Source organism: Myxocyprinus asiaticus, chromosome 10 (assembly GCF_019703515.2).
Source record: "Myxocyprinus asiaticus isolate MX2 ecotype Aquarium Trade chromosome 10, UBuf_Myxa_2, whole genome shotgun sequence".
NCBI classification, from domain to species: Eukaryota; Metazoa; Chordata; class Actinopteri; order Cypriniformes; family Catostomidae; genus Myxocyprinus; species Myxocyprinus asiaticus.
Window position 1 is genome coordinate 1076701 of NC_059353.1, and position 56273 is coordinate 1132973.

The window sequence follows — 56273 nt, forward strand, 5'->3', positions numbered from 1 at the left end:
GACTAAGCTAAAATAATTAATTCACCCAAAAATGAAAATTCAGTCATTGTTTACTCACCCCTGTGTTGTTATAACACATATGACTTTCTTTCTTTTTCTTAACACAAAGGAAGAAATAGTGGAAAAAAAAAATGTTTATGGGGACCACCTCTTCATGCTTCTAAAGTATAATTCAGAAGTCTAATAAATTATTCCATGAGACTCATGATTGTTATGAAAGCATATGATAAGTTCTGGTGAGAAACAAACTGAAAACTCAGTACATGAGACACCGGGCAATGTACTACTACAAGAATGCCCAGTCTTATTTTTTTTAAATATACCTTTTATCACGTGTCATTTGCCGTTAGGTATGGGACATGGTGTGACTGTACTGCCCTTTGCCTCCTCTATGTTTCTGTTTGATTTCTGAGTACTCCGTTCAAAAAAATAAGGCTGAGCATAGAAATGCATCAATTCTTAGACTACAAACTCTTCAGACATGTTTAGTAAGTTCTGTTCTCTGTTTTGTGTGCAGCTATGTTGTGTTCTGTTGTCACTATCGCTGTAGTGGACCTGTTTTTAGAGAAACAAAATGAGTTTTCGCTTGTACGCCCCATTGTCACGAGGGGGCTGTGTGAACTGTTGCTCTCGTGCCCTATCATGAATGCGCACAGATCAACAGTCAGTGAACATTTTCACCAAATAATACATTAGATTTCAGTTTGTTTCTCACTAAACCTTATTATATGCTTTCATAACAATCATGAGTCTCATGGAATAATTTATTAGACTTCTAAATTATACTTTTGTGTTTTTTTGAAGCTTCAAGTGGTAGTCACCATAAACTGCCATTGTATGACATCACTGAGCACAACTTTTTTTTTCTTTTTTTTTTTCTCAATTTCTCCCTTTGTGTTAAGAAAAAGAAAGAAAGTCATATAGAGTTATAACAACATAGGGGTGAGTAAACAATGTCTGAATTTTCATTTTTGGGTAAACTGTCATAGTAAATATAATTAACATAGGCTATTAAGATATTATTAGCCTATATCTTAAAGTGTAACCCTTCTTATCGGTACGTTCAAAGTGAATGTTCTTTGTTGAATGTTAATTGTTCTACAATAAAATTGTTGATTATAGTAGACGCGCTCTAGTTTTGTGGACGCTTTGGGAAATGATGCGCTAATGTGAGTGCGCGTGCTCCTCCTACTGCAGGCCTGTCCCACGCACGCACGCACGCACGCACGCACACCGCTCGTAAAACACACGAAAGCAGGAAGGATCCAACACGACTCCGCGTCGAGCGTAAACATTGTATGAAGTTGATGAACTTTCTGGATGTAGACGGAGAATGTGCGCTGATCGCGACGCTGCAGCACTGAGATCAGAGACGTGTTCATCATATCTCTCAGCTCCTCTCAACGCGTTATTGTGAAGGTAAGATTTGTACGCGCCTGCGTTGCGATTATTGAAGAATCGCTTATCTGCTTTGCATGTTTACATGAAATCTAATCTGATACTGAACTTTCAAAATGACGTGAACACTGTAATGGGTTTACTTTACTACAGTTCTTGTGTTTGAAGTGTAGCCTACACAAGTACGGTCGTGTGATCGGTGTTTATGTGTAACTAGAGAGTAAAAGGCATCTTATACGGGATTTGAAATACTTGAAATCTAGTTGGCTCGAGGTTATTCCCAAATGTAAACGCTTTGGACAAAGGGAATGTTGTGGGGCGGCTGCGGTGACTCGTTGGCGCAAAATTGCGGCCAATTGACACTTTGTTAATGCGTCTTTGTGATTCAGAAGAAGGTTCGGCTCTCACCTCAGCTTGAGCCATCAGCCCCACACTGCGCGCTCTCTCTCAGCATAACAAAGAGCAGACTGAACACAGACACAGCTTCATTCTCAAAGTTCACAACATCAAATATGAATGTGCGGATCGTCTTTATCTGTACAGTCTGAGACCACTAGTGACAGCATTCTTTTCTAATGTAACACGACATTATTCATTACAAATTTTACTGTTAGCATAACAAGTTGAGTGAAATGTTGAATTGAAACGTTCACATGAATCTGAGAATGAACAAAACCTGATCATGTTATCCGGAATGATTTGAGAATGTTTCAAAGAGCCTCTTGCAGGCTTGGAAGTCAATTCTTTGTTTGAAACTTTTCAGAATCCTAAAACTTTCGGCATATTTCCACGTGTAAATGTAAAACATCAGATTTTCAATGTGGTCTCAGATGTTTTGACCCTACTATTGTTTTGGGTGACTCCATACTAGGGACAGAAATTAAGTTTTACTTTAAGGGGCAATATTTGAACTTTTATGAGGGCATGTTTTTTCCTAACCATTTCAGTGTCAAATACATTAATTCAATCAATTAACTGATGCAAATTCTTGAGAAAAGAGAATTTAGGCTATTACCTCTTACCCTAAGAATTAAATCAACATCAAATCAAATCACTTTTATTGTCACACAGCCATATACACAAGTGCAATGGTGTGTGAAATTCTTGGACATTCTTGAAAAATTCTTGAAAAACATGAACTCATATGCATGCCTTAATATGAATAACTAGGGCTTTAATAGAATATTAAGAACTATATCAGATGTTACAAATAAAAAACATAAGAATTCATTACCAGGGCAGTTTTTTTTTTTTTTTTTTTTTTTGCCCCCACATGAATATCGGGGGCATTTTTTCCCCCCGAGGCCCGCTTAATTTTTGACCCTGGTCCATGCCAGGAAATCTATTATTTTCTAATTGTCTTTGAAAATGTTACATTATCTGGGCATTGAAATTATTGGGGCTCTGGGAAAATGCCATCAAAAGTGACAGAAATATCATAATTCATGTGGGGGCAAAATATGCATCTGTGAATTCTTCTGTTTTATTTAACATCTGATATGTTTGTTAAAATTCTGTTTTAGACTTGCGTAATTATTGTAATTATTCAGATGGCTAAGATATTTTACTGAATTGATTAAATGGAAGTGTTTTACATAAAAGGGTAACACTGTGTTTTTTATATGGTTGAAATAGAATATTTCCTTTGCAAACGGGTTGGGGATTCTCACAAAACCTGTCAAGAAAATGTCCTTGTCCTACTTTTCTCCAAATCAAAACTAACAAACAAGAAATGTTATTTTGCATTTATAAAAAGATGCCTGTTTTATGGCCATGACGAGGTTTTACATAGTGACTTTATTTTCATAAGTTACATACCCAATTCTCGCAATCCAAAAATACTTTATTCTTATTACCGCAACGTGACAAAAACCCCAGCCTGTCTGGCACCAACAAACATCCATGCGATTATCTAATCAGACAATCATGTGGCAGCAGTGCATAAAATCATGCAGATACAGGTCAGTAGCTTCAGTTAATGTTCACATCAACCATCAGAATGGGGAAAAATTAGATCTCAGTGATTTGGAGTGTGGCATGACTGTTGGTGCCAGACGGGCTGGTTTGAGTATTTCTGTAACTGCTGATCTCCTGGGATTTTCACACACGACAGTCTCTAGAATTTACTCCGAATGGTGCCAAAAACAAAAAAACATCCAGTGAGCGGCAGTTCTGTGGATGGTAACGCAGAATGTGAATGGCCACACTGGTTCGAACTGACAAAGTCTACAGTAACTCAGATAAAAGCTCTGTACAATTGTGGTGAGAAGAATATCATCTCAGCATGCTATTCTGAAATGCAGGTTGGCGCTGTTTTGGCAGCACGAGGGGGACCTACACAATATTAGTCAGGTGGTTTTAATGTTGTGGATGATCGGTGTATATCATAGTACTTCTCCATTTGCACTGGATTTTATTTTTGCTGATTTAAAAAACAAAAAACACAATATAAATATCTAAAACAATGTACATTTTCTTTAGCAGCTATACTGCAGAATAAAAAATTGTTATCTGAGAATGTTGAATATAATATTAAAAATACAAATATTTAAAAATATCTAAAAATCCTTTAAAAAAATATGCATTCATCTGAGTAGCAGCATATAAGATATTTAGACTTGCTATTAGAGACTAGATCTTGAATAGAAGTGTATTTTGTCTTTACTGCACTCACAGAAGTATAACCAAGTGAAAAAAATACACATATACAAAATACACATATTTAAGATACATTCTCTTAAAAGAATAGTTCACCCAAAAATGAAAATTTGCTGATAATTTACTCACCTTCAGGCCATCCAAGATGTATCTGAATTTCTTTCTTCATCAAAACAGAATTTAAGACTTTTAGGATTTCATTTCAGGTCTCCTCCTCTAAACAATGCAAGTGAATGTCCTCCATTTTTTGACGGTCCAAAATGCATATTTAGGGTGCATCAAAATAATCCACACGACTCCAGTCGACAAATAAAGTTCTTCTGAACGCGAACGATTGATTATTTTGAGAAACAAAACAAATTACAAACTACAAATGTTCACTTCTGTACATCTCTGTGACGTGCGCTCATGAGAGGGATGACGTAAGCTCGTTGGTAAGGTCACGCGTCATGTGGAGGAGGAGTCAGGAAGCGCGTCATTGTTTACAAGAGAAACTTGTGCTGTTCACAAACCAAAACAGTCCAAAACAATTTAAAAACAATATATATATATATTTCTTCTGCTCCAAACTTACTTCAAACTTACTTCTCTGTCTGCTCGTATGAATGTAACACATCATAAGAAAGTGTTTCACCGCTGTTCAAATGCACTTTGGATCACATCATTTATATGTATAAATGTTTTCCATCTGAAAGGACTAAATATTAAATGAAACAAATGACAATAAAATGCAAAGAAATCTCTTCAGTAATCAACATACTTTTTGAATGTAACTGTATTCTAATTACTAATGATTTAAATTGTAACTGTAGTGGAATACAGTTACTTATATTTTGTATTTTAAATATGTAATCCTTTACATGTATTTCGTTACTCCCCAAACCTGTATATATTATTAAAGAATAGTATTCAGATAATTAAAGTGAATTAAATTATTGTGGCAGAGGAGTTAAGTATTGATAAGACAATAAAAAAGTGGCTTTAGAATGCAATGTAAAGTTTATTTGCATATTATTGAACATAAGCCAATCATTGGCCTACAGTTCACAGCAATCCATTTTGCAATTTATTATAAGGTCTTGTCTAAGGCCACATCAATGTACATCTGTGCCAGACGGATGCTTTTGGAGCGTCTCAGTTTGGTTGTTTTGCGCCATAAACATACAAATTTTGGGTCGCTGTGTCAAGTTAAACGTAATTTAATACTTAGAAAAACACGTCTTGAGATCCCCAAGTTCGGATTTGCGCTCCTTCTAGCTGTTTTGAATGCAAGAACGCGTCCTTGTGTTGTGCTGCCTGCTGAAGGGTTGGTTTGTTCTCTGTATAAGCTGTGTGTTGCCTATACAGCTGAAGTTTTCACTTACTGCCCACTGGAGAAGTACGGTGGTTCTTCAAGCTTGAATTGCTCAGGAATCTTCCTTATTACAGTCCGGGGACATGATTAATTGCATAATTTTTTTATATAAGTAATCACACTGAATTAAAGTGTTAATAAAAAGGGGATGTATATTGTATGTATGTACATTGTATGCCATTGAGTCGGACCTGACATGCAGGACTTTGTGATTATGTTTGTTTTAAAAAACATGAACTTCAGTTGTCAAGCAGACCATCAGGCATCAGTGAATGCTTACACACTTACCCTTCCATACACACCGACACAATAATGACGAGTGTGTGTGTGGGGGATGTGTTCAGACAGGTACAGTGGGTGGAATGGGCCTCTTTGTTAGAGATCTGTTGTGTTGTGTATTGATGGCAGTGTGTGGAATCAACATTTTTGGAGATTGTTGCTAACTTGTGTGGCATCCACTAGAGAACACTTTTAGTGATCAGTGTTGTAGGTCTGGATGGTACAGCACTGTTTCACTTATTTTCTTTCTTTATTTGGCTGTTTCAGTCTCTGATCTGCTGGTGTTCAGGGTCAAAATGTGCACCGTATGTATTGCCCATCATTGACCTGCAAGTGTATCTTGTTTTTTGCTAAATAATGGCCTAGTCAAAGACAAAGAATTCAGTTAGAATGAATGTTATCACTTAGACCCCATTTACACATATTCATTAGCATTCCAATCCACATTTTAATTAATGCTTGATGTGACTGAGCTAGTGTGAGCACAGCAAACACACTCAAATACCAACATGATTCAATTTGCTCTTTGGCTTTAATTGAAATTTAAGTCGGTAAACATTTAAAAGACACTTTTATCCAAAATAACTTGCAGTTCACTTATTACAGGTATAGTCCTACTTACCTAATGTTAAAAGGGCTCAGTGGTAGTGGAACAGCCCTTGCTAGGGTTCAAACCTGCAAACCTTAGGTGACTAACCTAGATCTTGAAAGTTTAGAAAAGGCCACATGTTTTTATGATATTAGGGTTTTTCGCATAAAATAAATTCGCAACTTGGATGGAAACATACCGTAGCTAATGACGACACGACTCATTCTTTGAATAGAATACACACAAGATCAGTAGTAAGCTGTTTTAACCACTTAATTATGATTTAAAGTATGCAGTCATACATTTTCCCTTACAAATTCTAAAGTAGCCGCAGTTTTGCAGCAAATTTGCTGCTTGTTATTTTCACAAGCAAATGAGCATTTGATTCGCTGCAAATGTTTGCCAGAAGTTTGCAGCTCTTTGCCGATGTGGTGAACCTCCGGCAAACCTTTGGTAACAATGAACAATTTGCCGCAAAGCTCATTTGCATGTGAAAATGATCACGCTTGCGGAAAATGTTCCATGAACTCTCGATTTTCGTAAGGGCTGTCATGTTTACATTCTGCATTCATGGCGCTAACATGCTAATTGTGTTCATAATATGCAGTTTACCCTCTGTTTTTGTATTTAATGATGAATTTGGTGAAAGGAATCAATTTAAGATCGTAAAAAAGTTGTTTTAAACTTGTTTTTTTAAGAAAGATATCGATAATTCTATAAAGATAGAATAAAAATAGGTGCCAACTCTGCACTTCTGTGTGTTCATGTCTGATCTCGACTGAGTGAAGGTGCTTAACTGCTGGTGCAAAATATTTCTAAAAAACCACCGCTTGTGCTGTTATGGTGGCAATATTTTACCACCGTAGTCTTTCAGAGAGATGAAAGCACCAATCCCTGGTAAACTTAAGTGCATTTTTAATCACCCATTTTCAAATGTATCATATATATATATATAAGATAAATAAGCCATTAACAGCATAAATATAATATTAAAACTTACATCTGCAATGAAGCGAACACATAACAGAGCTTGAACAGCTGAACTTGTAGAGTATTGTGAGGATTGCCCTGTGCATGATCCCCGGTAAACTGAAATGCTTTTAATCACCTTTTTTTAAATGTGTCAGCCTATATATGAGCCTAATCAGCTATATTAACAACATTAATTTAATATTATAATTTTAATCTGAGAGTTCTAGATAAAGCACATAAAAGGGCGCAAGCCCTTTCTTTCATGTTGTTTGAATGAGCTCATGAATAAATTCCTGTGCCTGAGTTTGTGAAGGCGTTTCGAGATTGTAACTTAAGTTGGGGATGACTGGACGTGTAGTTGTTACACCTAGTCATGGTGTGCATTTGGCTTGAGTTGCGCTCTAAATGCGTATGCACCGTTACCATAACAATGCGCTCTGTAGTGCAAAATCACGTAGTCTCTAAAAATCTGAAAATTAATACTCCCCTGTGATAAAGAATCCACAACACACATACTAAAGATATAATAGGTCATTATACTCATTAACTGACATTATTTGAGGAATATATTTCATGTTTCATAAGGTATTTTATGTAAGTTGATATGTTTATGTCATGTACATAACCACCGGTGGCACTCTACCACTGCGGTGGGGCGGTTGTCACGGTGATGCTTGCAGCCCTAACCACCGCAAAAAACTCTAAAACACATCACACCAGCTCTTTCTTCGATTTCATTTGAAGTGTATAAATGCCTTTGGTCTGTTCCTCACCCAAAGGTAGCGTATGGCTTTAGAAGACTTGGAATATAGTGCAGTAGTCATATTGACTACTTTCATGCTACTTTTATGATCCTTTTCGTCCTTTCTGTAGCTTGAGTCAACTTTTGTGTTTAATGGAGGAGAAAGTCAAATGATTTTAGAACAACATGAGTAAGTAAACGATGACAGAATCGTAATTTTTGGGTGAACTATTCCTATAAAAGAATGAGTAGTCATAGGAAAGCAGCATTCATCCCGAGTTCATGGTCCAGGTTTCTCTTCAGTTTCCTGTCTCTGCAGCTGCTCTTTCACAGCGGGGCGAAGTGTGTCATTTGTCCACACAGGTCTGAATTTGTGCACTGTAATTTGTCTGTCACAAACAGCTGGCAGTGCGAGCGGAACAATGCGTGAAGAGAGAGCAGAATGAGGTTAGCAGAGAGAGAGAGAATCATTAGTTTGCAGAAGCCTGAGGGGGTATCAGATTTCAGAGGCCGTCATTAAGGGCAGACGGAGCCACGCACACACGACTGCACGTCTGAGCATGAGACATGGGTACTTTTGACTCTCTCGAATGTTATCTGACTGTCTGTCTCTCTCTGTAGTTGTGAACACAGGGTTGTGTGTGTGTGTTTAACAGGACAGGGCTTGTAAGGCTCTTTTAACACTACAACACTGAGCAAGATCTCTTGAAGAATCTGCAGTCTACAAGCATGCACGTGTTAGATTGTGTGTGTGTTGTAAGGCTGTCATATTAAAATTCTAAATTTTGTCGATTTTAAAATAATAATGCACATTCAAGTGCTAAAACTGTATATTCAAATTTTGGATGTGTGCCAAGCACTGGCGATGACTTCAGACAGATCGCATTCTTGCGCTAAAAAAGGCTAGATGCAACGCAACAAGTTTACAAGAACGCAGGTGTCTCAAGTGTTTTTAAAGGTTAACACTGAAAAACACAACACTTTTGCATGAGACGCTAAATAAACAACAAAATGCAGTGAAACGTTCAAAGATGTTTGTCTAGTGCATGTTTACAAAGAAAAACAAATGGTAAACTTGATGGTTGCAAAAGCGTTTAGTGTGAACAGCCCTTAGGTGGAGGTCTTTGGCCATCGCTCTGACAGTGATTTGATTAAATTACAATTGTTTACCTAACGATTGCGTAGATGCATTGTGAAATTCGGTTAGATTTTTTTGGGAATGATTCCTAATTATTAAAAAAAATATGATGAAAAAAGATTAAACATTAGACTTGGGATAGATGCTGTTTTCACGTATCGATAATCGGAAGATTTTCCAGATGATTATCAGTATATATTGGGATTTTTTCAGATATAAATAGGGCTGCTTGTTGCACAATAGTCTTTGTCTTTTCAAACATACTTCTCAACACAACTTTGGTAAACTGTGAGTGGCAGGGTTAAAGGGATAGTTCACCCAAAAATGAAAATTCAGTCATTATTTACTCACCCCTGTGTTGTTATAACTCTATGACTTTCTTTATTTTTCTTAACACAAAGGGAAGTATTATGAAAAAAATTTGTGCTCAGTGATATAATCGCAGTTTATGGTAACCACCTCTTGAGAATGCAAAAGTATAATTCAGAAGTCTAATAAATTATTCCATGAGACTCATGATTGTTATGAAAGCATACGATAAGGTTTGCTGTGAAACAAACTGAAATCAAATGTATTATTTTTTTTATTTTTTTTATTTTGGGGGATTTTTCCCCTTTTTCTCATAGTGATTTGCCTCAGATCAGGTGGCGGAGGACGAATCCCAGTTGCCTCCGCGTCTGAGACAGTCAACCCGCGCATCTTATCACATGGCTTGTTGAGCGCATTGCCACGGAGACATAGCGCATGTGGAGGCTTCACGCCATCAACCGCGGCAACCACGCTCAATTCACCATGCGCTCCATCGAGAACAAACCACATTATAGCGACCACGAGGAGGTTACCCCATGTGACTCTACCCTCCCTAGCAACCAGGCCAATTTGGTTGCTTAGGAGACCTGGCTGGAGTCACTCGGCACGCCCTGGGATTCGAACTAGCGAACTCCAGGGGTGGTAGCCAGCGCATTTTACCACTGAACTACCCAGGCCCCTTCAAATGTATTAAGTGAAAATCTTGACCGACCGTTGGTCTCCTGTGCGCGTCTCATGGGACAGCCTGCACTAGAGCTCCCTGCACAAGAGCAGAATGCTGCAGCCACTCGCAAGGTGGTGCGTTCAAGCGAAAGCTTCAACAGGACCACCAGCGATATTAACAACTGAAAAAACACAACATAGATGCACACAAACCAGAGAACAGAACTTAAAAAACATGTCTGAAGAGTTTGTAGTTGGAAAATAGATTCATTTCAATGACAAGTCTTATTAGTTTGAACCGGAGTCCTCAATCAAACAGAGAGATGGGGCTGAAGGTAGCTTCAGTCACATGTCCTACTCGGATGCCAAACAACATGCAATAAAATTGATTTTTTTCTTTGTTAAGCAGAGCAGCTGCTTTGACGCTATGAACTGGCACCAGTCCAAAATATGATGTGTGGTGCGAGCACGAGGCGATCGTCTGTGTTCTGTAACTGCTTTCGGGTCCTTGAATAAGGTATAACATGTGATTAAGGGCATCTTGGGTATGATGGTGCCCTACGCAGACTGCGTAATATGCGTATAGGGAGCGGCGGTACTGGTAGCTACCTTTAGCCTCCTCCATCACACTTTTTGACTGAGGACTCAAATAAGGACTTCAAACAAATAAGACTGGGCATAGAAATGCATCAATTCTTCCACTACAAACTCTTCAGACATGTTTTGTAATTTCTGTTCTCTGGTTTGTGTGCAGCTGTATTGTGTTCTGTTGTAAATATCGTTGGTGGTCCTGTTGAAGTGAAACAAAAGTTTTGGCTTAAACGCGCCACCTCGCGAGTGCTGTGTAACTACTGTTGCTCTCGTGCAGGGAGCTCTAGTGCAGTCATGTTTCATGAGACGTGCACAGGAGACCAACGGTCGGACAAGATTTTCACTTAATACATTTGATTTCAGTTTGTTTCTCATTAAACCTTATCGTATGCTTTCATAACAATCATGAGTCTCATGGAATAATTTATTAGACTTCTGAATTATACTTTTGTGTTTTTTTTTAAGCTTGAAGTGGTGGTCACCATAAACTGCCATTATATGATATTACTGAGCACAATGTTTTTTTTTTTTCACAATTTCTCCCCTTGTGTTAAAAAAAGAAAGAAATTCATATAGGGTTATAACAACACAGGAGTGAGTAAGCAATGACTGAATTTTCATTTTGGGTGAATTATCCCTTTAAAGGAATGTTCCGGCTTCAGTACAAGTTAAGCTCAATCGACAGCATTTGTGGCATAATGTTGATTACCACAAATATTTATTTTGCAGAGCCAAGGAGCTCAACCTGCATAGTTTTCCATTAAATTTGACCCAAATCATTATCAAAGGACATGGACTATTTACTCTAGTCATTGTTGGATTATATATTGTGTATACGTATCTTTAATGGAGCCTATACAATGTATTTTCAGTTCCAAGTATGTCATTTTGTGGTTTGACAGCTTGAATGAATGACCTATTCAATGCTACATACAGAGAAATTGCATAATAAACATCACCATTTCTAATCATTCAGTTTGCACAGTTAAACCAGTTTCATACACTGACTTGCAAACTCATCAATGTCACTGTTAATTCTTGAAGGAGTACAAAAACCTTAGTAACTTTGGACTGCCATCAGCTCGTAATGTGTGTGAGATATCTATGGCTGTCCTAGCCGCTACTGGCTTCAGTAAATGTTATGTCGCTCCCTTGTGGTCTCCCAATGCGATTACATCAGTCTACATTGAATGGAAGGCAGCTGACAGTGAATTGAAAGCACACAAATTAGGCCTAATATATCGATGACTCAAAAGTATTGATAAAATAATGTGGCAATCAATAATTGATATGTTGATATTTTATGACGTCCCTACTAAACATTCTTAATTTACACAGCACAGTACAAATGACATTTTTAGTGTGCAGGAAGATAAGATCCATGTTTATATCAAGCAGGGTCATGGATTTAAAAACAGTCTATTAGTATCGTGTTAAGGTGGTTTTACATGGGATGTGGTAACTGCGAGTTCACTATTCATTTTGAGATAGGGAAACAGGTGGCTGAATGGAGGGGCAGCTCTGTTCACAAGACACTGTGCAATAATAAAAAAATTTCCCGTCTTTTATGGAGAAATAACACATTTTATGGAGATATAAAAGCAATATAAAAATAATATATTGTAATCAAGTAAGAAAGCAACAGCACTTCCATCAAGTGGACACAAACAGTTATGAATAATGACACCGAAAACCGAACTCAGCTGCATCCATCCACCCATTATCTGCGTATAATATACGGTTTGCTACGATTCTTAATTTCCATAATCAATGCACTGAAATTTCTTTGGCAGATGCATCGATGCAGTTTTACACCCCTAGTACGTGGGTCTTTGTTATAGTTTATTTTCTGATTGGTCAATGACGCCATCTGGCGGTCAGATATAACAACTGCACAAATACAGTGATTTCTTTCTTCTCACACACTAGTATAATTTCCTGTCCATGTAATTAGTTAGTTGTTGCGTAATAAGCAGAATAACGTACAGTCAGCTGGTTGCTATTGCAAAATAAACCCCTTTCAGGGTGATCACTCTATTGGGGTTTATTTTGCGATAACAACCGGCTGACTGTACATTATCCCTTACATATTGCTACCGTACATACAACTCTAATGAATGAAAACCATGTGGTATCGCTGTTATTAGGAAGCTTGAGTATGGGGTACTACTGTGGTACCAGTGCAACACCATGTTAACACAGAACTATATTTAAGCATTTTCTTCCCCTTGTTTTACTTTTTACTGAACATTTGAGAATATGAACATTTACAAACTTGTTCAAATGCTATCAAATTGCGCAGTAGCTCAACTGATAGAGCGTTGCACTTACGATGTAGAGAAGAGTACGAGCCCTGAAGAGCACGTGAGTCGACACGTGAGCCGAAAGTGTCATAGAAGCACCGTAGAATGGCGTGGTTGCTTCAACAATTTTGTTTTTCAGCTCACATTTATTTTCATGACACTATTGGTTAGGTATAAAGGGATAGTTGACCCCAAAATGAAAATTCTCTCATTATTTACTCCCTCATGCCATCCCAGATATCCAGATGTATATGACTTTCTTTCTTCTGCTGAACGCAAACAAAGATTTGTAGAAGAATATTTCAGCTCTGTTGGTCCATACAATGCAAGTGAATGGTGACCAGAACTTTAAAGGGAAAAAAAGAACATAAAGGCAGTATAAAAGTAATCCAAATGACTCCAGTGGTTAAATACATATCTTCAGAAGTGATATGATAGATGTGGGTGAGAAACGGATCAATATTTAAGTGCTTTTTTTCTCACCCACACATATCATATTGCTTCTGAAGAAGCCACACACTTGAATATGCACAATGCACCATTCACTTGCATTGTATGGACCTACAGAGCTGAGATATTCTTCTAAAAATCTTCTTTGTGTTCTGCAGAAGAAAGAAAGTCACACACATCTGGATATCTGGGATGGCATGAGAGTGAGTAAATGATGAGAGAATTTTCATTTGTTGGTGAACTATCCCTTTAAAGTTTAGGGTAGAGAGGTCGGTTTTGTTGATTTAAAACTCTGTAGAGCATTAAATGTATAGTTCCCTTTAGATAAATAGTATTTATTTCTTTTAATTCGATGATGTCATTCGCAATACTTCATGGGATTGTAGTTCATTCCCCAATACTGTGCGTGTAAATTTGTCCTGCATATTTTAGTGTCTTCGATACTGTTGGTCAGAGAGACTTTGAGTTTAGCCTGACTACAACTTCCACAGCGATTAAAAACTGATCTCATAGTTTTTGGCATGATTTAGAGAGTTTATGGTAGTTCAAAGAGATTACTGTGTCCCTGTAACTCACTGAACAGCAGCTGTCTCGTACTAATGACATCACACAACTATATTAGTGTCTGGAGTTCAAATCTTTTAGCAGAATACAGCAAGGGCACAATGGTAATAGCTCCTGGACGACTTCTTAGTGTGTTTGAACCTGCAACTTTTCTTTTGTCAGTACCCTTTCCCACTTCAAACAACAAATATATTTACATATAGTAGTATAGAAATACTGTGTAGTGTCATAATAATTTTTAGTGCATTGTACTTACATGTATGTGTTTGTGTGGGTAGAGTTGTTGAGACATTACATATTTTACCCCCAAACATGGAAATTGCCCATATTTCTGTTATACAGGCATTTTTACACTGTCACCAAAAGTCCTACTTCATTTTCAATGTGTGGGAAACTTAAGAATTGAATAAAAGATATCAACCATTTAAAAATGTAAATTATAAATACAATTTTCGTTACGGTTAATTTTCCATGAAAAAAATACGTTGTTTTATAAAGAATAAGCATCTGGATTTCAGGGGGGTCTTTTTTTAGACCCACATATGCATTTGAGTGGGGTAAGGTAGCATATGCATTCTAGGGTTTAAGATAACCTCTCCTGTGTGAATTAGCATACTGTACATGAAAAGATATGATTGTAATACAGCTGGTCAGTGACTTTTTCGTCATTTTTGTTGAACGTTATTGTGTCCCAAACCAGTTTTTGGATGGTAAAACACTTTCTCCTATCCCAGCGCGTATTGTAAGTAAACCATTCGTAGTTTGATGTCCCGAATTCGTACAACGGAAACATAGGTCTAACACATAAGCCATCATATACGCTTCACGAACACACATTCAAAGCCCTAAAGTGTCGCTTTCTTCAGTATTACACATCAGGGCTTTTAACATTAATATCATGGTTATGTTTACGCTCTGGGTAGGGTAAGGTGTTACACTCTATGGTTAGCTTTAGGGTTGGGATGGGATGGGATGGGGTTAGGTTTAGGGGTTAAAGATATGAAAACACTGTTTTGGATTAACATGGAAACAGCAAATCGGGAACTCAAAGGACACAAGGGAAGCGTCTCTCATTGGTGGGTGTATAACATGCACGAATTCGCCACCTCGTACTTTTGTGATAATTTCTCGTGAAATCGGGTTTGGAGTCCATGATGCTGTGTGATCTAAGCTGACCTTTTTCTAAGGTGTTTTGGTGACATTTGTTTGGTGAGAGTTCACATCTAGAAGGAAATATGGAAGAAAAGCACCTTGTGTCCATGAGATCATCTGATGTAAAACACGTGTGAATGTCTTTAGTGTGTACTTGTGCTTTTGCTTGTATGTGCACTTTTAAGCAATGTTAAATTTGCTGTGTGAACTTTTTTTGGATGTCAAAATACATTCTCCTATCATAGTGTAATGCGCAGAGACAAAAACATGACTTGTGAAAATTCTGGACACACTTTTGGACTGAATTTGTTTCTCAAGATCTTACAAACCTCTTGATCTATAGGCTTTTGCTTAAATGCTTCATCTTTGGCTTGGAACTTTGGCTCGAATGTTTGTGTACTGAAACTTGGGCCAGAAGACAGTTAAAACTATTTTCTTTCTGTCTTTATAAATCATCAGGCCCCAGTGTAAAAGACTGTTTTCATTGATTGTTCAATGAGGCAGTACTTTAGTGAGCTAGATGATACTCTTATTGGCAAATTCTTTAATCGCATGACCCAAACACTGCTGCTCAGCAGAATAGATTAGCAATATGTGACAATAAAACAGAGCTGAATCTCTCAGCTATGATATTCTGACAGTCTGATGTGTCTTCCATTCCTTTTATAGGACTCAACAGTAAGGATTTTGTTCTGCTGGTCCGGTCGAGACAGTAATTTCAGATTTTTACTTGCTCTGCCAAAATCTTTATTGAAAAAAATACACCACTATGACTGCTACAAATGTATAAACAGTGTGATAGTCTGGTACCGGAAGTAAAATTCCATTCATTTTCTATATAAGGGAATAGATTTTTAACGATAATTTATAAACCTTTAAAGACAGACCTACCGTGAGCTCCAAGGTTGATAATCGATGGTACAGTTGAAGTCAGAAATTTACATGCACTAAAGTAATTAAAACTCATTTTTTTAACCACTCCACAGATTTAATATTAGCTAACTATAGTTTTGGCATGTCGTTTAGGACATCTGCTTTGTGCATGACATGAGTAATTTGTCCAACAATTGTTTAACTGTTTGGCCATAATGACCATCGTTATGTTTGGAGGAAATATGGTGAGGCTTGCAAGCTGAAGAACACCATCCCAACCGTGAAGCATGGGGGTGGCAGCATCATGTTGTGGGGGTGCTTTGCTGCAGGAGGGACTGGTGCACTTCACAAAATAGATGGCATCATGAGGAAGGAAAATGATGTGGATATATTGAAGCAACATCTCAAGACATCAGCCAGGAAGTTAAAGCTCGGTCGCAAATGGGTCTTCCAAATGGACAATGACCCCAAGCACACCTCCAAAGTTGTGGCAAAATGGCTTAAGGACAACAAAGTCAAGGTATTGGAGTGGCCATCACAAAGCGCTGACCTCAGTCTGATAGAAAATTTGTGGGCAGAACAGAAAAAGCGGGTGCGAGCAAGGAGGCCTACAAACCTGACTCAGTAACACCAGTTCTGTCTGGAGGAATGGGCCAAAATTCCAGCAACTTATTGTGAGAAGCTTGTGGAAGGCCACCCAAAATCTCTGACCCAAGTTAAACAATTTAAAGCTACCAAATACTAACAAAGTGTATGTAAACTTCTGACCCACTGGGAATGTGATGAAATAAATAAAAGCTGAAATAAATCATTCTCTCTACTATTATTCTGACATTTCACATTCTTAAAATAGTGATCCTAACTGACCTAAGACAGGGAATGTTTTCTACGATTAAATGTCAGGAATTGTGAAAAACTGAGTTTAAATGTATTTGGCTAAAGTGTATGTAAACTTCTGACTACAACTGTATATGCTTCGGTTGAAGCCATCAGTCTGTGTTATTTCAACTTTATTTAAAAAAAATGATGTTTAATAGCAGAATTCATAGTGAATAACTACACTACCCATGCAAACTTTAGAGAGAAAAGATCCATGAATCAGTTAGTCATCACGAACAAAACGCACCAAAAGAGCTCTGCAGTGACCGCACACACTCATGATGCACTGTGAATTACAAAATTAAGTCGGCCTCCTTAAACAACTTATACAATATTTGTACATAACGAAATATTTTGCAATATAATTAAAATATATTGTTTCTATAATTATAATCAACAAATATAAATCAATAGTTTTGTATTTTTCAATTGTTTTTAATTCAGTTACTTCATTCGCAATGCTTCTTGGGATTGTAGCATGTTAGACAAAGTTAGTGTATATATCTTGGTTGTATATATTTAAATTGCCAAACTTCACAAGAGCAATGTTTGTCCACTGTAAATTAATATACAAATACAGATAATACACCTCATGGCACTGGGTATTTGTGGACTGAGAAGGAGTTGTTAAAATGAGGAGCATGTTATCCAGCTGTTGTGAATTCAGCTACACAGAAACTCATGCATTTGTCCGCCAAAATAAAATCTTGACGGTTTAGAACTCTTTGGTTTAACTGGACCGCATGGCAATGCCCCTTGCAAAATAAGATTTAATTACAGAAATATATTACTGTTTAGGGCTGGGTGATAGGATGATGTAATCTGATAGGAGCGCATTGGGAATTGGGCATTCCAAATTGGGGAGGGAAAAAAAAAAACAGTGGCCAGGGTGTGAAACTAGCACCCGCCAAATGTGACAAGGCTGAATCCAGTTCGTGAGCTCCTCGTCCAAATGTTTTGCATGCGCAGGTAATTTTGCTCATCTACCCGCAACAGGCTGGTGACCTGTAAGACATCTCGGAGTGACACATGACAAGAAATGCTGTTAGTCACAAAGATATGTGCTTGAAGAAACGCACTTTATTATATTTTTAAGAACAGACAAAAGAATAGCCATCAATGCCCGTGTCTGATTCACTGTTTGTTCAGAGGCGTGCAGCACAAGCCTGTCTCGTGGAACACATGCATGTAAAGAGTTTTCACTCTTTCACTTTTTTTTTTTTCAAACTGTTTGCAAGAATAATGTTGTCTATGAGAATGCCTCAAATGATCTCTGATCATCTCAGGAGGTGCTGTGAGTTTAGTTCGCTTTATTTCCACGCGGTTAGCATGATTTGTGAACGCAACTCTGCAGGTTCAGTAGTATATATCTTTGTAGTAAAGAAACAAAGACGAAAGTGATTAAATCATAAAATAATACAAGACACGTTCACCTTGAACCTAAAATTGAGTTCTATTTTCTTTTCTTTAGGCAGCATTAACTGTATTACCAAAACACAATACAAACACAAATTCGATAAGAACACACATTTGGCAGCATTATTTTGGGAACACAAGGGAATTTAATAGGCTTATTTATTATGATTATCATTGTCTTTACACTTATAATTGTCTTTAGTTCTTAATCTGTAGACTATTAGTAATTTTCCATTTGTGTTGATGGATGTTTGAGTGATGGCAAATGGAGTCGTTGGAGACGGTAAATGTTTGAATTTGGGGAGGTGGTTAAATAAGATTTTTTGATCACTTTGTTATTTTAATTGCTTTTTTTCGTTTAGTTTAAAGTGCAGTTTGAATTTAGAAATGTCCTTTAAGTTTGTGTTTTCAATAAATCAATAAAGCAAAAACATTCACCACAGGTGGGTTGATGATGTAATCGGATATCACAATATTTTTAAAGCAATTATCGCTAAAATATTTTTGACATATTGCCCAGCCCTATTACTGTTGTAAAATAAAAATTATAATTACAATAATAATTAATATAATAGTATAATATTACAATAATGTAATATTCAGGTTAACTGGGTTACAAAAAAATTAGAATGATGAATAGTGTGCTGATACATTAACTCAAAGTGGACAAAAACAGGTATACAGTGGACAGGTACAATGTGAATACGAAGAAGACTAATTATTTGTTTGTGGCTGTAATGAAAAAGGTCAGAGTGGTTTCGGTGGTTCTGAATAGCTCGCCTGGGCGAACTTTTAGGGAAAAAGTCTTACCGGCTGCTGAACACTTTCTTACTGCCATTGGTCCACTTCATCGAAAGGTGTGACCTGAAGCTCCACCGTTTATGGTTTTTAGTCAGTATTCAACGTCAACACACTGGCGTGCAAGACCATGTCATGCGATTTTTTTTTTTTTTTTTTTTAATTTTTTTTTTTAATTTTTTGTTTTTTTTGTTTGTTTAATTAGATTTGAATCCTTTTATAGACTATTTAAATACTCTCTAGTGCCCATTCACTAATGTGCCATCTGCAGCAAAAGCCATTCACACATCTGTCCAAAGATATGCCTCTCTTATCATCATTTATTTGTTTGTATTTTGTCCATTATTACTCTTTTATACACCCAACTGTGCAGTAGTATCGGTGTCATCATATATTACAATAACAGAGTGTAATTGGCACATGTTATGGTGCGTATAGCATGTTAGCACATAAGCATCATGTAAACAAGACAAATTCAACTTTTTCTACTGCATATATATTACTTTAAATCATCATTAAGTGGTTAAAGCTTCTTTTACTGACCTCATGTGAATTCTACTCATAGAATGATAACACATTTTAATGTCAGATTAGTTAAGTTTAATATGTACCTCATATTTAAATGCTTTTAAACGCTGTGACGGGTGTCTGAATGTTCGCAAACAGTATACCGTTGCTCGTCTTTTTAGAACTTCTTTTTAACTCTGAACGAAGAATAAAGAAGAACTTCTCCGCAAGTATTTTGGGGAGTCTTTTTAGTGGCAGCAGAACATTGGCTCAACATTACCAAATTTTGGTCAAAAGGAATTACTTCATTTTTTGTTTATCATATTGCAGTTCAATTCGGAATCGCAATATTTTTAAAATAATCACAATATGACTTTTTGTCCAAATCGTGCCACCCTAGTTCCCCTTACTCTATTTTTGTCAGTATATTGTTGGTTTATTGGTGCGTTTAAGTCCTTCTGGGAAGTTTGTACTTACGAGGTCGTAAATCGTAAATACGATCTGATGTAGGTTCCAGTGAATTTAGTTAGAATGAATGGACCCATTTTGCAATTTCACATTTCTTTCTCTTTTTCACTTACTTTTTTGACTTTGTGGTTGCATTCATGTATGCTAAACTTGTAAATAACATAATTCTGACATGACATGAACACAACATTAGTACACGCTGTACAAGTAAAAGCTTTGGAGTGTCTTACTGGTTTTCAGTGTCATAAACAAAGCTTTTTTAGGACGCTATGTCAAGTTAAAAGTAGTTCAGCTTCATCCATCTGGCAAGAACAGGTCCTGTGTTACTTGCTCTCATTTTGTGGCTGTGCTGCTTGTGAGGTATGAGTTGCGCTGACTGCCCCCTGCTGACGCAGCTCGTAAAAACACATACAGTATATTACATGTACTTCAAGCTTGAATTGCTCTAATGGTAGGAAAAGATGTACTTTTATTATGGAATTTACATACAGGCCAGGAGGCATGATTAAGTGTTTTAATTTATTTAACACATTTTTATTTATTTATTTTGTACAGTTATTTATATATAATTAATCACATTGTTAAATGAATGTGTTAAATTGACAGCCCTAATTATAATACCATTGTATTTTATTTTATTTTATTCAGCATTGCCAGTTGTATCACAATCTCACAAATCCCTGCAGTTCTATCACAAATCTCTGACCCCCATTTGAGAAACTCTGCATTTTGTGTGACTGTGTACATCAGGGCTACTCAACTTCAGAAAGGTCAGGGACCGTAAAGCTGGATTCCTATACCCTCGAGGGCCGCACTCTTAATTGTTATGATTTTATAATATTGTATTTAATAAAATTATAAGTTGACATTATTATAGTAAGAATGTTGTAATGTTAGTTAACAGGATAGTTCACAAAAAATGAAAGTTTTCTCATTTCCTTAGCTTCATGCCATCCCAGATGTGTAAAACATTCTTTCTTCTGCTGAAGACAAATAGTGATTATTTAGACAAATATATCTCAGCTCTATGGATGAGAGACAGATCAATATTTATGTCCTTGGCTTTTTTTTAATTTTTACAATAAATCTCCACTTTCACTTTCAGATGTGAAAGTAAAACTAAAAAGGCACCACATGTGACATACAGATGTAAAAGTGGAGATTTATATTTAAAACAGGACTTAAATATTGATCTGTTTCTCACCCACACCTATCATCTCTTCTGAACACATGGATTTAACCTCTGGAGTCATATGGATTACTTTTATGCTGCATTTATGTTCTTTTTGGAGCTTCAAAGTTCTGGTCACCATTCACTTTCATTGTATGGATCTACAGAGCTGAAATATTCTTCTGCAAATCTTAATTTGTGTTTTGCAGAAGAAAGAAAGTCACACACATATGGGATGGCATGAGGATGAGTAAATTATGAGAGAATTCTTTTTTGGGTGAACTATCCCTTTTAGTTATTATTTTAAACATAAGGTGTGTAACAGTTTGATTTTCTGATATAGGTCAGTTCTGTTGTCACTGTGATTGTCAACTAACAAACACCATGAGTGTTCAACATCACACACCAGAGATGTGTTTAAAAACAAGAGCGATATATCCAAAATTAGCACCAAAAGTCCTACAGTTACAAGACATTCTCTCTCTCTCTCTCTCTCTGTCTCTCAGTTCAAATGAGCTTTATTAGCATGACCGTATACAGTGTACAATGTTGCCAAAGCATTGAGTAATAAACATATTACAAACATAACAATTACAAACATAACATGTATACAATAAAAAAATAATAATGATAATAAAATACAAATGACAAAGTAAAATACAGAGTGCAATGAGAAAGGGAAGAAAAAAGGAAATTAAAATAGCAGTTTCAGTAGAGCTGTAATATCATAAAGGGCCAGTTTCTCTCCCTCATATGATGACAGGAGGACACGTACTGTGCTGCCAGCTGAACACACTCTACTTTCTCTCCCATAAGATATGAGAGTTCGTCTAAATCATTTATGTCCTGGAATTCAGGTAGAATATGAGCTATTTGTGTAAAGTAAGTGTTTCTAATGGTCTCATATTTACTGCAATGAGTGAGGAAGTGCAGCTCGTCCTCCACAACTCCTTCAGTGCAACGTGAACACAGTCTGTCCTCTCTGGATCTCCAGTTCTGTCTGTGTCGACCCGTCTCTACAGACTCCTTCAGTGCAGCGTGAACACAGTCTGTCCTCTCTGGATCTCCAGTTCTGTCTGTGTCGACCCGTCTCTACAGACTCCTTCAGTGCAGCGTGAACACAGTCTGTCCTCTCTGGATCTCCAGTTCTGTCTGTGTCGACCCGTCTCTACAGACTCCTTCAGTGCAGCGTGAACACAGTCTGTCCTCTCTGGATCTCCAGTTCTGTCTGTGTCGACCCGTCTCTACAGACTCCTTCAGTGCAGCGTGAACACAGTCTGTCCTCTCTGGATCTCCAGTTCTGTCTGTGTCGACCCGTCTCTACAGACTCCTTCAGTGCAGCGTGAACACAGTCTGTCCTCTCTGGATCTCCAGTTCTGTCTGTGTCGACCCGTCTCTACAGACTCCTTCAGTGCAGCGTGAACACAGTCTGTCCTCTCTGGATCTCCAGTTCTGTCTGTGTCGACCCGTCTCTACAGACTCCTTCAGTGCAGCGTGAACACAGTCTGTCCTCTCTGGATCTCCAGTTCTGTCTGTGTCGACCCGTCTCTACAGACTCCTTCAGTGCAGCGTGAACACAGTCTGTCCTCTCTGGATCTCCAGTTCTGTCTGTCACTTTGTAAAGAAACACTATGCGCCTGCGCACATAAGCATTCTTCCACAGAGCGGTGAATACAAACAATGAAGATGGCGATCGCTGGTTGTAATAGTGATGCAGTAAATCTACACTTTGCTGGAGAAGCGTCAATAAACTCAATCTTGAGCAGCACAAACACAGTCCTGTTGTCCGCCATTGTAGTTTTGAATGTCTCGCGCATTGTTTTGAAGTACTCGCTTGCATACCTATAGGCTGAACATGTAATGTTCAATGTTGTGTTTACACGGAGATGATAACAGCATCATTTTCAAAAACTTGCACTTTGAAAACCGTTTTCAAAAGTTTGTGTTTTCAGGCCCCAAAACGTCGTTGTCGTGTAAACGAACAGCCAAAACGCATAAAAAGTTTTCAGTTTTTAGTTGAAAACGTTGTCGTGTAAACGGCCCCTCAGACGATACTTTGACAGTAGCTTTCTTTGTTGATAGTCTTTAATATGGTGCCAATTTATAATAAGTCTTGATTCTGTGGAAGCAGCTTAATTTATGTACTTGTCTGGCTTTGTGCTGCCAATCATGAATGTATTCTTCATGGGTTATTCGTTCTGTCTGTTCAGTTTTGCCAGTCTGAAATAGAAGGATGAATTTAGTTGATATTTTTCTATTAAATAGTGCATAGGGTCACTCTCTGGGTGTCCTGCCCTGTGTGTAAAGGCCCAGTGATGGTAGTTACCTGGAGGTGTGTCTGACAAATGGAACCAGAACTTAGCTGCTCTTTTCTGGATTTCAGTGAGGAGAGGGAACCGGCCCAGTTCTGCTCTACAACCCAGACTCTGAGCATTTCTGTGAATTCCCAGGATGTTTTTGCAGAATTCTAGGTGGATAATTTCAACAGGGCTTTAATCCCAGGATTCATAATTTAATTTATATTTGGGGCCCTCTGTCTCTCTCTCTCTCTCTCTCTCTCTCTCTCTCTCTCTCTTAATTCAATTTTCAATTTAAAGTACATTATTAGCATGATTGTGTTTACATACAATATTGCCAAAGCATTAATACACAAAATAGATAATGACAAGACAAATAATAATAATAAAACAGTAACAAATAACAATAAAAATAGAATTAAAATAAGGTAATGAATAAAATAAAATAAAAACTATAACTCTCTCTCTTTATTTTGATGAGTCAGCAGCTTTTGCTGAACTCGAGTACTCTGCCATCCCCCTCACTGCAAACACATTTTTTAAAGCACTTCGGAAGACTCCTCATGATGTTTCCTGTTACCCCATAATTCATAAAAAATTTAGATAAAAAAAACCCACAAAATTTTAGTTGATAAAAAAAGTGCATGCTATTGAAGCGACTGTCAGTCAATCCCTACAGTGTTAATCCCGTCAAGAAATTATTGTTAAAAATGTTCATTGATCAAGGGTTTTTTGATTACAACTTACATCTGCACAGACAATGAAGCAGATGAAAAGGTGACATGGAAAACTAAGTTACAAGCTTGTCAGAATGCAAATATCCTAAACTGTTTAAACGTGAAGAATTCACAGCAGCATAACTTCTAAAAGTAGCTAATACTTCAGTATAATCATTCAAATCTAATATTTCAGGAGCTCAGTAGTGCCTTATCATTTCTGTGATACACTGACTAGGGTCAATTACACACTTCATATTGAATTAAGACATAGTTATTGAGGAATTTCTGTGATTTCTGCAGTGGATGTTGATTTGTGCAGCTGTGAAATCTTTAATGTAATTGTCATAATTAAAAGGTTGTTTGTGGTCGAATCACAACGAGTGTTCTTGAACAAAAACAGCAGTATGTAGTGTGTGTATAGTGTTCTCTGTCCCAGACAGAAATGAGGTTTACCCTACTGCCCCAGCTCTCACCCCGTGTACCCCAGCAGTGCCCCCTTGTGTCCCTGCCCCTGATGGGCCCCTGCTGTTTTCTGTCAGACAGTCGCAGACGGGTGTATTCATGACGGGACAGATTGCTTAGAGACGGGTGTGTGGTAAACAGGCCGTGAGGGAACAGTTAGCACATTAGGAGAGCGATTGTAACGCTCAGGTTTTTTTGAAAGACATTTCATTCAGCTGTGTGTGTGTTGTTAGTGTGTTTTGTCTGGAAATGGCATGTGCATATACAAATTCATGAAAACATATAAGTGAATATGTCTTGTGTTTTCTTCAGGTGTATAATGTTGAGCAGTGTGGGGATTGTGCTGCTGGTCGTGATCGCGTCACCTGCTGTCTGTGTAGAAGGTAAGAGTCACACACAGACTTCAAAATCATTCATCAATATGAAATTAAAATTCATAAATGTTCATGTCTCTGATGACATTTGCTGTTCTGAATGATAGTGTGTTTAATAACTGCTATAATTATAGTCATTTTCTAGCACATCATATATGGGTGTTTCTTCAACTTCAGGCACTTTTAGCTCAGTGGATTTCTAAAAAGTAAAGTCGATAAAAAAAATTCACACTAACTAGTTTATTTCATTTGCCCAACAATGTACATGCATCACAAAAGATTTGTGTTTTTATTTTTTTTTTTTAAAGACATGAAAATTCTGTACTGTGTTGAAAAGAATTCTGTGCTGAAAATGACGCTGATGGAAATAATAATTTTAATGCTTTTTAAATAAAATGATTGACTCTTGCTAAGTCTATTTTCATAGCTAAAATTTTATATATCCTAAATACACAATTAAATAATATTTTCACACTTTTTGCATATTTGTACAAAGTGGCAGCTTGATTGAAAATGATGCCCTATAATCTTTTTTTTTTTTTTTTTTTTTTTTTTTTTATAAATCAAACATCACTTGTATTTCATCTCAAGCATGCTCTTCACTGACACTTTTGTCTGCTTGGTTTATAAGTACACTAACTTAAAAAACAAAACCAAAAAAACTTTATTAGGGGGAAAATTGTTTGGAAATGCAAATTTGACTGGGACAGTTTTTGAAAAATGTATAGAAATCATTTTCACACAATAAATATTGAAATGGATTATGTATATTTCACTCTGTTTAGATGATCTTAGTTTTAAACATGTAATACCTTGCATTTTTAGAATGAATTTTCATAGTTTAATATTGAAAGTCTGGGTCTGAGACAAGGCTAAACAGCAGATACATAAAATGCATTTGAAAAGCACCAAAAATAAATGAATGGTAGAAAGTTTCTATTTCAGTTTTAATGTAGTCTCTGCCTAAAGGCCCTGATATACTTCTGGAGAAGTTCTTCTTTGTTCTTCGTTCAGGGGTAAAAAGAAGTTCTAAACAGCCGAGCAACGGTATACTGTTTGCGAACATTCAGACACCGGTCACAGCGCTTAAAAGCATTTAAATATGAGGTACATATTAAACTTAACTAATCTGACATTAAAATGTGTTATCATTCTATGAGTAGAATTCACATGAGGTCAGTAAAAGAAGCTTTAACCACTTAATGATGATTTAAAGTAATATATATGCAGTAGAAAAAGTTGAATTTGTCTTGTTTACATGATGCTTATGTGCTAACATGCTATACGCACCATAACATGTGCCAATTACACTCTGTTATTGTAATATATGATGACACCGATACTACTGCACAGTTGGGTGTATAAAAGAGTAATAATGGACAAAATACAGACAAATAAATGATGATAAGAGAGGCATATCTTTGGACAGATGTGTGAATGGCTTTTGCTGCAGATAGCACATTAGTGAATGGGCACTAGAGAGTATTTAAATAGATTTGAATCCTTTTATAGACTAATTAACAAAAAAATCACATGACATGGTCTTGGAAAATGTCTCTTAAGCGAATGATCGTACAGATGTAGGTGAATTTGCACCAGCTTGCTAATAACTCTGCATGCCGGTGTGTTCATGTTGACTGAATTTGACTGACTGAACAAAGTAAACAAAATTAGCTGTCGGCTCCAGTTCACATCTACCGATGATGTGGACCAATGGCAGCAAGGTGTTTAATAGCCAGTAAGAATTTTTTCTAAAACTTCGCCTAGACAAGCTGTTACGAACCACCGAAATGAATGCAAAAACTGTAAAAAAGCACTTTTGTTTGCCAGGTTGGTGACATCAAATGTTTTAAAGATATTTAGAGATTGGTTTGAAGGACATATCAGAAAGTAAAGCAGATATCCATGAGCAGAACTGCATTTTCTGCTTTGTTTACTTAGTCATGTCTGTGAAATAGTCTGTAATGAGGTTTTCTGTGCTGTACTTAGACTCTCTACACGTGTTTTTTCTGTGCATTCGTTTGCATGTCGGTCTTTTATTATGGTATAGTACATCTCCGATAACCCCGCCCCTAAACACCAGGTAATGACAAAATCGACTTTGATTGGTCACATGTCAGTTAGATGGCTTTTCCTGTCTAAATGAGCTGTTCTTGGCCAATTGAAGTGTTGTCATAAGTCTGGCTACGCAAGACTAGTTTTAATGTGATCTTCATAAAACAAAAAGAAAAAAGTTGAAATCTGATTGTTTTATCAAAATATTAAAGAAACACCCATTTCCAGTTGCTCTGCTGGTCTTGAAATGTTTCTTGAGTGTTGTGGGGCTAGTAATAAGAAAACTGCTCTGTTTTTCTCACTGTGTGTCTCTGCGTGTGTGTTCTGTGCAGATATTGGCAGCACTGGTGACATCGAGTGTGTGTGTGAGGGCTCGTCGTGCAGTAACGCCCAGCGTTGTTTTGGCCATCAGTGTTTCTCCTCGCTTTCTGTCCAGAATGGGACAGCGCTCCAGCAGAAGGGGTGCATTGTGGGTAGTGATGAAGAGGCAGTGCGCTGCAGAAGATCCCTGTCACTGTCGTCTGTTGATACAGTGCAGTGTTGCCAGGGAACATTGTGTAATATGAATGTTACCGTGGAAATGCCAAGCACAGGTGACTCATGGGATCTATAATTATTCACATTTATAAACCAAACACCTTACATGCACAATAGTGTTTTGATGTACATTAATAATGTATTGAGGTTAAGAAGCACACACATACTATTTCAAATGGGTGAATATTTTTCAAAATAAGAAATTGTATTTTGTATAAAGGAAACGAAGCCTATTTGTAGGACCATTACGATTTTTTGCATTGCGACATTATGACAATTAAGCACATTTACCCTTCAAATTATAATACATTAGTGAAAATTGTCCAGTTTAAACACAATGATTTATTTTATTAAATCATTGTAAATTTAAATCAGCAGAACAAATGCTACCCATGATTTAATCACATTAGAGTAATAAGAATTTTGGGGAAGGGAAATGTGTTTAGTGTTGCAATACAAATAAATATATAAAACTGGCATCACATTCTCTGTGCAAAATATAATTTCTTATTTATTTCCTTAGAATTTTGGGTGAAAGATGACCTGGACATGTTCTTTAACATGAGATTCACCCATATGTTTTAATAGGGATGGGACGATCTATAGAATTTTGATTTATTGCGAACCAAAAAAAATGACGAACCATATCGTGACATAACTCGATATTGTGAAATTGTTTTCTTTCCATGTGATCATAAATGAAACAACCCGTGAAACATCATAATCGCTTTATCGCTTTATTTTATCACTTTCTACACTGTTTACAGGGTGCACACAAGGTCCTTAAAGTGCTTGAATTTAGCTTTTAGAAATGTAAGTCCTGGAATACCAGAACAATTGCCTTGTTTTGATGAAAAGTTTCCTCCATGTAATATGTGTCCATCAAAGACACTGTGAGCCGCTTGTTGAACCCTTAAAGTGACAGTAACCTTTTTAGCGTTTCTTATACAGATGAATGTAAACTCAGTGTTATTACTTGTAAATTGTACACATTATTTCAAACAGTGATGGCTCATATCATTATTATATATACAATTTCATGATGTAATATTCATTAAAATAATTTAGATTTTTTTGTTTTTACAATGTTAAATTTTGATTATAAAAATGTTGACAAACAAATTATTATAATATAAATATACACTTTCACATCCTTTTTTTCAGGACAGGTTTTGTTCAGTTCTGTTGCTTGTTCTGCACCTGATTAGCTTGAATGTAGCCCACTATTTTTAAAAATTTAAAAAAAGAGAAATGTATATGAGAAAATCTTATTAAAATTTTGAGCATTTATATTGTGTATTAAAGAACTTTATTTTGATAAGAAATTATGAGAATTTTGCTTAAAAAAAAATCAGAAAAAAACAAATTTTCTGTAATATTTTGTCATTTAAGTGTCATTATATTGTGTACCTCATATCGTATATCGAACCAAATCGTGAGATATCCATATCGTCCCATCCCTATGTTTTTAATACAACCCCAATTCCAAAAAAGTTATGGACAGTATGAAAAATGATAATAAAAACAAAAAGTAGTGATTTGTAAATTATATTCACCCTTTGCTATATTGAAAGCACTACAACTAAACATTATATGATGTTTTACCTTGTGAATTTCATTGTTTTTTAAAAATGTACAGTATCAGATGATTGCAACACACTCCAATTTAAGACTAATAACAATTTGACAAGTTGAAATAACAAGGCAATGTGAAACAGGAGATGTTAAACAGGCAAGGCAATCGTGTCATAGTATATCATAAGCCTCCAAAAACAGCCTAGTCCTTCAAGAGCAAGGATCATTCAAGACTTGTCAATTTGCCAACAGATGCTTCAGCAAATAATCCAGCATTTTGAGAACAATGTTTCCCAAAGATAAAATGGAAAGATTTTGGGCATTTCACCCTCTACAAAGCACAATATAGTTAAAAGATTCAAGGAATCTGGTCAAATCTGCGTAAAAGGCAAGACAAACACCACTTCTGAATGTGTGTGATCTCCAATCCCTCAGAAGTCACTGTCTTAAAAAACGTCATTCATCTGTAATGGATTTCATGAACATGGGCTTGGGATTACTTTAGTAAATGTTTGTTAGTCTACACCACTCGCTGCTGCATCCACAGATGCAAGTTAAGACTTTACTATGCAAAGCATTAGCCATACATCAACATTGTCCAGAAGTGCTGCCTACTTCTCCTGGCTCGGTCTCATCTTAGATGGAAAGTAGAACAGTGGAACTGTTTTTTGGTCCGGCGAGTGCACATTTCAAATAGTTTTTGAAAAACACAGCTGTCATATTCTCCGGGCCAAAGAGGAAAAGGACCATCCAAGCTGTTATCAGCGTCAGGTCCAAAAGCCAGTGTCTGTATAGGCCAGGGGTGTGTCAATGCCCATGGCAAGGGTAACTCCATTAATGCAGACAGATATGTAAAAAGTTTGGAGCAGCATATACTGCCATCCAGCACCATCTTTTCAAGGGACGTCCCGGCATTTTCAGCAAGACAACCACATATTGGTTGAATAATCAGAGAGTGCGGGTGTTAGATTGGCCTGCCTGCAGTCCTGACCTGTCTCCAGTTGAGGATGTGTGGTGCATTATGAAGCGCACAATACGGCAACAAAACCCTGTACAATTGTGCAGCTGAAGACCTGCATAATGTATGAATGGGAGAAAATTCCACTTTTTAAACTTAAACTTGTGTCTTCAGTGCCCAAATGCTTAATAAGTGTTATTAGAAGAAATGATGATTGTTGGAGACAGGTCTCTTGCTCATCAGAAAGGAGGAAGTGGGAACCAGGTTATCAACCTAAAAGACTTTTAATAAACAAAACAGACATAAAACTGCTTTTCAGCACAACAAAACATTCTCTCTCTCTCTCTCTCTCTCTCTCTCCCTCTCTCTCTCTCTCTCTCTCTCTCTCTCTCTGGCGTCTCATTATCGCTGATTGGGGCAGATCAGTGCCAGGCGTGCATCTTCACGGCCCGGCCACGCCCTCCTCCTCGTCACAGTGATTTTTCACGGTGGTAAACACTCGAATGTCCCAACTTTTTTGGAGCATGTTGCAATCATTTGATTTAAAATTTCTGTACATTTTCAAAAAATGAAATTCAGAAGGAAAAACATCATATAATGTGTAGTTGTAGTGCTTTCAATATAGCAAAGGGTGAATATCATTTAAAAATCACTCCTTTATGTTTTTATTAGCATTTTTCATACTGTCCCAACTTTTTCGGATTTGGGGCTGTATTATTGCAGCTTAATGTCTCTTACGTTTCTGAATATTCTGAATATTATCTGTTAAAAGTGGCAAGGGTTGTAATAATGCTCATTTAAAAGCAGTGTTGGGTGTGTAACTTAAAGTAATACAATTAAAACACTTTATCAAAAAGTAGTCACATTACTGTTTACTTTTAAGTTTCTTTCTAAAACATTTTTGATCAAATTCAAATTAATGTCTATATTTCTTCCTTGTTCACTGTTGCACGCAAGTCATACACTTGTTTCTCCCTTACTCATTAGCGTGCGTATGCCCTTCAAGTGTCACAGAAACGCAAACAGATGTACATATGAACATAACTCATGCTATAAATACAGTTTTTTTTTTTTTTTTTTTTTTTTTTTTTTTTTTTGAGGAATTCAGTATGTGCAACCCAATTGAAAGTCAATAATGTAATCTGATTACGAGAATTTATGTAATTTAATGTAATTTGTTACACTACTTTATGACTTAAAAGTACCATATATCTTCTTCAAAAAGAAGCATGATACATTTTCTAGTATACTATGATTCATGCTTAAATGAATCATGTATTTTCTAGAATACATGATTCATTTAACGATAAACCTCATAATATGCGAGCGTAATGGCAGGGCTCACGTGCTTCATCTTTGATTTCTCTGCAGACGTGGCTGCAATCTCCTCGTTATCTGTGCAGGAGTGTGTGTGTGAGGCTGAGGAGTGTGTGAGTGGGCTGTCGTGTTGGGGCGAGCAGTGTTTCACCTCTGTGAGTGTGAGAGAGGGGGTCCTGCGCTCTCAGAGGGGCTGTTTCAATGACACTACCTGTGACACACCTGCCTCACCTGACACTATCATCAGCTGCTGTACGGGGCACCTGTGTAACGCCAACATCTCTTTACAGCCACCTGTCAGAGGTGAGACTTTCTGAGCACTTGATCCCAATACACAGTTCATTGGAATGTGAAGAAATACATCAATGGGTTGCAAACGCTGTTTCATATTGACTGAAAGTGAGATCTTAAAGATGAGATTTGTATATATTTGTATATCTAGCTAAATAGTGTGTTTCTTTGTGTCTGTCTCTAGACGAGGAGTTGAAGGCAGCCCCTATGGAGCATGAGTGTGTGTGTGAGGGCCGCTCGTGTGTGACAGGGGACCGCTGTATGGGTCAGCAGTGCTTCTCCTCTCTCACCCTCAGTGACGGCACACTTGTGTCTCAGAAGGGCTGTTTTAAGGTGTACGAGCAGGGCAGGATGACCTGCAAAACTCCTCCGTCACCTGACCAGATTGTGGAGTGCTGTCAGGCTCACCTCTGCAACATGAACCTCACTGTGGCACTTCCTGTACGAGGTAACGTACACACACAAACACTGCAAAACGATTTAATGTTGGGTTTCAACTTTTATTTTGTTTTTATTAAATGTAGGCCACATTAAAACTGAATTGCAAAATGTTATCAGGCCTTCAGCTTTTATTTTTGTTCTTTTTTACATTTCTTTTATGTCTATATTTGACTGTTTTAGCCTTGTCCCAGACCCAGACTTACAGTATTAAACTATGAAAATCCATTATAAAAATACTAATTATCACATTCTTAAAACTATGATCATCTAAACAAAGATTGAAATAAACATAAACCATTTCAATATTTATTGTGTGAAAAGGGTTTCTGTCAATGTATCAAACATTACGCCTGTCCCACAGTTGTGGCGTCGTTTCCACCACATCAAAAAATTTTGCCCTAAAAGTTAGTGTACTTGTTTACCAAGTTGACAAAAGTGTCAGCGAAGAACGTGCTAGGTAAATATCACTTATGAGCAGAATATTTTTATTGGCCTTCATTTCCAATCAAATTATGCAAAAAGTGTGAAAATATTATTTAATAGTTTTTATGATGCATAAAATGTTAGCTATGAAATTAGACTTAGCAAGACATAGGAGTTGGACATTTTATTTGAAAAACGTTAAAAATGTAATTTCCATCAGCATCATTTCCAGCACAGAATTATATTAAACACAATACAGAATTTGAGATTAGGGTGATATGCAAGGTATATGTTCACAATATTTTTATAAAAAACTACTGCGATATCGGATTATGGCCGAGAGATCGGTGAATATTCTTGATTTATTGACTTTGCTTTAAAAATTAAATTCATTTATTGAAACACGAAGAACATAAACCAAAGTTATTTCTAAATTCAAATTGCACTTCAAACTAAACAAAAAAGCAATTAAAATAACGAAGTGGTCAAAAAAACGTATATATCCACCCTTCCATTTGCCATCACTTAAGTATCTGTCTACAACAGGTGCAAAATTACTAACACAAATTCCTGCCTCCTCCTCCACATGACGCGTGACCTTACCAACGAGCTTACGTCATCCCTCTCATGAGCGCACGTCATAGAGGTGTACAGAAGCGAACATTTGTAGTTAAAAATTATATAAGTATTCTTTTGTTTCTCAAAATAATCAATCGTTCGCGTTCAGAAGAACTTTATTTGTCGACTGGAGTCGTGTGGATTATTTTGATGCACCCTAAATATGCATTTTGGACCGTCAAAAAATGGAGTACATTCACTTGCATTGTTTAGAGGAGGAGACCTGAAATGAAATCCTAAAAGTCTTAAATTCTGTTTTGATGAAGAAAGAAATTCAGATACATCTTGGATGCCTGAAGGTGAGTAAATTATCACAATTGTATTTGACAGATGTAATTTACATATATTGGTAAGTACACATGATGGTAGCATTTATTGTACTGTATTTAATTTATAATAAGAAAAATCTGTATTACAGCAATGAGAACCTGTGAGAGATGTGCTTAACTTATGAGAGTAATGTCATAATTCTTTTAGATTAGTTTTGTGAGATTCGCTGCTCTACAATTTGAAGTAGTTTTATACAGCTGAATTCACTTTTTTTACTTCCTCCATACAGGACACATAATGAAATTCTCTCTTTCTGTGTCTGTCAGTGGTGGAGGGCCGCAGCTACAGTGTGACGACGCTGATTGTTGTGATCGTGGCTCCAGTCATTGTTTTGATCTTTCTGTCTGCTGTGGCGATCCTGATCTTTCGTCGTATTCACCATAATCAGATGGAGCGGCTGACGGCTGGTGAAGCGGAGTACGGCACCATCGACGGTCTGATCGCGTCGAATGTGGGAGAGAGCACGCTCGCGGTGAGAGAAACAAGCATGAACTGTTGTCCGTTATCAGTCACATCACGTTATTTCACAGCAGCTGTGTATTTCACATTTGTTCAAACAGCACAACACAGAATGAAAAATAGCCAAGATTTAGCATCTGAAATCCACTGTTTGTTTTTAATACCAGCAAAGTCTCGACTTTACTATGTCAAACTCGTCAGCAGTTCCTGACTGTGATTAAGATTAAGTCGTTACAGCAGAAACGCTGCCGTTTGTGAGTGAATGGCTCTTCAGTTGATGTTGTTGGATCTCTTTCAAGCTATTTTCAAAGAGTTCTGCAGAGCGCTACCAAGGCAAATATTCAGCAGCCAAATGTTAGCCTAAGTATCATTAAAACTACTCGCCAGAGCAGACAGAGAGAGAGACGTTATTATAAACCCTTAGAGTCTGAGGAGGTGACTGGTTCTCACTGTGTATGGCTGAATGTTTTGATTGGTTCACTCAGGCGCTCAGCTGGATAAAGCCCTAATTTTGGGATTCTTTAGCATTCCTGCTCCTTTACAGCTCCCTCTCCATGATGCAGACATATGGTTATCCTGTCTCTTGTGGTTTTGGCCTCTGGAGCATTTTTTCCCTGGTCTCTTCTGTGGAATGTTGTGGGAGTGTGGCATCTTCTAGTGCATGTGTGCAAGAACTGCAAGATTATAGAACAAATGTAAGTGCATGAACAAATATGCACTGTGGTAAATAATCGTTTTATTTCTGTTTTTCTTTTGTCTATGTCCATCAGGATTTGCTGGATCACTCCTGTACATCTGGAAGTGGTTCCGGTCTGCCATTTCTGGTTCAGAGAACCGTAGCCAGACAGATAACTCTAAACGAGTGTGTGGGTATGTATCCAGATCATCTCAGAAGATTGTGTGTGTGTGTGTGTGTGTGTGTGTGTGTGTGGGTTTAAAGATGAGTTCTGTCTTGAGATTCTGTGCTGTGGGTGAGCAGCTCCTTTTAACCCATTTAAACACAAAATGTTTTGTTTTTTTATGTGCTTCTATTAGTTAAAGCGCAGTGAATGTGACTGTGTACGAATGTATATGTGTGTGCTTCTAATATGTGTGTGATTCTGAAAAATGTGAAAAGTATATTAGGGTAAGGGTCCATGGTAATAATAAATAACTTATATATATATGTCTTTAAAAAAAATAATATCCCCATTTAGATAGCTATGTAAGTGTGTGTCTGTCTGTCTGTGTGTGTGTGTATATGGCAAGCACATTTAACATTTATTAGTTTATAAATGTAAAAAAAAAAAAAAAAAAAATATATATATATATATATATATTCCTTAATACATTTTAAAAATGTTTTAATTAAGCTTAGTAGTATCTATTTTTGTTACTAGTACTTATTTTTTAGTAAGTTTTCCAATATTGACTAGTATCTTTTTCAATTATCCTAGTACTTATTCATTAGATACTAATCAGTATTCCAATAAAGACAAGTAACTGTCCATTGTTACTGGAAAAAATTTGCAAACTTTTGCCATTTGAATTCTGTGGTTCAGATATCAACTATTTACTTCTGACTAGTTTGCATTCCAACAGTGACTAGTTTCTTTTTTAATCTTACTAGTTTACTAGTTACAAGTAGCATTTCTTATGTCACTAGTAACAACTGCTCTTTTACTTTTCAAATGTAACAACTAGTCACAATGGTTACTGTATTTAATAATCTTATAGTAAAATTAAAAATGTTGCTAGTAACAATTGGAATAGCCACTAATGTATAGTAAATAAGTACTATTATCTAATAAATAAGTATTAGTAAAATCTGGAAAAGGTACTAGTCATTAGGGCTAGGCGGTATATCGACTTTTTAAGGTATATCGATATATTTTCAAATGAGATATAGGATGCGACAATACTGTTTATATGGATATAGTTTAATGTTACATTACATAATCCGTTTCTTCCATAAAGCCGTGCCGTCTTTGCATCTGTCCTCTCCCACACTCTCTGCGCAACCCCGCCCCCACTCTGCATCTGCTTACAAACCCTGCCCCACTCACTCACAAGTACTCCTGCAACATGGAGGGAGACACAGAGCCGGTTCACACTGCTGAAGAAGACCTGGTTAGTAAAAAGAAAAACAATGGATCAATTATTTGGATATGGTTTGTATGTAAAAGATCAGATGAGCAGCAAAACAGCTGTGCACTGTTTGACTGACTTGTGTGTGTGCGGCGCACTTTACATGCACGTGTGCTTCGAGAACACTCATGCCTAAACGGTCAACTACATTTCAAAATTCTGCCAAAATGCTTGGTAAGGTGTTCATGTAAACACAGAGAGTTATGTTTAAAGTGAACGTAAACATTGGAGGAAAAGCTGATTTGTATCGAAATGTCGGACATGTAAGTTTAAATGTAATAATAGACCTGCCGCTGTCTAGTGTATCCTTAATATTAATCAAACAATAACAAGAAAACAAGAAAACCACTCACTGCTCTTGGCTGGATAACTTTTATAGTATAACTCTAGTATAAAAGTATTAAAGTGTTATTTATACAGAGAAGACCAGTAGTAGTTTCATGTCAAATTCATTATGAATGTTTAATTGAATACTTGATACTGTAAGTCTTCTTAATTTGTATTTTTTCTATTCATTGCTTTTCTTTTGATATTTTATTACTGACTGTATACTACTCTTGAATAATAACTTGAGAACTTTATTTTATATTTAAGAAAGTAGTTAGGCTATTATTTGTTGTGGTGTTGTGGAAATTTTGGTTTTGTGAAATGTATATATTGTGTATGGTATCTTGCTGCAATAACATGATGGAAAAGTAGATCTCATTCCTTAGAAGTGTGAGCACCCCTGCTGTAAATGATGGTGATGGATGATTTTCTTCATTTGACTACCATGCATACATGTAACATAAATTAACCTCCCCTACCCAGCGCAGTTTACATTTCTGTCCCAGAGAATGTAGTTGATTGCATGGGTATAATACTATTAGGTTGGCCAATTTCAGAGAACATACAGCAGAAACTCTGACATGTTACTTGAGCATGAAACCAATACATGTCCTTTTTACTCGGACAAGTGATTGACTGAATTACTTGTCTGAAGGACAAGCACATCACAATGCTTAATGTCGACCCCTGCGTGTCATCTGTAGAGAATGCCATAAAAAGGTTGCATCCAAAAGTGGAAGGACTTCAGATCTCTTCTACCATTTACAACAGCACCATAAACTGCAGTATGTGTTAAACTTCGTGCTGCTTCTGCAACCACAGCTGCGAAGACTTCACAGCCCTAAAAGTCTTCTGCCCCGAAACAAAGCGCATTGCAAGCTTCATTTATTTAGAAAATACAAGATATATATCGTGTATCGCCATTCAGCCTAAAAATAAAGAGATATGATTTTTGGTCCATATCGGCCAGCCCTACTATTCATTGGAATTAGGGCTGGGTGATAGGACGATGTAATCGGATATTGACGATGTCTTACATAGATCCCGATGCCGATTGCAAACAGACGATGATCGACAATATCGGAAAATGGCAAAACCATGGATCAGGGAAGTCTCCAAATATATTAAACAGTGACCAGGGTGTGAAACTAGCACCTGCCACCCGCAAAATGTGACGAGGCTGAATCCAGTTCGTGAGCTCCTCGTCCAAATGTTTTGCATGCGCAGGTAATTTTGCTCATCTACCCGCAACAGGCTGGTGACCTGTAAGACATCTCGGAGTGACACATGACAAGAAATGCTGTTAGTCACAAAGATATGTGCTTGAAGAAACGCACTTTATTATATTTTTAAGAACAGACAAAAGAATAGCCATCAATGCCCGTGTCTGATTCACTGTTTGTTCAGAGGCGTGCAGCACAAGCCTGTCTCGTGGAACACATGCATGTAAAGAGTTTTCACTCTTTCACTTTTTTTTTTTTCAAACTGTTTGCAAGAATAATGTTGTCTATGAGAATGCCTCAAATGATCTCTGATCATCTCAGGAGGTGCTGTGAGTTTAGTTCGCTTTATTTCCACGCGGTTAGCATGATTTGTGAACGCAACTCTGCAGGTTCAGTAGTATATATCTTTGTAGTAAAGAAACAAAGACGAAAGTGATTAAATCATAAAATAATACAAGACACGTTCACCTTGAACCTAAAATTGAGTTCTATTTTCTTTTCTTTAGGCAGCATTAACTGTATTACCAAAACACAATACAAACACAAATTCGATAAGAACACACATTTGGCAGCATTATTTTGGGAACACAAGGGAATTTAATAGGCTTATTTATTATGATTATCATTGTCTTTACACTTATAATTGTCTTTAGTTCTTAATCTGTAGACTATTAGTAATTTTCCATTTGTGTTGATGGATGTTTGAGTGATGGCAAATGGAGTCGTTGGAGACGGTAAATGTTTGAATTTGGGGAGGTGGTTAAATAAGATTTTTTGATCACTTTGTTACTTTATTGCTTTTTCCGTTTAGTTTAAAGTGCAATTTGAATTTAGAAATGTCTTTTTGTTTACATTTTTAGTGTTTCAATAAATAAATAAATTTTTTAAAGCAAAATCAATAAAGCAAAAAAATTCACAGACTTTCGGCAGGGGGGTTGATGATGTAATCGGATATCGTGATTATCACTAAAATATTTTTTACATATCACCCATCCCTAATTGGAATAAGTATATTATCTAATGAATAATACAATAATGGTATAAATATGATTAATAATAAAAGATAAGACATTATTAGTAAAAATAATAATAAAAATATTATTAATAATAAAAGTATAACTAAGGAATAGCTACTAGTAAAATTAAACAAAATGCTATTGACTGTTGGAATGCGTACTAGTCAGAAACAAATAGTAGATATTTGAACTAGAGATGCCTGTCAAATTCAATGGCAAAATGTAGCAATTTGTTACTAGTAGCAATGGAACAGTTACTTGTCAATACTGGAATAGTGACTTGTAGCAGATACTTCTACTAGGCAAGGCAAGTTTTTTTTTATATAGCACATGTCATACACAATGGCAATTCAAAGTACTTTACATACAAATGATAAAACCAATTAAGAACAAAAAATAAGAATAAAAAGGTAATAAGAAAATTATTAAAACGAATAAAAAAAGAAAAGGAATACAGAAATAAAATGATGCAGTGCAATCAGTAAGTGCAGCACAGTGCTCAGTCAGTAAATGCACAGCTGAACGGATGTGTTTTCAGTCTGGACATGTATGTGGCTACTGTTGGAGCACACCTGACCTCTTCTGGAAGCTGGTTCCAGTTGCGGGTGGCATAATAGCTAAACGCAATCTCACCTTGTTTTGAACTGACTCGATACTAATGATCTGAGAGGTCTGTTGTGTTTGTATTCAACAAGCATATCTGCAATTCATTTAGATCCTACGCCACTGAGTGATTTATAAACGAGTAACAGTGCTTTAAAATCAATTATAAATGTAACTGGAAGCCAGTGTAAAGACATGAGGACTGGAGTAATATGCTCTAATTTTTTGATTCGGGTAAGAATCCTGGCAGCAGCATTCTGAATGAGCTGCAGGTGTCTAATGGTCTTTTTGGAATGGCCGGTAAGGAGTCCATTGCAATAGTCCACCCTACTGGTGCATGAACATGTTTCTCTAAGTCTTGATTGGATACAAAACAATAATTCTCGCTATACTTTTGAGATGATAGTTGGCTGATTTAGTTATTGCTTTGATGTGACTACTGAAACTAAGGTCTGACTCAAAAATGACACCAAGATTCCTTACTTGATTTTTTGTCTTTAGAACTTTGGAGTCAAGGTATGTGTTCACCTTGGGAATTTTGCCTTTGTTGCCAAATACAGTGACCTCTGTCTTGTCGTTGTTTAACTGAATGAAGTTTCGGCACATCCAACTGTTAATTTCATCAATGCACTGGCACAGAGGGTCTATGGGGCTGTAGTCATTTGGCGAAAGGCTAGGTAAATCTAGGTGTCGTCTGCATAGCTGTGGTATGAAATTTGGTTCTTTTTCATAATTTGGCCTAGTGGAAGCATATGCATGTTGAACAGGAGGGGTGCAAGAATTGAGCCTTGTGGGACTCCACACGTCATGGATGTCCACTCAGATTCATAGTTCCCTATGTTCACATAGTAACCCCTCCCTTCTAGATATGACCTGAACCAGCTGAAGACCGTCCTAAAGAGCCCAACCCAGTTTTCCATTCTGTCTAGGAGAATGTTGTTGTCAACAGTGAGCCTGTTCACATGCACACCCATACAATGATTACACTCTAAAATCAGACTTCAGAAATGTGCCTGAAAGGAGTGAGGCATTAACTATTTCTAACAGATCTTTTTCTAAACAGTTAAACACATTTTTGAAAAATTAAGTGGGGAGTGTGTCAAGACAGCAGGTCGAAGTTTTAAGATGCTGTACTATTTCTTACAGGGTTTTGCAATCTATTGCCTCAAAATCAGACATAGTGACTCATTTCTGAAGTTTTTCTGGTGGGTTCTGTCTGACCTCAGTGCAACATGAGGACGAGCTGATCACCATTATAATATCATTGATCTTCATGAAAAATGATGCAAACTCGTTGCATTTGCTGTCAGAGAGCATTTCACAAGGGACCTATGTTGGGGGGTTAGTTAGTCTCTCTGCAGTAGCAAAAAGAGTGTGGGTGTGCCTAGCTGTGCCTAGTTCCACACTGAAAGCATGAAGGCTGTCTTTATAGATGTTTTAATGGACTTCAAGTTTTGTTTTCCACCACATTTGCTCTGCTTTCCTGCATTTTCTTTTCATGTTTTGTACTGCTGTTGTGTTTCTCCATGAAGCTTTACGCCTGCCAGTAATCTTCCTGACCTTTACTGGAGTAATGCCATCAATAGCATTTTTTTACTTTTGAGTTAAAATTATCGAGAAGAACATCAACTACTAGTATCTATTAAGTAAGTACTAGTGACTATTGAATAGATATTGTTGTTATGTGTCAGTTATTGAAAAAAGATACAAGTTGCTATTGGAATACTTACTACAAAAAATAAGTAATTAAGAAAAGACACTAGCAAGTTTTAAGGAATAAATGTTAAAACAACTTGCCATAATGTGTGTGTGTGTTGGGGGTGGGGCACAGTAAAGCTAAAACAATTCATAAATAAAGTCATTCTTTAACAGTTTGCTTTTAGGTTTGGGTTAGTCTATAGCATACTATATACAGTTGAAGTCAGAAGTTTACATACACTTAGATTGAAGTAATTAAAACTCATTTTTTTTAACCACTCCACAGATTTAATATGAGCAAACTATAGTTTTGGCAAGTCGTTTAGGACATCTACTTTGTGCATGACACAAGTCATTTTTCCAACAATTGGTTTACAGACAGATTGCTTCACTTTTAATTGACTATATCTCAATTGCAGTGGGTCAGAAGTGTACATGCACTAAGTTAACTGTGCCTTTAAGCAGCTTGGAAAATTCCAGAAAATGATGTCAAGACTTTAGACAATTAGCCAAATAGCTTCTGATTGGAGGTGTACTGAATTGGAGGTGTACCTGTGGATGTATTTTAAGGACTACCTTCAAACTCAGTGCCTTAAGGTACCACGTTCATCTGTACAAACAATAGTGAGCAAGTATAAACATTATGGGACCACAGAGCCATCATACCGCTCAGGAAGGAGACGCATTCTGTCTCCTAGAGATGAACGTAGTTTGGTGCGAAAAGGGCAAATTTAATCCCAGGACCTTGTGAAGATGCTGGAGGAAACAGGTAGACAAGTATCTATATCCACAGTAAAATGAGTCTTGTATCGACATAACCTGAAAGGCTGCTCAGCAAGGAAGAAGCCACTGCTCCAAAACTGCCATAAAAAAAGCCAAACTACAGTTTGCAAGTGCACATGGGGACAAAGTTCTTACTTTTTGGAGAAGTGTCCTCTAGTCTGATGAAACAATATGGCCATAATGACCATTGTTATGTTTGGAGAAAAAAGGGTGAGGCTTGCAAGTCGAAGGACACCATCCCAACCGTGAAGCATGGGGGTGGCAGCATCATATTGTGGGGGTGCTTTGCTGCAGGCGGGACTGGTGCACTTCACAAAATAGATGGCATCATGAGGCAGGAAAATTATGTGGATATATTGAAGCAACATCTCAAGACATCAGCCAGGAATTTAAAGCTCGGTCGCAAATGGGTCTTCCAAATGGACACTGACCCCAAGCATTCCTCCAAAGTTGTGGCAAAATGGCTTAAGGACAATGTAGTCAAGGTATTGGAGTGGCCATCACAAAGCCCTGACCTCAATCCAATAGAAAATCTGTGGCCAGATCTGAAAAAGTATGTGCGAGCAAGGAGGCCTACAAACCTGACTCAGTTACACCAGTTCTGTCTGGAGGAAAGGGCTAAAATTCCAGAAATGTATTGTGAGAAGCTTGTGAAAGGCTACCAAATAATAACAAAGTGTATGTAAACTTTTGACCCACTGGGAATGTGATGGAAGAAATACAAGCTGAAATAAATCATTCCCTCTACTATTTTTCTGACATTTCACATTCTAAAAATAAAGTAGTGATCCTAACTGACCTAAGACAGGGAATGTTTTCTATGATTAAATGTGAGGACTTGTGAAAAACTGAGTTTAAATGTATTTGGCTAAAGTTTATGTAAACTGTGTATGTGTGTGTGTGTATGTGTATGTGTATGTGTATGTGTATGTGTATGTGTATGTGTATGTGTGTGTTTGTGTGTGTGTGTGTGTGTGTGTGTGTGTGTATATATATATATATGTATATAGGGTTGGGAGGGTTACTTTGAAATGTATTCAACTACAGATTACAGAAAATATGCTGTAAAATGTAATTTGTAACGTATTCCGTTAGATTACTCAAGGTCAGTAATGTATTCTAAATACTTTGGATTACTTCTTCAGCACTGGTAGATTTTTTCACTTGTTTTGACTATTAAAACTCTGTCAGTACAGTAAGACAAAATACACATGTTAAAAATACATTCTCTGAAAAACCGAAATATCTTATGCAGTGTTGTTTCTAAAACAAGATCAATCTAATTGATCTTGTTTTAAGGATTTTTAGATATTTTTTATACAGGAAAACAATACAAAAATTATTATCAAGAATAAGATTTTTGCCCTAATATCAAAGGTTTTACTAGAAAAAAGAAATTATGATCTAACATGAATTTTCTTGTTAAAAAAATATGATCGTGTCTGGTAACATGTGCATGTAAAATGGCTAGAAATAGCATTTAAGCTTAGCATAAAGCTGACAATTTACACAAGGTTTATTTCTATTTCTTCTGCTCCAAACTTACTTCAAACGTACTTCTCTGTCTGCTCGTATGAATGTAACACATCATAAGAAAGTGTTTCACCGCTGTTTAAATGCACTTTGGATCACATCATTTATATGTATAAATGTTTCCATCTGAAAGGACTAAATATTAAATGAAACAAATGACAATAAAATGCAAAGTAATCTCTTCAGTAATCAAAATACTTTTTGAATGTAACTGTATTCTAATTACCAATGATTTAAATTATAACTGTAGTGGAATACAGTTACTTATATTTTGTATTTTAAATTCGTAATCCCGTTACATGTATTTCGTTACTCCCCAAAAAAATGGAGTGGTGGTGGCATAGTGGACTAAAGCACTGAACTGGTAACCAGATGGTTGTTGGTTTGATCCCCACAGCCACCACCATTGTGTCCTTGAGCAAGACACTTAACTCCAGGTTGCTCCAGGGGCATTGTCCCTGTAATAAGTGCACTGTAAGTCGCTTTGGATAAAAGCGTCTGCCAAATGCATAAAAATGTAAAATATATATATATATATATATATATATATGCCTGAAATGTTTCTCATGATCTTAAAAATCTTTTGATCTGAAGGTGTATGCTTAATGTTTGAAATTAGTTTTGTAGACAAAAATATAATTGTGCCACTATATTAATTTATTTCATTACAAAACTAAAATTTGATTTAAAAAAAAAACGTTTTTGAAACGGACGACTTAGACCGAATAATTAAGAAAAGCAGCCAATAAGTGCCCAACATAGATGGGAACTCCTTCAATACTGTTTAAAAATCATCCCAGGGTGATACCTCAAGAAGTTGGTTGAGAAAATGTCAAGAGTACATGTCTGCAAATTCTAGGTAAAGGGTGACTACTTTGAAGATGCTAAAATATAACACAGTTTTGATTTATTTTGGATTTTGTTTAGTCACAACATAATTCCCATAGTTCCATTTCTATTATTCCATAGTTGTGATGACTTTACTATTATTCTAAAATGTGAAAATAATAAATAAATAAAGAATGAGTAAGTGACCTTAAACTTTTGAACGGTAGTGTGTGTGTGTGTGTGTGTGTGTGTGTGTGTGTGTGTGTGTGTGTGTGTGTGTGTGTGTGTGTGTGTGTGTGTGTGTGTGTGTGTGTGTGTGTGTGTGTGTGTGTGTGTGTATATATATATACACAGTACAGTGCAAGTCTTAGGCGCATAAGATGCTGCACAAAAACATTAGTCTTAAGATGGTTATTTATATCTGCTACTTTAGTGTGTCAATAGGAAATATACATTTTAGACTCCCAAACATTCCTTTTGCAAATAGAATAGAATAGAAGAACAGGGAGCCCTGCAACGGATGTCATGGCCCCCACAGAGACCCCCACTGAACATTGAGTCAGTCTGAGATTACACGAAGAGACAGAAGCAATTGAGACATTCTAAATAAATAAAAGAACTGTGGTGAATTCTCCAAGAAGCTTGGAACATCCTGTCTGCCAACAACCAAGAAACACTGTGTCCAGGTGTAAGGAGGAGAATTGGTGCTGTTTGAAGGCAAAAGTGTTCACACAAAATATTGATTTAACTCCTTTTCTGTTTATTGGACTTTGTATGACGTTAATTGATTAATGAAAACTATTTACTATAATTTTTTTTAAGAAATCTTCACTTTTAAAGTTTTTCACAAGTGCCTAAAACTTTTGTACAGTACTGTGTGTGTGTGTGTGTGTGTGTGTGTGTGTGTGTATATATTGTCTGTGATATGTCCTCATTTAAACGTAATTGGCAGTATTGATCTGAGGAAAGCTTTTAATACAGGGGATGTAAACTAATGAAAGCTCATTAATGCTGACGGTCTTAATGTTCTACTGAGAGTTCAGAGCACAGCTGTGTGGTTTTAATCCCAACAGCTGTGTTTAGTACATCTTCTCAGAATCAAAGAGGAACACACACACATGCACACTCCTTTGAAGCTATGTTAGTGAGGTACTCTCATAGACTTAATACTGAGGAAATGATATTTTCTAACTCTAAATGTAACCGGCAAAACACTTTAACATCAGTAGATTTAGTTTTTAACATCAGTAGAGTTCTTTTGACATCAGAAATACTTTGTTCTGTTGCATACTAATGTGTATTTGTGTGTTGCGTCAGGTAAGGGACGGTATGGAGAGGTGTGGAGGGGTCAGTGGCAGGGTGAGAGTGTAGCAGTGAAGATCTTCTCGTCTCGAGATGAGAAATCCTGGTTCAGAGAGACTGAAATCTACAACACTGTTCTGCTGCGACATGAAAATATACTGGGTAAATACAAACACAAACACAAAACCCTTAGAAATGACATGTTCATTTTATTATGGCATCTCCGTTACTTTAGTTTAGTAAAATGTAATAAATGCTAAATGTATTTACTTTAAAATCATCTTAAACAATTACTGTTTACTTTCTCAATACACATTTTTGGTTGTATTGTGACTGATTCATCAGTACACATTATTCCAAAGAAAACAATATGTATTAACTATTTCGCTGACATCACCAAGGCTGGAAATGATGTTAAGCAATAGTCAAACAGCTATCAAGGCATTGTTTTAGCAAACTCCCATTCAGGTCTGGCTCCATTCTGGTATGGAACATTATGGAGCTAGAACAATGACTAAAGTATTTGAATCAGAAATTTGTTCATTTGAATTCTAGAGATGTGAATTCAACTAATAACTGGATAACAAAACAAAAAATATTTTTGCAGCATATTTTATAAATTTGTATTTTTAAACAAAATATTTTAGGTTTTTTTAGAATTAAACGGTAAAAAAAAGAAATCTAATGACTTCATACTGTCTACAAAAGCACTATGATCAGCATGGAAAACACTTCAATGTTTGAATGCAGTATAGGTTACACTGCTTTTACTACAATGTACATTTGGCTTGTGGTGCACAGGTCTGTTTGTCAGTGTCGTGCTGACCACTGGATGGCACAAGTAAATAACCCAGCTTTGCTTGACCTTTGGACTAATTTAAGATCTGAATTTCTAAGAAATATGCCACATTATAAAAATAAAATGAGTTGGGAATGCTGTTTCATGATGACTTCAATAAACCGTTAGTGTATTATATGTCAGATGTTTGTTGTTGTTTTTGCCAGGCTTCATTGCATCAGATATGACATCACGTAACTCCAGCACTCAGTTATGGCTCATCACACACTATCATGAGATGGGCTCGCTGTACGATTATCTGCAGCTGACCATGCTGGATGCGGCTGCTTGCCTGCGGATGGCGCTGTCCATCGCCAGTGGTCTGGCCCATCTGCACGTGGAGATTTTCGGCACGCAGGGCAAACCAGCCATTTCTCATCGAGACCTAAAGAGCAAGAACATCTTAGTGAACAAAAACGGCCAGTGCTGCATTGCAGATCTTGGTAAGATACACTTCTAATCAGTTACTTGCATGCTGTATATTCATATGCCATTCATAGTAGAATATTACCATGCAGTGTATCTTGGGCAATGTCAACAAACATTAAAAATGATTGCTGACGGCTATTGAATTATGAAAAATATATTTTACTGTTCTATTGTGCATTCAGTTTTTAATAATTAAAAAACTTTTGTATGCCACCAATTAATCAGTTTATTTTAAACATTGGTAACACATGAAGTGCGTATATAATGCATATATAAGGTATTAATAATGCCTTATCGTGCATAATGTAATGCATTATATCTTTTGATAAGTAATTGTAACCACAGTTATAATGCATTGTAATACTTGTCTATTCATGACTAGAGATGTAAAGATTATTTAATAGGGCTGTCAATCACTTAACATTTTTAATCAAATTAATTACATGGTAAGCCGATCAATTGCATTAAACACAATTAATCGCATACATAAATATTTGCTGAGAAAACCCCAAAAGTAACAATAATATTATATATATTGATTAAATAATTATAAATAGTTATATTTACATAATTATAAATGATCAAGTTGTGCTTTGAATGCAAGAACTTTTTCTCATCTAGTGTTGTTTGCTCTTGGTAAGTGTGGTTTGTTCTCTGTATAAGCTGTGTGCTGCCTATACAGCTGGAGTTACGCTTACTGCCCCTGAAGAAAACAGGTGGTACTCCATGCTTGAATTGCTCAGGAATCTTCCTTATTATGGTCCTGGGACATGATTAATTGCATACATTTTTTTTAACGCATAATTTATTATATCATTAATCACACTGAATTAACGTGTTCAATCGACAGCCCTAATTAGAATAATTACATTTTATACACAAATTATGTAGTTTTTACATACAATAATTATACAGTTATTTACAAGAACATGCAGCTACAATGTGTATTTGGGTCAATGACGTAATTTTTTTTAATTAATTTTTTTATGGTATTTGTTCAAAGACGGCTATCACTAAAATCTGAAATTCTTGAAAAAATTAAATGTTAGCATGAGTAGTGTAGAATGGTCTTTTATTAATATTTCTTAAAAAAAAAATATCAGTGAAACAATTCTGTTTTAGAAAATGATATGAAAAACTTTGTCAAGTGGTGTACATATATGTTGCCATTTGGTTGTCATGTGACTAAAAAACTAAACGTAAAACACAGATGACCCCTTTAGACCCTCAAGAATATATGTGAAGTTTAAAAAAAAAAAAACAATCTGCATGTTTTTATATCCTTAAACATCAACATTTTGACATCTTTATGAAAAGGCACATTTTGTTCAGATCAAATGTAGTAACCCTGAGAAAACATCTTTAAATTCTTTACTCAAAAATCCATGATATTCGTAAAACAATATTTTTCACCTTGAACATTTTTGAAATGAATGATCAAGTTGCATACACTCATGAATTCAAGTTGCAAGGAAAGTATTTTAATACCATTCACTTGATGGTAAATACTTAAACCACTTTATATTAAATATTTTTTTGTAGAAAATGCTATAAATGTTTGGCAACCTTATTTGTCGAATGCATTATAATGAATATGGAATACCTTTAGAATGCACTATACTGTATGTAAATGCTTCAAGTAAAGTGTTAATACAACTTGATTACAATTCAGAAATAATATGGCTGGGTGATATGCAACTGTAATGGGATCAACAAATCTGGAACTACTTCATAGCCATTCAGTTTAAATAATCCGCAACCTTGTAAGTTGCATCAACCAATTAGAGTCGAGATTTCAGCGAGCCAGCTGGAATGTGTATAATTGTTGACTGAATAAATTAGGGCTATATTAGTAGTAATGAATCAAATAGGGCTGATCAATGGGCTTTTAACACACAGTTGGTGTTCTTTTTTTAGACAGCTAATTTCAGCCATCACTTACTCAATGTCCACTTTCTAATAGTGAAAGCCACTTGTTTGTTTCCTTTCAGATTTACCTGTTGATCATGTTCTTCCACACAAATAAGCAGAAGCAGGCTGTTTGCTCATGAGGACAGACAGTTTAATTTATGTGTCTTCATTAAGTTCACTCTGAGTCACTCTAAAGCTCCTGGACCCATTTCCACAACATCAGGCTCTTATTAGGAGAAATTACAATTGTTTTACCTTAAAACCTTAACCAAAAACCCATTAGGCCGCTTTCAGCCTAACACTTATCTGAGAATTCTACTGTGCACATGAAGAGAAACTGGACAGGAAGTTTTTTTTTTTTTGTTTGTTTGTTTTTTGTAGAGCACTTGAAACCAAATGCAGCACATTAAGAAAATGAACTTGTTCTTCGTGAATCCGTGTATCTTCCGTTCATTCCATATCCATTTTGAAATAAAAAAATGGAAAACGAAAAAACAACTTATCTTTTTATTTAGCATTTATTTACCTTTTTAAATCATTCACTAAAACAGGTTTTTTCCCTTTTAAAAAATGCAGTATGCATTCGGAAAATTAAGTTTTAGAAAAATGACCTTAATACTGACTTTGTAAATTCGATTTTCCAATTATCTGTATCTCTGTAGGCTGTTATTTCCCGAAATGTTTTGAGGAGGAAGAATGAGAAACAATTCTACTTTTTTTTTTTTAAATTAATCAATTTGTATATGTTTTTGTTTTTATTTTTTTTACTTTTTACAGAAAAATAAAAAAATAAAACCCCTGTTTTTTTTTGTTTTTTTTTTGTTATCTGTTTTTTAATTTCAAAACAGAAATTAAATTAACAGAAGATACACTGATTTTAATGGTCACAGAATTTGAAAACATGTTGTCTGGATGAAAAACAGCTATTTATAAAAAGTTCAATGAGAATGATGACTCCCCTTTAATTAGAACACTTGTAATGTATTGCCTTTGCTAAAAGGAGTGACTGGAATTTATTCATTGTGAAAGTGTCTTCATTATTTTCGTTCATGGTACAAGTGTGCTTTTGCCAGACTGTGATGCAAACTAAAGGCTATTTTTTAAGTGATGAGCCCTTCACCCCAGTACAGGAAATAAAACTGCTCTTGTCAAACCATTTCATTTGGGTCTTTAAGTGAGAAGGCACACAAGCAAGAATTCAATGAAATGGTTTATTTATTAAGAGCACATTGGTACAAATTCAACGGTTTACAAAGCAAGGACATATGCAGTTCATCCTAAATGAACAGAAATTGTTGGATAGGTCATATACTGAGACACTAATAAATGTGCTTACATGTTTGTCTTCTGCAGGTCTGGCCGTGATGCATTTTCAGGACACAAATGAGCTGGACGTGGGCAATAACCCTAAAGTTGGGACAAAGCGCTACATGGCTCCTGAGGTTCTGGATGACTCCATTCAGACAGACTGCTTTGAGTCTTATAAACGAGTGGACATCTGGGCTTTTGGACTCGTACTTTGGGAGATTGCTAGAAGAACAGTTAGCAATGGTGCGTTTAGCGTCTTTGCACTAGATTCATATCTACTAGCACTAGTGTGTTCTGTCTAAATGTAGCAGTAGCTGAAAACTTAGTTAACTTGCTTTTAATGTATAATTGCTACATTCATATTGCTGTCTTTTTCAGTTCATGGGAAGTTTTGAAACTTAAGCAGATTTTTCCCAATTCTCATTACTGTAAAGCCAAAAAAAAAAAAAAATCAAATTATCATTACTGTAATATGTAAGAAAAAGTGTTTTTTATATATATATATATATATATATATATATATATATATAGAGAGAGAGAGAGAGAGAGAGAGAGAGAGAGAGAGAGAGAGAGTACTGTGCAAAAGTCTTAGGCACATAAGATGCTGCACAAAAACATTAGTCTTAAGATGGTTATTTATATCTTCAGCTTTAGTGTGTCAATAGGAAATATACATTTTAGACTCCCAAACATTCCTTTTGCAAATAGAATAGAATAGAAGAACAGGGAGCCCTGCAACGGATGTCATGGCCCCCACAGAGACCCCCCTGAACACTGAGTCAGTCTGGGATTACATGAAGAGACAGAAGCAATTGAGACATTCTAAATAAATAAAAGAACTGTGGTGAATTCTCCAAGAAGCTTGGAACATCCTGTCTGCCAACAACCAAGAAACACTGTGTCCAGGTGTAAGTAGGAGAATTGGTGCTGTTTGAAGGCAAAGGTGGTCACACCGAATATTGATTTAGATTTTATGTTTTCTGGACTTTGTATGATGTTAATTGATAAATGAAAACTATTTATGTCATAATTTTTGAAGACATCCTAACAATGCAAAATTTTTCACAAGTGCCTAAAACATTTGCACAGTACTCTGTGTGTGTGTGTGTGTGTGTGTGTGTGTGTATATATATATATATATTTATTATTATTATTTTTACATATAAGTTTGTGTATATGTGTACATGTTTTAGTTTGTCTATGTGTAATGTGTCACATTGAAAGGGTCAGTACAGTAATGTGTTCAGAGGGTGTCTGGTACACCCCGTGTCTCATCTGAAATGGATCCCAATTGCTCCCTGCGGCTCTCAATGGCTTCAGTTGTCTAAATATAGACGCTCTGCAAAGTCTTCACTGACAAACACACTGTGATTATCTGTGTCATGTGATAGACATTCTGATAATGATGTCTGATGATTATGTGTGGGGCAGTTTCTAAAGGTGTTTTTGGTCTTTGGACTGACTGTGCAGGTATTGTAGAAGACTACAAGCCCCCGTTCCATGACATGGTGCCAAGTGACCCTAGCTTTGAGGACATGAAGAAGGTGGTGTGCACAGACCAACAGAGACCCAACATCCCAAACAGATGGTTCTCTGATCCTGTAAGTACCTGCACAGATACCTGACTACGCATCTTTCCTAAAACTGAATCATTTCCTGTGTGTAAACAGTTCATAAATGTTTTTACTGCATATTGGTGGTGGACAATATGACAATCATGAAAACAATATATATGGAAATATGCTGTAAATTCGACAACAAAAAAATGGTCTATATATGGAATAACCAGTTGTTAATGCAGGCTTTTTGATAATCCAGTGAAGTACTTAAAGGTATCTTATCACATTTGAATATTTTATCTTTTTATTTGAAACTTACGTAGCCCATTTAGAGGACAGGGTGGAAATATATTTTCTAAAATAGTTTTGCGTTCCCTCACTATAGTTTACGTTCTCTCACAATACCTTTATCAGAATCAGATTGAGCTTTATTGCCAAGTGTTCTCACGTAGACAAGGAATCTTTTTTGGTGATAGAAGAAACAAGCCCATGCAGAAAATTACAGTGAGACACAGAATATAAAACAAGGTAAGAGTATAAATATACATACAAATAATAGGACACACAGTACTGTGCAAAGGTTTTAGGCACTTGTGAAAAACTTTCAAAGTGAGGATTTCTTAAAAAAAATTGATTTTCATTAATCAATTAACGTCATACAAAGTCCAGAAAACAGAAAAGGAGTTAAATCAATATTTTGTGTGAACACTTTTGCCTTCAAACAGCACCAATTCTCCTCCGTACACCTGGACACAGTGTTTCTTGGTTGTTGGCAGACAGGATGTTCCAAGCTTCTTGGAGAATTCACCACAGTTCTTTTATTTATTTAGAATGTCTCAATTGCTTCTGTCTCTTCGTGTAATCTCAGACTGACTCAATGTTCAGTGGGGGTCTCTGTGGGGGCCATGACATCCGTTGCAGGGCTCCCTGTTCTTCTATTCTATTCTATTTGCAAAAGGAATGTTTGGGAGTCTAAAATGTATATTTCCTATTGACACACTAAAGTAGCAGATATAAATAACCATCTTAAGACTAATGTTTTTGTGCAGCATCTTATGCACCTAAGACTTTTGCACAGTACTGTATAACATAGAATGGCGTATGTACATGTGCAAGTGGTAATGTATGTGCAAGGTGTATGGGTATGTACAGTTATTGAATTAAATATGTGAATTTACATATGTACATGAGATATTTATTTACATTATTGCACTATGGGGAAGTCCTGAGGCAGTTTAATTGTTCATGTGGAAAATGGCCTGAGGGTAAAAACTGTTCTTGCGCCTTGATTTCCTGGCGCTCAGTGTTCTGTAGCGCCGGCCAGAGGACAACAGTTCAAAGAGGGAGTGGGCAGGGTGTGTGGGGTCTGCACGTTTCCTCACTCTGGAGACAAACAGGTTTTGGAGGGTGGGCAGGTGGGCACCAATCATCCTCTCAGCAGTCCTGACTCTCCGTTGTAGTTTCCTTCTGTCTGATTTGGTGGCTGAACCAAACCAGACAGTTATAGATGTACACAGGACAGACTCAATGACGGCCGAGTAGAACTGTGTCAGCAGCTCCTGTGGCAGGTTGAATTTATGCATGCCATACGAAAGTTGACCATGGTTTTAGTACAGTAACTATATTTTAACCATAATATTTTTAGGAAAACCTTGCAATAATACAGGAAAACCAAAACTATGGTAGTAAAATTCATAATCATTCTGGGAAAAAAAAAAAAAAAAAAAAAACTTTCTTCTGCTGAACACAAACATTGTGGTCCTCACAATGCAAGTGCATGGGTACCAGAATTTTGAAGCTCCAGAAAGCACGTAAAGGCAACATGAAAGAAATTAATATGACTCCAGTGGTTAAATCCATATCTTCAGAAGCTATATTAATATAAAAGGTGAAAATTCAATATTTAAGTCCTTTTTATTATAAATTCTTCTCCCTGCCCAGTAGGTAGCGATATGCATGAAGAATGTGAACAAAAAAAGAAGAATGTGGAAGTGAAAGTGGAGATTGATAGTAAAAAAAAAAAAAGGACTGAAATATTGATCTGTTTCTCCACCACACTTATAATATCGCTTCTGATGATATAGATTTCACCATTGGAGTCGTATGGATTACTTTTACTATAGTAACACTATGGTTGATTTTTTTTTCTTAAGAGATGGATAAAGCAGTTGCGAGGGAATGCAAAACTATTGCAAGGGAACGTAAAACAGAATGTAAAACTATTGAGAGGGAACGCAAAACTTATTACGAAGGAACATAACTATTGTTAGGGAACACAAAACTTTTTGCGAGGGATTGCTAAACTTATTGCAAAAGAACGCTAAACTTATTGCGAAGGAACGCTAAACTTATTGCGAGGGAACGCTATATCCGTTATTCTCACATGTAAATAACATAAAGCATTCATGCCCACTGATAGCTGAGCAAATATATCTAACGATAAATAAAAATCTCTACTAGTTAACACATTTGTGCCTTTGCACTGTATATACCATCATACCACCCAGCCCACCCAGTGGCGCATTCTGATGGAGGTTCCTCATTGATTTGATTCTGAAGAGGTTTGAAGTTGTATAATCCCCGGCTCACTTGACTTGGTCTCTTTCTCCTTTTATTTTTATCTTTCAGACTTTAACATCATTCTCTAAACTGATGAAGGAGTGCTGGTACCAGAATCCATCAGCTCGACTCACAGCGTTACGCATCAAAAAGACTCTGACGAAAATTAATAACTCTCTGAACAAAATAAAAGTGGACATTTGAACTGCTTCCGTAAGGAAGATCCTAAAGGCCTTTATTACACCCAGCGGACGTCTCGTCTGGAGAAGACCCAGAGAAAAGACACTGTCTGGACTTAGTGCTCTTATAGAGGCACAAAGTATTTATTTTGAACTTGCAGTGGGACACATTTTGGCATCCAAAGATGGTGGAGTGGGCATTTAAAAGACTACAGACAGTCTTTGATATTGGAGTTCTCTCTTTTAAGACATAGGATCTTTCACAAATCATGTTCTATAGCGTATAGACAGTTACAGTAGCTAGACATTTACGGTTTTCTTTTAAAAATGTTCACTTTTTAGTGTTGTCTTTAAAACATCAGTTTCATTTAGCAATATTTTCTGTGCTCTATTTGGTTCATTGCACTAGCAGTTTTTGCATTCCATACATGCACTGTTACAGATTACTAAACAAATCGCCAAATTGAGCTAATCTACTTTATAACGCAGCTGCATCATATCTAACTGCAAACAACAACAGAAAAGATGATTTACTGGCACTGACTCAAACTTATGATCAGCATTTACAGTAAACATGTTACTCAATTACATGTTATTCAGTCTGCCATTTAATGAACAAAGAGAGTTGTAGTTTTGTATCTCTGTCACTCTCTTCATGCTTCTCATGTCTAATGTATTCAGTCTCAGTTTTGTATATCATTCAGCATTTAGCATTATGTATTTTTTTATATATATATATATATATATATATTCTTTGTTGAATACAGACACTAAAAGAGTAAAATTTTTACTTACAAGTAAATACAAATAAAAAGATCCTGAACTCAAGAAACAAACTGATATCTGTAATGTGTGCTGTATTGTCAGTGTTTTTCAAAACATTGCTGGGGATTATTTAAATATTTCCTATCATCCATTAGAATGATGAAAAAGGTGAGAATGTGCAACTCTGTTACCAAAATGAAACAATCTATATATTAAATAACCATGTATGTGGTAATTACATTTTTTCAATAATCCAGTGAAATACTAAAGTATTTCATCTCATTTGATTATTTTCTGTTTTTATTAAGAACTTGAACCTAACCCTAACCCTTGAACACAAAACAAAAGGTAAGATTATTCAATACAAATGACTCACACTATATTATATTTTTAACACTTAAAAAGAAAAACAGCATTTCTGACTTTGATTTTGATGAGTCACATTTGTTATTATGATCTATTTTATTTTGTATTAGGTTCGGTAAATGAAACATTAGATTACCACAAAATGGGAGGGGGTCAAGCTAAACAATTCACTCAGTATCACTCACGATGGAGATGGCTGAACATCAAAATGTGATGGGAAACAAGCAAAAACGTTTAGGGGCACTTTGCTGTATATCAATCATGGGTATGAAAAGTATGAATGTGTAAAGTGTGAAGATGATAGAACAGTTTGCAAATCAGAGATTCAAATGTTTTATTCAAACTATTGAGAATGAATTGAAAGCGGGCACTGACGCCAAAACCAAGACTGCTTAGAGCCCTTGTATTCTTACCATGAATGTTTCAGGTTAATACAAGTGAACTCTATTGACAGTATTTGTGGTATAATGGTGACTGCCACAGCAAATAATTTTGACTCATACCTCTTTTTCAAAAAATCGTGTTCAGGAAGGAACATGCAGTAATTAAAGTTAACGGGCCCGATACACAAACTATTAAATACACACTATTTTAAAGGTACAGCCGCGATACATAATACGTTTGTTTCCACAGGTACACACGTACTCTAGTATGATCACTTATACTAACCTTGTCTGTGTAAATTTATCAAGTATTTGAACTTTGCTGTCTGGACAACTGAGTGCCGGTAAACCCTGTAGAACCTAATTACCCAATAACTTTTACACCGTATAAAGTAAGCCAAAACAA

The 56273-nt window shown here is 36.3% G+C and overlaps 1 protein-coding gene across 1 annotated transcript; it reads left to right on the forward strand.

The window, feature by feature from the left end:
• The first annotated feature begins 1245 nt into the window (after positions 1 to 1245).
• On the forward strand, positions 1246 to 54560 carry LOC127446833 (activin receptor type-1-like). Its single transcript, XM_051708111.1, has 12 exons — positions 1246 to 1419; positions 25065 to 25135; positions 27514 to 27774; positions 31623 to 31871; positions 32044 to 32307; positions 33938 to 34143; positions 34901 to 35000; positions 45586 to 45732; positions 46576 to 46851; positions 50102 to 50299; positions 51527 to 51657; positions 54244 to 54560. The coding sequence occupies exons 2-12, from the start codon at positions 25072 to 25074 to the stop codon at positions 54376 to 54378; spliced, it is 2031 nt and encodes a 676-aa protein (XP_051564071.1). The 5' UTR covers positions 1246 to 1419; positions 25065 to 25071; the 3' UTR covers positions 54379 to 54560.
• Positions 54561 to 56273: the final 1713 nt, after the last annotated feature.

Bases quoted from the DNA above. Each gene is read 5' to 3' on its own strand.
- LOC127446833 (XM_051708111.1), top strand. From the start codon at position 25,072: ATGTTGAGCAGTGTGGGGATTGTGCTGCTGGTCGTGATCGCGTCACCT. The intron at 31,872-32,043 runs GTGAGACTTTCT...GTCTGTCTCTAG, and splicing joins TTTACAGCCACCTGTCAGAG to ACGAGGAGTTGAAGGCAGCC. The intron at 50,300-51,526 runs GTGCGTTTAGCG...CTGACTGTGCAG, and splicing joins TAGAAGAACAGTTAGCAATG to GTATTGTAGAAGACTACAAG.